Here is a 60,948-nt window from a genome sequence, read left to right as displayed (position 1 = left end):
TGGACCAGTTCAACAGATTGGTAGGTGACGGGAAAAAAAGGAGTATCTGCAGCTCCAGTTTGGTTACTCCAAAAAGACAAATTGGATACCAGTGTTGTGATAAATTCAAGAACTTAAAATCCCTCAAACCAGTGAATATTATAAAGGCTTTGACCAAAAATATAAAACTTCCTTTACAATATATTCAGAACTAGTTGGGTTATATCGGCATGTAAGTATTTATATAGAGACATTAAATTCTGTCATTTTGTTTTATAACTGCGACTCTCCCACCTCAGAATTCCTTGGTTGGATGATTTGAAACTCCCTCTCACCCCTCAGCTACTTAAACTGTAGAAACACTTGGTAGTTCAATATTTTCCGCTTCATATCTTCATCTCATGCACTAAAACGTGAAAGTGAGATCACCCCTGAGGTCACTTTGCGGTGCCCATCAGGCATTTCCAGCAACCACCTGACTACCCTCGCTGACAGGCCGAGAACAGAGTGAAGCAATGTGGCAGAAAATTAATGGGACACAAACAGCCTGGCCTATTTGTGTCCGCTGCAGGACCCCGTAGTCCTGCCAAGGTTGTTATCTGATGGACGCTCGGTCACTGTGAACTTGGCGACGTTTTGAACCAGGGTTCACGCCAGTGCCACCGGCTGCACAGGTCAGTGACCGGTCAGCTGATGGGAGGGTGCATGGGAACCAGAGTGGGGATGCAGCAAAACACAAGACAATGCAACACATCCTGACTGTCAAGCATTATACAACTCACGCAAGTGGAATGGTGTGCAGCAACTGTTTGGGTTACATGACTTTGTCCAGGTTTAGGAATATGATGATGAGTTCACGGTTTCATGAATGATTTTGTGGAAACTGAAATAAAGTTTAACAGTTTGAACAGAAGTGAAAACCAAACTTAATCTAGAACTTTTAAAATTTCAGTCAACATAAAAATGTAAAAAATCAGAATTCTGGACTTTAGCCGAGTTTTCACTGCCTCAAATGTTTTTCACAGATGGACATAGTTTCCAGGTATGAAATGTGAAGCTGGTATGGCTCAGTCGACGCTCCCTGTAATTACCAGCAGGAGGCGACTTCTCTGATTAAAATAAACAGCTGTGTTTGTATAGCAGTCTATGATTAATTATTCAGTAACTGAAACAAGAAGCATTACTAATAATGCACAACTTTAGGCAGAGCATCATTTACCCATGAACTTCCATAGGGCCAAAGGTCTTTCTTGCAACCACAGATGTCGCCCCCTGGTGACCATTAAAAACAATGCAGATCTCAGGGACATTTGCATTGACCACTTTTTAGACCTGGAAGCTACAGCCTGCTATTAAGGGCCTGGTATGCTCGCCACATTGGTCGCTTCTTGCACTACCACTATGTAACCAACTTTAAGGTATAAAGGTGAATTACAGCGCAATAATTACTTGGGCTCGTAATAAGACCCTGGCCAGAATCAGAAGACACCAAATTCGTATGGAGCCAAAGTATTGAGCAGCAATAATGACCTGGACACAATGTTAACTTTTGAGTAGCCACTCTTGTATTGTTACAAAGTATAACAGGTATTTGTCCAATTTGTACAGATAAAGTATAAAATAAAATAAATAGTGTGCACACTCAACAAAATAAAAGTACTCGTTGGGGCCCTTTAAGAATTTAGAGTTAAGCTGGCGATAGCCAACTTCAAAGGTCCTTGTGAGTGTAACTGGAATGTATGAGTGTGTGGTGTGTATCTTCTTTGGGGTAGATCGTCCTCAAAGTGGTTGGCTCGCCATCTATCACAACCAGAATATCGTCCTGGTCCTTGGACTTTTCCGTCCTCTCCAAAAAACCTGACCGTTGCTCTGTTTCACAAAAGCCCAACACACACTGGCGTTGGAATTGCAGCAGCTCTCCGGATGAAAGGTGAGTGGTTAGCCGACGTTGCCTCTCTCCTTCATCCAGCCACTCGACTCCGGACTTCCAGCAGGTAAGTAGGCTGGCTTTCCTTCCTCTCAATCCTGAGTTTTCCTCTCTTTTGTCCGTGGATTTCTCGGTTTGAGTAGCAGATGCCTCCACTCCTCTTGCTGAGATAAGAAAAACCCGGGACACCATGCACCTCCACCTCACTTCCTGGCTGACAGGGTCAATGCGGCCTGGGTAGGCTCTGATTGGTTGCTGAGCTAGGTGCCCTCACGTGGGGTGAACTGAGAGGTGCATTCAATGGTCATAGGAAATACGACGCTTGTTGATGTAGACAGTTAATATAAAGAGAATAAGTATGATATTTTTCATCTGGGCTACACCTAACATCACACAGATCCATTTATGCTAACGTTACAGCGCAGGTATTCTGCTGTATTCTCCTGGACGATAGGTGTCGCCACTCAGGCAAGAACCGCCACATCAGTTCAGATACAGGAGAAGAAGTTATAACTGTCCTGCGTTTTTAAACTGTTGCAACATCTCCTTCTGTATAATCTGTGAATCTCTGACCTGCTGTACTGATAAATCATTAAAACACACTGTTTACAGCTGCAGCAGCAGTGACATCACACACCAGGTTACAAAAGTCAAGAGGTGGACGACCAGCAGAAGCCGACTAGCAACAGCTGTGTCGTATGCTGCCGATCACGAGGCACTGCCCACTGGGTGTAAAATGGCCTTTAATGGGATGGACTCACTTTTTTAAGTGAGCCTCGAGTGGCCATTAGAGGAACTGCAGTATCTGGGACCTCTACGTTGGCTGAAGGATGTCTCCAGAGTGAGTTTTCTTGCTTTTATTTTTTTTTTCTTTCAAAAATTGCATTTACTTTTAGTTACCTTCTCTGCTAGTTTTAGTTTTCTGATTTATAATTTAAAAAACAAGTAGTGAAGGGCTATATTTGAGGGTTTTAGAAAGGTCGTAATAGGGATCACATTTCAAACACACTTTATGAAGACTCACGATCACAATGTAGACATCTCAACCTTGATTAGCATAAATACCAACACCTTTTGGATGCTCAAATTTGTAAAGAAGTCTAATTGAATGTTTTTTTCTTTAGTTTTACTTTGAAGTTTACGTTGAATAAGCTACAGTCGTGTTGGGTCAAACCTCTGCTTTCTTGGCCTCTTCTCAGACACAGGATGTGACAAACTGTGACAAATTTAGTTTAGCATCTTCTAATTTACTCTTTACATCAACTGTACAGCAGCTACATGTGATACACTCAATGAACGCACAAACAGGACAAATTTACAGACTCCTTAAAGCAAAGAAAGTGCTATCTCCTTCCACAAATCCATCCACACCTCAGATTTCACAGCGCATCTATTAGACAGTCCTAGAATTAGACCAGTAAAAACAATAATAAAAAGTATAACTTTACTCTCAGTATATGCCGCTCTAAACAATAAAATATTTCTATGTTCTAGCAGTGATAAAGGTGTTATGGGCTTTACTAGTTAGTGTCTCTATCTATAAATTGTTACAGATAAAAGTACAACAGATATGATACATCGGCATTTTAAATACAGCTTATTCATAATGCTACTTCATTTGATACACATATAATAGCACTGTTAAGGATAGATAACATTCGTATAAAATGAACTTTATGTTCGGGTAGTTCCTGGTTGTCGGTTCAGCCTCACACATCCGGTCTCTCCAGTGTCCATTATGAGCATTCAGATATGGTTCTATTACAGAAAATCACATTTCAGCCTTAATCAAACTGTCACATTTCAAAGCTTGTTTCTCCACGTGGAGCTGCCTCGCAGCCAGTGCCATGCTCAGAGGCACTTCAGAGGCAACATGAAGTCCTAAGAAGTGAACAAAGGCAAAGTTCTAAATATAAGCTAGCAGATATACAGTACGTAGCACTTGGATATGTCCATAGTGATGATGTAAAAAGCTTATTTTATCAGGAAGGAGTGCAGAAAGGCGAAGATGCCAAGGCAGAGTGCAACAGGAAAGACAGGCAGCAGAAAATCATGACGCCACGTGTTTGTTTCACTGGATTTGAGTGGAAAGAAACATCCCTGAAACTGGATATATAGAAAATATACTGGTAAAAGATTATTAAAGTAGCGTGAAGGGAGGGTTTAAGAGTCCCTGAATAACTGTTTGTCCTCTGGATAGAAACTATTGCTAGTGACATGCGGTCCACTCATGACAGCAAAACTTAATCTCCTGTTTGAAAACTAGCAGGAAAAATGCTGCAAATTTTCATATTTTAATAACTTAAAATGTGTGTAAAAGTAAGTAAATGCTGGGAAACATGTAACATGGTTAAAATGTGCTTGTGCTACAACAGAAAGTCGTTTCTTAGGTTTGGGTCAGACCACTGAAGAAATGAAGTAACCCCCCACCCACCCATGTCCATGCAGATGAAAGGGGGCCTAAACTGCACCATCAGGACTGGCGAGGTCATTTTCTCTTTTCCTAGAGAGTTCCCAGAAGCAGGAAAGGTCAAACTGCCTCCCTGGTTGAGTTTCTCAGTGTCTATTTGTCTGTTTTTTTCTCTAAAGCTGGTAGTTGTAGGAAAAATGCACGTGCAGCCCGTTTACTGGGTGCACTATTGGCACTGTTTGCATCTTGGGGAAGTTCTCTGTAGCAAGGGTCCATTTGCAAGTCCCAATCAGCTCCACAGCGAGAGTCTTTAGGATGATCTGAGCCAGTTCTTTCCCTACGCAGCTCCGCACTCCGCCACCGAACGGCACGTAGCTGAACCGGGCCGACCGGCACTCATCCCGATCTGGGCTGAACCGTTCCGGGTCAAACAGCTCCGGGCTCTGGAAGACTGCTGCAGTCTCATGGGTGTCCCGGATACTGTACATTACACTCCAACCTTTTGGGATCTGGTAGCCCTGCAGAATAAGAAAGGCATTTCATTTTGATGATAGTGATATAAACTCTGACTCAGGGTTCTAAAACAGTTTCTGGACCTTGGTAATATAGCCACTGTCGGCAAAGGTTTACAAAACAATGCAGAGAAAATGTTGAAATTGAAAAAGTCAAAATTTTATTGTTTGGATGATTTTTAATTATTATTATAATTCTCAAAATCAAAGACTCACAAGTGAAAAATACAAATTAATTCAAGAGTCTTATGATGTTGACCTTTTAGTTTCTGCCTGACATAGAAAGCTGGAGGCTTTAGCGTGTTGAAAACTTCTTCATTCATTTGGTTTTCAGCTTCATTCATTCAGTCAGTCACTCATTATCCTGCTAATCCAGACTTCTCTATAAACTAATCCCAGTTATTTCTGCAGAGTTAGGATTTCCTTGTTTAGGTTCCAGAAGCACTCACTTGACCGAACAGGCATAAAGACATTTGCAGGAGCACAATTACGTCGTGCCTATACAAGTTAATACCGTGAGAAATAATTAGCATCACGCGCTCTATAATAGTACGGTGGAAATTCCTCTGCTATCGCTTTAAACGTCACTTGTCCTTTTTCAATGAAGGCAGCAAATTGGGGGCACACTGAGGGCAGGGAGGGGTTTTTAAAAGCAGTTTCCCAGGAGGGGCCGTCAAAGCGTAGACAGCCACGCCTCCGAACAAAGAGCCAAAATCAAAATTCAATAGACGCAAGGTTCGCTCTGCCTCCAGCATGAAGTTCTCTGAGAGCAATTCGATTCTGCGATGGACTAAATCACCCTCAGACTCACTGAGTGTCCACAAGGAGGCGTTCGACACATGTCAAACTTTAGCTTTGCTTCTACGGTAAAGAAGATAATGGCTACAGGCAGCTGGGTTTAGACGGACAGGATTGGTAAACAACAAAAACCCTCCCAAAAGGTCATTGTGTTATTGTATTACTCCAACAGAAGTATGAAAAGTGTCCAAGAATTTGTACCAGCTGTTATTATTTATTAAGCTTTGGCTACTGGGCAAGTCTTTGTGCTATTGACGACTTGCCGGACAAAACCCAGTTTGTGATTTTTTTTTTTTTGCTAATTTAATGGTCTGCCTCATTGAGGACTGAACTCTGAGCTTGTAAAACAGAAACGTTCCTTTCGTTGTTTCAAGCTAAAACATATACAGACATTTTATGGGGCCGTCAGCGGCTGGTAGCCAGTTAGAACATTTAACATTTGGCCCAAACCTACTGGATAAAACTATATGTTCATCTGTACTGGTTAAGGTTCAAAAAATATTGTCTAAGCATACTGTAGTTACCAACTGGATGGCTATCGGCTATTAGCTATTATTAGCTATTATTGGCTAAGTCTATCAATAGGGGGTTTTTTTGTGCAACTGATTGTTTTGGGGTTTTGTTTGCTGCCTCCTTGACATGTTAACTATGTAAATAATTAGCTTGCAAAGCACAATTGTTAAATACCACCAGAACGGTGCTTCCTTCAGTTTTTGTTGTGTCAAGCTAGTATAGAGAGTTGCTGATGACATTTACTGGGGCACATATATCAGCGAGCACCAGTTGCTGACTGTAGCCCAAACCTGTTGCATACACCACATCTCCACCCATACTGCTTGGACTAAATGTTATAGACTGTTATCTAAATGTATTTTAGTTGGAAATTTGACAGTTCTATATCATGTATCAGCAATTAATCGAGCCAATCGCTCGTTGGCGTATTTTTAGTTGAGCATTCATAAATTTCCCGCACAGCCCTTGTCAGTTCCAGGAGCAGAGACATGGAGATGATCCCTTTGGGATGAATAAGATTTAAATTCCTTTGTATTTGATAAAAATATATTGAGTTCTTTGTAAAACTATACAAATAAGTAAAATCTTCCTACCAGAGACTCAAACTTACATCTAGTTCAAACGTCTGCAGAGCTGTTCGGTAACCGCCAGAGACTGGCGGAAGGAAGCGGAGGACCTCTTTGACGACACAGTCGATGTAGCGGAGCTGGCTGAGCTTCTCCAGGCTCAGCCAGGGTACATGAGACTGCGACCGCGGGAAACCGTCTTCGTCTCTCTGATTCCGACACCCTCTGTTTAGCAGGCAGGTTGTTTCTGCGTCAGTGGCGCCCTCCTCTGTTTCCATGGTGACACCAGATTGAATGCAGCTGTTGTGAGATTCATAGCCGAGGTCTTCCGCCTCCAGTTCAACTCTGGCCTTGTCCACCACTGCTGGGTGGCGAAGAAGCTGCAGAACCAGTGATGTGGAGGCGCTGGCTGTGGTGGAGTGAGCAGCAAAGATCAGCTCCACTGCTGTTTCCTGCAAGAAGGGAGGTGGATGGGTTGGGTGGATGTCACCTGAACATACTGCTCTCAGGTTCACAGTCAGACCCGTGAGGTCCCTGAACGTCAACTGAGAGCCAAATAGCTTGCTCACAAATAATGTACCATCGGTGCACGACTGACCTTTTACCAAATTATCTGGCTCAATCGTTTTCACTCAGCGTTGACCATTAAAAACATCTTTAGCATGATTAAATGTACCTGTATGAACTGATGGACTTCTTTTCTCGGGCTGTTTTTTATTACAACCAAAAATGAATCAGTAACTGCCCCTACAGGTAAATTCTGAAGCTTTTAAAATTTCCCATATAAGGTGTTTTCTAATGAGCGACCTAATGAGACTACAGATTCACCACCATCATGCTGAACACAGAAGGCTCAGTCACAAAACTGGGTTTTAGTTTGTTTATAGCCTCAGATTTATGTTTTACTTTTGGTAATTGCTTCAAAAATCATAAAAAGCCTTTTATTTCTCACCATTAGCATCAATTTTAATGTCTACAGTGGTGTTCGAGTATCGCTTAGTGATAGCATAAATCACAAAAACTTCCTGAGATTGCAGCGGCCGCTGTGCTGTGCAGGAGCAGTATTTTAGACGCCAGCCGGTTTCAGAGTGTCCTGCTCATTGACAAACTGTGCCTAAGTGGTGGTTAAATATGACTGAGTGGGTCACAAAAACACTCAGTGTGTGCACACTCTGCACATCTGCATCTCAGTGTTGTCTTGTCCTATCATGACTTTCAGAAAGTGAGGCTGGCACATCCTTCCCCGCACTGTGGACATTAACTCTGGTACCTTGAGCTCCTGCATGCTGAGCTGCTGGTCGTTCTCCTTAGCGCTGGACAACATGTAATCAAAGGCGTCGTTATATTCCTCGTCCATGTGCTGCCGCTCCCTCTTCTCTTCAATGATTTTCTCCATGTGGGCGTGCAGGATTTCTCTGGCTTTTATCCCCTGACAGAAAAAGATTGACAAATTGCAAAGAATTCATGTGAAAGCCAACATGAATGACATTAATCGGCTTTTAATACCACGTTATCCATGTAGATTACACATAATGTCTTTAAGCTCCCCCACCTTGCGTAACCCACTAAGCGGGGCATCTATTGGCAGAGAGAAGAGGTTGTTCATCAGCTGCTCGAAGATCTTAGCCAGGTAAACGATCCGTTCCTCCTCCAGCTTCAGACCCAACAGGACCCTGACCGCGATGCGGAACGTCAGGGACTTGGCTGCACTGTACACGTCGACGGCGCCCGGCTCTGAGCACCACTTGGCGATTTCAGATTTGATGACGTCCTGAAGCCGGGGCAGGTAGGACTCCAGAGCACTCCGGCTAAACACTTTGGCCAGAATCTTGAAAGACATAAGGAAATGGAGAGAAAGGGGTCATGAAAAGTTCACAGCTTGTGCCCAGCAGACAACACCTTTTAGTGAAACCCGGAGCAGAACAGACAGTTTGTGAATCCAAACGTCAGTTCAACTTCCTGCTACACCTTCTTACTTTTCGCTTCCTCTTGTGGAGGTCTCCGATGGAGTTGACCAGGGTGTTGGGTCCCAGGATGATGCGTGTGCTCTGAGGCCACTGGGTGCACACCAGGCTGTGTTCCCCCAGCAGGATCTTGCGGATGTTTTCTGCACCCGTCACCCTGATGACCGGCTTCCCCAGGAGGTGGGTCTTAAACACATTTCCGTGACGCTCTCGCCTCGAGATGTGGAAGTTTGAACCCTGGAGGGTAGAAAGAGATATAAACTTTGTCATGAAGCAATGACTCATTAATACTTTTAGGCCAAATAAAACTGCAACAACTTTTTATACAAACACTTGGAGTCTCTCTCTGTTTTTGTCCTTTGGTGCAGGGAGTAATACACACAGCTGTGTCACTTGTTTTGGTTTCTTTTTGTTTTGTTTTTTTCCTCAGTAATATCTTCATTTCTTAGAACAAGAACATTTTTCAGAGGAAAATCTTTCTTTTTGCACCATTTTGGTCAAACCAGCTACTTTTACTTTTTTAATCTGTCATTTTATTTTACATAAAAACAGGCTGTCTCTGTTAATCTTTTTAACATGATAAACTTACATTAGGTAACATAGTTTGTGGTTAATTATAAACAACATACAGTCCAATATGACTTCAAGTGGGTCAGAGTATTAAAACAGCTCCATAATTAAATAACCTACATTTCTTTAAATATAAATGATCTAAGAACATTTAATGGACCATCCATTTGCACAAAGCTTGAGATACTTTTATAAAACATTTTCAACAGCATGTGCCTGAGGGATGACAGTGGATCTGCCCAAACCTTCACATGTAGACTTTTTGTAAGTAAACTGCTTATTTTACTCGCGATTCAAACAGCTTGCAGAGATATTTTTTAAATTCCGTAAGCTTTATACATTTTACTCCTTTTCAGTCATGCTTGCATCAGCTCACCAAGTGATGCAGTGCATTAAGCTGACAAATTAAAGATTTTAACGACTTTACTGAAATGCCTCTTACATTCACTCCTCCCGCTCGGGTTAGATTAACAGTTTGTGACCCTAAACTTTAGGGCAGGAGTGCATGTAGATAATATTAACAAGTGAAAACTAATGAGTTGGTGGGAGCGATTTAAGAAGGCGAAAATTTGGAGATGGGGAAATACGCGTGAGCTGTAAGGATGTGGAGAGGATGGATGAGAGGTGAATTCTTTTCTGTAGGGAAGACAGAGAGGGAAAGAGCGAGGTGGAAGAATTGAACAGAATTCTGTTTTTGCTCCATAACAAAGAATTACGCGCGGAGCATAAAGTCCGCACATGTCGCATCAACATCTGAACTGAACCCGCACAACAATCTGCTTCTCGAAACTTCCCGCGTTTCTTAACAAAGTATCGACACCGTGATTATTCAAACTTCCAGCAGTCCCGCGTGGATTAGAAGCCAATAACAGATGAGCATAGCTAAGGAAACACACACCTGCATTTTGGGGCTTAAAAATAAATAAACAAAAACTCGAGCTTACTCACCTGGAATAACCAGTGGAAAGTCTCTCCGACCAGTGGCCAGCCCATGGAGCCTCTCGGCAGCGGCAGGCGGCTCTCTTTGTCCCGAGTCAGACTCCAGCGGAGGCTCCACAGCTGCCGGGTCAGTGCCAGCAGCAGGACCGCGGAGAGAAGCGAAGTGAGCGCGGTGGCCAAGGCCGACAGCACTCCAAACTGAGGCAGGGGCAACATCTCCTCCGCGCTGGTCCGTTTCCCAGCATCCACCTGTGTCTGCGCGCTGAAATTGTCTGGGCTGTGCGTAAAGCTTCTCCCTGTCCGTCTGTCCGGAACTCTTTTTCTATTCCTCCTTTTTCCTTTTTTTTTCTCTGGTCTCCTGTAAAAGCTGCCCAAATAAAAACAAAAGGTCCGGGTGTGTTTACCCTCCGCTGCCCCAGAAATTACTCATTCAGCTCATCTCCGGAGAGAGCCAATGTAAACAGTTATTACAGCTACTTAGACCAAAACAATGACGACCATTACGCAGAAATATGCAGAGATGGCGCACACGTCTGCGATCATTTTTTCCAATTAAAACAAACTGTAGAGTGCGTCTCTTATAGCCTGACATTATTTTTAAAGCTGCGTGCATGTTAAAGAGTTTGCGCAGGCAGACGCACCTTTGAAAGAAATAAAAAGCCGATCATTGCGGATGGATGCGCCTGCACACACTCACACTCTGACTCTGGGCGAGCTACATGACAAACGTGCTCCTCTCCTGCGAGGAAACTCCCCTTCATTCCGCTGTCGCTGCTCCTTCAAAATGAGGAGTAGCTGTCAAGTATTCCAAATAGTTTTACAGGTTTGCGTGCGCCAGCTTGTCTATTAGGTTATGCACCTTTATAGGTACAGTTGAGGGGGCTCAGCCACCCTAACCCCCCGGGCGGCACAGAGTTTATAGAGCAGTGGCAATAAATCAGGTTTTAAAAAGAGGCAGAAGGAATAAAAGAGGGATTTGAATACAGTTGACTACAGTACGGAGCGAGGGGAAAAGTTCAGCAAATTGCTCTCTAGCTCTGATTTTCCCAGTAAATGAAGTAAGACGTTAGAGAGTTCGGTCCTTTTCAGATTCAAACTTACCTCCAAGCAGCTTCCTCTGAGCGCACGGTGACAGAAATCCGTTCAGGGTTTGGGGGAAAGTTTCTTTCTCGGCTCCTCTGAGAGAGACCGATGCCTGCTCCTCCACAGTGAGCGGGCTGCAGGGGGTTTTATAGAAAAAGCAGCGTGATCCACCTTCAATTGTGACGTTGGTTTGAATATGTTAAAAGGGCTCGGTGTTTCATTCACAGCGCTGCAGAGAGAGAGGGAAGCAAGAAAGAGGAAAACGTTTGGAGAGACGCAGCAGTGCGTCCTCAGTCTGTGTGTGTGTGTGTGTGTGTGTGTGTGTGTGTGTGTGTGTGTGTGTGTGTGTGTGTGTGTGTGTGTGTGTGTGTGTGTGTGTGTGGTGGGGGTGGCAGCGAGTGGAGGGGAAATCTGCAGGTATGTCCAATTAGTTGTGCAGAGGTTTCAGACAGGAGCTCCGTTTAAATTCAGAGCGAAGAAAATGGATCAGAGGCAAAAATTCACGACTGCATTCGACTTTAAATTTTCCAACAAATAACAAAGAAATCCGGCATTAAATGCGCAAGATCCAAAGTTTAACCCAATATTTTTGAATTCATTTCTTTAAATTTCAGCGATAAGTTTTGATCCTTGTTCCTCCAGAAAGAGGGGGAAACAGAATCTCTCACCCGAAATCTATGAGCCAGAAATACAGCAACAGCCTCATTTATTCTTATTGTATTCTAATTTTTGCGTCATAACTTTTGCACTGTCCACTTCCTGCTGTGACAAAACAAATTTCCCACGTGTGGGACTAATAAAGGTTATCTTATCTTATCTTATCTTAACAGGATATTTCCTCGTTTTTGAATTTGGCCTCAGCAGGGAACTTCAAATCCCTCCTCGACACTCCAGCAGCGCAGTTTTCATTTCCCGGGCAGATTCCTTCAATTAATACAAAGACTGAGACGGATTTCTGACCACATCCACTCAAGCCTCTGTTAACGGGATCCGTGTGATTTTAAGGTGGCGTTTCTTAAAAAATTAATGAAGCCGGTAACACGATTTTAAACACAAACTTTGGAAGCTTGCTGTCTAGATTTACGATGGATTTGGTCGCAGTCTGTGTGCGCAAAACGGCGCAAAATCTGCACTTTTTAATGCAAAAAAAAGCCTCGTGGGGTCACAGCGGGGCCAATCCACCAAACCTCCAGTCTGCTGTCATTTCTTTTGAACACACATAAACATTTCCTCATTATTTAAAATTCATTTTATTTATAATTGTAATTTCTTTCTTTTTTGGGGGTGGATTAAAACTGGGATTATCTCATTAAACCTGCCTTTGTAAAACTGGGCACATCATCTCCAGCTGTTGTTGGCGTGTCCTCGCGCTGCGTTTACATTTGACTGGTGCTGATTGGAGAGTTTGTTAGCTGGTGTCTTTTATCCAAACTGAGGCGGAGAGGTGGATGAGCTCCGCCCCGGCAGACTGATGGAAACACGGCCTCGCTGCTGGTTTTTACACCTATTAACAGGACGGTTCTGTGTGAATTCCACTCAGCGCTTTAGAAGCACAGCCTGGTCGCATTTGGGCTCAGGGAGGGAGGGAAACCCCGGAGAGCTCCGACATGAACTTACGGTTTGGAATAAAATGATTGGATTTTAATTTCTGAAATCAAACACAAATCAAAGAAAAATAAAACAAACACAAATCATAATCGTTTTAAACCATCTCGTGTTCCAGTAAAGTTTCTGCAGATTATTATGAAATGTTTTGTAAATTTGAAAGGTGTCCCGTGGAGTGTTTTACCACTCTCAGTGCAGCTTTCCACGCAGGATTGTATTTGTTGTTGTGCACTGGGTTAAAATGGGCTGGACAGATGAACGACAAGTGAAATCTGATGATCTGAGTTTATGTTTTGATTCCAGTGGATGCCATGGAGATGCTCACTCAACAAGATGGGACGTAACCCCACCTCACAGCCCCGCCCACACTCTAAACGCATCCTTTTTTTTCTGCTGCGGTTGAAAATCTTCTTCCGGTGAAGCTCTGCAAGGTAACTCCCAAAAAGTTAAAAGAACTCCAAGGTTTTGTGTTTCAGTGCATTCAAAAAGTACCACTGCAAAGTTAGAAAGACGTCTTCATTCACTTCTTTGATAAGTTGTTATTCACTGAAAAAAAATGTTTTGTTCAATTTACTCAATTTTTTTATGACAAGTGGTTGCACGAAATAAATTTGTTTGAATCCAGAAATATTTTTTAAGTACACTGAATTTAATTTAAGCGAGTAAAACCAACATATATTTTTAAGCTACTTTAACTTAACTGTTGTGGATACGTCTTAGTCAAATATTATTAGTAAGTCCAACTAAGGTCGTGTTAAATGTACCAGAATAATTTGTTTCCTTTACACTTATGTCCCAAACTTATATTCAAATCAATCAAATTGTTAATTTCTCTCTATTTCAATTAAGTTAAGTTTACTTAAAAAAATATTGCTTACCCTGATTTGTAGTTTTTAAAAACGTCAATAATGAAAACTACAACATTCTTTCACATCATTTATTAATGCAAAATTTGTTGCAAACAGAATAAGAATCCACATCTCTAAGGGAAATTGCTGCAATTTGTATAATACAAATTACAAAACTTTTGCCTATGAACTAGTAGCTTTAAAAAGCTGTATTCAAACAAAACAGAAACAACAGACAAGAGAAATGTTAACCAATGTTTCTCTTCCTCTAAAAAAGAAAAAAACAAACAAACTCCTTACATAAAAGAATAAAACACTACCAGCAGTATAATGTATCACAATTAGAAACTGATGCATCCACAAACTAACCAGTTTCAGACTTGCTGTTCTGCGATCCATATTTAGAAATTGCATTTTAATAAGGTAATTAGACTTAAAATTAAACTTGTGTTTTCCTTACTGCTTATTGACCACTGTCTTTCCATTCTAGTCCTTCCTTGAAGATTCTGAATGTTTTACATATTTTCTGACCTAACATACTCGCTTCAAAACAATTAATAGTCTTTAAAGTGTTACCAGTGTGCTGCAGTGTGGTAATCATGAATGGTTTTTTTTTTTTTTTTTTATCCAGTTGAGTTAACACTGATTATACGCAGGGCAGCAGCTATAACTGAATAATTACAAAGTTGCTCTTCAAGCTACTCAAATGTACCACACGTGAAACATTCATTATTGAAAGTTAAAATGTTCAATCGAAACATAACACAGAACAAATGATGGTTGTACAAGAGTTTCACTCCTATTCACAAGAGCACCAGTCATTGGTAATTTACATAACAGCATTCTCTTGATGTGTTATTTTAGAAATCTTCCTATCCAGTAGCAATTTTGTTCTTCAGCCCAAAGACTTTGGGGGAGAGCTTTTCACCATCGAATCCCATCAACACTTTCTAAATGAATTCATAATAGTCCTTCAATTCCTTGGGGAAGGCTAGGTTTAGTGCATAGATTACTCCAAGCATCAATGCACAAGCTTGGGCCAGAGATCCAATGTTGTCCATGACTATCTCCCCTTCAACAAATATTCCAATGTCATCATAATGTCCATTTTGTCCATCCTCCCTGTTGATGACATAAATGCCCATGGTGTGCTTCTTCAGGTCTCTCTGGATATCATCTCCTTCAATGTCCTAAACATTTAATAAAAAGGTAAAAGAAAAAACAATTAACTCTACAATTAAATTCCAATCTAGTCGTTTGTGTGTGTGTGTGTGTGTGTAATACACACACACACAGATATCTATCTAAAAAGTGTGTGTATAGATGACTTGCTTACAATGACTTAAATGACTTACAAAGAACTCCCGAATAAGGCTTCCGTCCTCTTCACCAAGGTAGAGGCAAAGTGCCCTGAGAACTGCTTCCCTTTTCACTTTAACATCACTTTCAGCCTGTTTAAAGAGAGTTGCTGATTAAACCAATTTGGAAAAAAGAACAATGTCTGACATTCGCAATAAGTAAATTTTATCATGTGTCAGTTCAAACATAGTAAATAAAATTTATATATGAAATTTCAAAATTTAGATTGCTTGGCTGGTCACCTAAAACGGCTTATTGGACTCACCAGTGACCTGCCACTTAAGACAAAAGAAATCCAAATAGAATTTGCAATATTCAGATTTACCTCTTGCATGATCTGCAAGTGGTGGGCAAGTTTCTGCCCAGAAACACCGCCCTTCTTCTGGAAAACTGTCATCAACTGAGGTGTAATTCTGTCTAACTGTGCCGCGAAGGTCATCTCCAGTTGAAGTGTTGTAATACACTGGAATTCAGCATTTACCTGTATCTCTCACTCACACACACACACACACACACACACACACACACACACACACACACACAAAAAAAGAAGACTGGTGCTTAATCATTGGTATGATTATTTTGTTATTTCTTCATTAAATGCTACAATGCAATTGCCATCACTTCATAAAGCATGATTATCATATGGGTTAGTATACAGTGCATGAAGGATGTTACTACTGTTAATCAAAGAAGAAATGAATGGCATCAGTCCATTTAACGGGTTTAAAGGGTTTTAAAAAGCAGATATTTGTCTGTTTCAGGTGGTTGGCAACACATTTTCCTGTGCTCTTTGTCCACTGGTGGGAGTGTCTCACCTGTGAGGTCAGCGGGGCAGAACTCTGCCATCAGCAACAGAGAGCAGAGAAAATTTAGATGTGCAACTAAAAACATGCTTGCCATGTAAGCCCCAAACATCTCTGAAATTGCTCTGCAAACTTCAGAGTACTTATACTTCAGGAGTCCTGTGGGTACCGTAAAGACTCATGTATGCAAACAAACCACATTTTTTTTTGCAATCTGATCCTTTTTCTCTTGGCTGTTTCCTTCAGGGATCACCACAGTGAATGATCCACCTCCATCTAACCCTATGCTCTGCATCCTCTTAACTCACAAGAACTAAATTCCTGTTTTTCATTTCACTTTCGCAAGTTTTTTTTTTCTTTTGTCCTGGATAAAAGAAATTTAATCATATATATTAATTGATATTAATTAATATCAATATTAATAATCACAAGAACCCTTAAGATGAGATAGATAAACTTGTCCCTGCAATACTGTGACAAATACTGTTGTGATAAATATGTAAGGAATTTGCATGTACTTACCAAAATAACACCATCTTCTTGAATAAACAGTAACACATAAGGGGAAGAAAATCTGCCAGAAAAGGAAGACAAATAAAAAAAAAACTTTAGAAAGACAAACAATTACCGTTTCCAAGCCATTAGTGCATTACTTCATGATACTCCCTTGTAACAAAACAAATCTTACTTGTGCCTCTGTGCAAACTACAGATGGCACGATACCACTTTTTTATGTCCGATACCGATATCATAAATTTGATTATCTGCCGATGCCGATATGAATCCGATAGTGTATTTTATAATAAATAAAACTGTTTTTATAAATATTTTGCTGCATTTTGTATAAGTTCATACTCAGTTTTAAAAACAAAACATTAAAGCTATTCTGTTATACCTGTATGCAAAAAATACACTGCACCCAAAATATTTTATACTTCAGCAATACTGATCAACCTAAAAAACTTACACCATCCTCCTTATTCAGGTATTCTAAACAGTACATAGAAATATTAAACTAACTAATAGGACTGCCAACTCCCAGCAAAAATATTAGGAAACCACCCCGCACCCTTCGCCTGATAATGCTTAATTGACGTAATCTACTTTAATGCACAGAAATCAATTATTTTTCTATAATAATTTGATTCAACATTTTTCTTCAATACAGTTGCAGACAGCGCAGACAGCGTACCTTCCCAAAGGAAAAAGTGCTATATGTACTACTATTACTAGGGCATATATTAGACTTAATATTTACTACATACAATAATGGATCTCTATACATTTAACCAGATCACCACTTTGGTAGTAAGATTTAGAATAATTATTTATTAAAAGCTAGACACTTTAAATGAGAATAAGAAAGAAAATTATGTCTTTGTGTCTCCCTTTCCCTGTTAATGCCCTACCTGGCCCCCTGGCAAAACTTTGCTAGATCCGCCCCTGCACAGTTACCAGCTGTCAGCTACCTAAAAAAGGATCCTGGAGTTATTTGTCTCTCAGAAACAGTTCATAACTTCCCTTCAACTCATTCATGTGACCTAAAATGTAAACCTGTTTCTTCATTACCTGTTCAGCTCTAATGATTCAGTAAAAACTTCTCCTGGTTTCACCTTCATGTTTCCTTCTCACCACATATCCAAACTATCATGACCAGCAGCTATTACGGCTGTGGCTCCAGAAAACATAAGCGGATACTAGAAGTAATATTAAAAAATTCTAGCAACAGCTTATCAAGCTTAAACGTGCTGCTGTTGTTTATCTGCCGTTTTCCTCTTTCTAGCGCAAACTGGGTGACTAACAAATGAGAGAGACTAGCGACAGAAAAGCCGATCACCTGATAATCGATCAGTTTCATGATTGAAGTAGCAACAGGAGAGGGAGGGGGGAGAATGAGGGAAGAAGTTTTAGCTGTTCAGCATGAAGACACCGAATAACTCCAGCTTTGTGTCTTTTTTCATTCTAGCTGAAGTATAAAACAAATCGCTTCCTTTCCCCCTCAATACAAAACTCCGACAGCCAGTCCAGCTGTGGCTCCATACATCGGTTGTTAAGCTCAACATGGAAATACTATGCAAACATAAAGAGATGAACTTACACACTTGCTTTACTTCTCTGTGTTAGTTTTCTCTGAGATTAAATGCAGCGGTTTGGAAGCACGTAGCGAGGCTTTAAATGCTAAACCAGACCGCTGACAGGTCTTGCACTCAACAGCTCTATCAAGTGAAGCAACTTCTTTTCTGAGTTAATTTCAGTTCTGACAAACATCACTCTCAGTGCCTTTTGATCTCACATTTTTGGCAACCACTGAGTTATTCTCCTCCACAGTTTACAACCATTATTTTTTTCTGCACAAAAGACGTTGTGCAACGCCAATCCTACTTATTTCCTACTGCACCCCTGACTGTGCAGGTGCGTTCAGAAGCCCCCTCCCCCGCCCGACTATTCCTTAATGCCAATGTTGTGGCGGGAGGGACGATTTCTCCACTTAAAACTGCAGGCGACTGTACAGTGAACTTTACAGCTAACTACAGAGAAATTGCCTCGTTCCATAATTTGTTAGTACAAAGTGTGCCACAAGAACTAAGCTAAAAACATATGACATTTTAACGCATCAATACAATTACTCTTTTAATAGAGCAGTAGCTAATAGAGCACATAGCTAGCTTAAGTCAAATTCACGACAAAGTTCAGAGGTGTACAACTACTTAGACTTCTTTCTCCATGTGCACACGTCTTAAAGAGTCAACATGCTTTGACTGAGGTAAAAAAAAAATAAAACAAAAACGACCGTAAAAGGTTTACTTACCGAAGCTAGACCACCTTTATATGAAGTTGTGCGATTAACTTGAGCCCGCTTGCAGCACACAAAGAGTCCGCTTCTTCAGTCCGCGTGCAAAATGGTGGCCTGTCCTAACGCATGCGCAAAATGGCCCAGCAGGAGGCTATGAAAAACATACTTAAGCATTTTGAGCTACATTTAATTAACTAAAATTAATTGGATTAAAACGCAGGGAATGTATTCTGGAGTTACTCGAATTATATATGTAGACAGGAATTACTCATTTGAATTAAAAAGATATACCAAAATATAATATGCTATATTTAAAAGGAGACAATATCACTTCTTTCAGTGTTCTTACAGAAGAGCATTTAACCCACGGGTGACCATCCAGGGGGGAAACACTCTGAGTCCTGGACCTGTGAGTCTGCTCTCAGAGATCACACATCCAAATATTCCAAGGACTTCAAGCGTCCACCACTCTGTGTTAACCCGAGCTGCAGACCTGAGAGTCCATTTTTCACAGAGCTGCAGTAACACAAATTTACCCTGAAACATTTGAAGGACCAAGTTCTCTTCATGAGATCATTCAAAATGCTCCTCATTAAATGAACATTTAAAAAGTCCTCAACCTTCAACCCTTAAAGGACTTTATTAGAAAACAGACCTGACTTTGTTTATTTCCTACCGCATCTTTCCACCTGGAATTTATTCATAAAAATCTGCGATCAGGTGGAGGGTTTTTAAATTTGAATTTTAGTCATTTTTCATGTGTTGATTTGCGATCAAATAATCCTTTTACGTTTTTACCTTATCACCTTATACCCTTTTTTCCCAGCAGAGGAAACCTCATTGAAATGCAGACACCTTGAAGTTCCCTTTGCAGATCTTTATTTTCACACTGAACTCGGTTCACTCCTGGTGTCACAGACACAAAGGTAAATGAACACTAAACGACCACAAAACATGCAAAATATTTTAGCTTTAGCGCTCACGGCAAAGCTCCCCATCAGCCATCATCACGACCATGCCAAGCTCACATTGTCTTTAGTTTCTACTGAAAGAGCAGAAAACAAGCACTGTGAAATGATTAATGTTAGTGCTTCTCCTGCAAAATGGTTCAAATTGCCAAAAATAAAATAGTTAATTACTTGAAAAAGGAAAAAAAATCCCAGAAAGTCAAAATATTTAAGATAATAGTTCAACAGTTTGTTGTGCTTTGCTCGTGCTTCGGGTTCATATTGTACTGAAGGCCAGTGAGTAACAGCGCAGAGCTCCATGAATACAAGAAAACCATCTCTGTGCAGTTTGCAGTGAAGCCATGCTTCCAAAGGAGGAAACAGAAACCTGTAGTGTGTGATAACTTTGCTCTCAGAGGATAGGAGAGGAAGATGAGAGACTTTTAGAGATGAATTTAAATCACGATTTCATTCTATTCAAAGGTCACAAGGAGGGAAAAAGTTTTTTCAAATCTTATTTTGGGGCAAAGAAAGCAACTCTTCAGGCTGTGAGTGGATATAGTGTACACGCAGCTCTCATCTCCTGCTAGTCACGGAAATGAAAGTTCTTCTGGATGATACTTAGACAGAATAAAAGCCCATATGCAGCCACGATAGAGCCGTAAGCCTCAAACCCAGCAGCTGATCACAGCTGGTCTACTGGAGGTTCCCCAGCTGCTAAGCCAAACTGTGGCCATGCAACTCAGGTTTGTGCTCATCTGCTGATCAGCATGCCGACCAATCGATACACAACGAAAACCCCAGAATACCTCTACAACCTGTCTGAAAGGAGACTGGAGCTTCATTTTCTGCCTTCATGTGTGAACTTGTTAATTAAACAGCTTCATGTTATCCAAAGCGCCATAATCTCCAGACACATCTGAGACATCCACGACTGCCGGGGAATGCCCCAAACCCACAACGCTCACGTTTCACATCGAAATGAATCTTTCTTTCATATGTGCTGTCACAAAGATGGGACCAAATTAGAGCTGGAAAAAAATAAAAACTCTCAATATTAAGAGATCCTGAAATATGACTGAATTTGAATGCACTGCATTGATCTTTACTACATACACTCTCCAATTATTTGTGAACAAACTAACCTGCAACAGTCAGTGGAAGCCAAACGGATCAAGCTTGTGAGGGCTCGAGTTCAAAATCACAAATTCTTGTGAATCACGTGACCAACATAGAAAAACCCCACAGCCTCACAGTTTTACTGCCCGCCGCCGTCTACCACCTGTTTCTTTGTTTTTGCAGAAATTTAAAGGGACATTTTATCTCCAGATCAAATCTAAATACACTCACAGCCACATTATTAGGTGCACCTGTTCAATAGCTCGTTCAAGCAAATATCTGATCAGCCAATCACACGGCACCAACTCAGTGGTGAAGATGACTTCCTGAAGTTGAGCTGAGCATCAGAATGAAGAGGGAAGGTGATGTAAGTGGTGTTGGACATGGCTCGCTTATTTGCCTCTGAATATTTCAGAAACTGACGATTCAAATTAGTTTTATTTGTATAGCGACAAATCACAACAACCGGTGCCTCAAAGTAAAGACCCAACATTTACACAAAGAATACAGAAAACACCAACAATCGTGTGACACGAAAATCTCAAAGGTTTACGGAGGAAGGTCAAGTATACACAGGTCAAAGAGAGCAGCCAGGCTGCTTTGAGCTGATAGGAAGGCAACGATAATTTAAATAACCATTTGTTCCAACCAAAGTATGCAGAAGAGCATCTCTGAGCACAGGAGCAGCTGAGCGGCTCACAGAAACTGGAAAACAGAAGATTGGACAAATGGTCCTGATCAGCAGTTTGTGGTCATGATGTGGGGATACTTACAGTCCCATGTGAGTATCATTTAAACTCCACAGCCTTCCTGAGTATTGTTGCTGACCGTGTCCATCCCTTTGTGACCGCACTGCACAATCTTCTGATGTCACAAAGCTCAGATCATCATTATCAGTTTCTTCAACACGATGATGAGTTCGCTGTCACCAGATGTCCATCTAGATTACAGATCCCCATCGTGGAAGCAGCCGACAAATCTGCAGCGACTGTGTGATGCTGTCGTGTCAACAAGGAGGAAAATATCTGAGGAATTTTTCCAGTGACTTGTTGAATCTGTGCCACAAATGATTAAAGCATCTCTGAAGGGAAAATGAGATCCAACCTGGGGCGTACCTAATAAAGTGTCCAGTGAACATATTTCCCCTTATTCTTGATGGGTTTACAGTAAACTGTCTACCTAATTTTATAAATAATGGAAACAACTGACACACCTTATGGAGCTCAAAGTGCACATAAATAAATAAATAAATAAATAAATAAATATTAACATTTCTTTTTGTTTCTTCAAATGACGGCACGGTTACTTAAAAGCAGATGGTAGATCAAGAAAGCAGGAACAAAATAGTTCCTACGTAAATGTGTATTTTTATTCTTTGCCAAGTCAAATGAATTTTTGAAAGTTTTACTGATTTCTTTATTTTTCTTCCACGTCGAGGCGTTTCCACCGTCTAAACACACCAACAGCTCTGCGGCGTCGGGAGGAAACCAATGATTCAAGTGGTTTTGGTGTGGTGTGTCCTGGAGCTACGGTGGATTCATTTATTCATGTCGAAGCGGTCTGATATGTGAAAGGGGGCTGTCACAAACCAATTCAGTAAAAAGTAAATCAATAAACCACCGTTTATAAGAGCTGTTCCCCATTTGAACATCTTTGGGAATCTGTTTCTCAGTGGGATTAAAAGAAACAGCAAAAAAGAGACACAACCGTTGTTCTCTCCGGAGACACAAACACACGTTCTCAGATGCATTTCCTGCCCTGTTGTCTCATCCTGTTAAAGGCCCATTCCACTAATCCCAATCCTGAGCTTTTAAAAGCTTTTGTAACAGAGACCTTTTCTCCGGCGGCGCCTCGGGCTTCTTTAATCCACAATAGTCCAGATCACAGGTCTGGTTTCAAACCAAAATACAACAGACGGGGTTCGTTTGAGAAGCGGTTCCTCTCAGTGAGAGTCATTGTTGTAAAGTTTGTTACTGACGTGCTGTAAATGGCTAAATGTGACAGACAGAGAAGCTGGAACAGATCCCGAGGATAGAAGTGTGTGTTTGTGCAGGCCGGAGGACTGATGAGCTGATAAGATAAGCCTGAGTTTAAGTCACAGCATGATGCTCACACCTGATCCTCCAGTGTTGGCCCAGATGTTTAGGCCAAGTCGAGACTCTCTGAATCACAAGAACCACAATGATGCCACATATGATGACTGCTGTCAGGATGAAGGAGGACAAAGTAACTTTGGGATTTTTCTCACCTGTAAAAAACACACGAGGAACACATGCCGAGCTGTCCAAAGTCTTCAAACGAGTCACACAGGTTTGGCAGGGACTCGGATGTGCCACAGCAGCATCGCACATTTGCAGCTCTAGACATTAGACTGGTCCAAAAGTCCAGATCAGCTGGATCTGCATCGTGTCCACCTAAGCTTTCAGTGAGTCCACGGTGAGCACCCAGGTGCCACCTGTCGCCCAAACCTGGAGGAGCATTTCCAGTAGTGAGGACACATCGGATGCATGAATCTAACAGAGAACTTTCCAGATGTTTTACCTGGCAGAGAATACGAAAGTAGAGACAGAGGGAGGCATGTAGGAGCATGCTAAACACACAGACACCGACAAGGAAACCCAGAAACGCGTGCATTCAACGTTTCAGACGTGCATATTTCAAAGCGTAGAGATAGATGAGCACACCCTAACGTCACCAGTTCAGCTGTCAGATTTGTGCATCTCCCCATACGGAAAAGAAATAGAAAAAACTTATAAAAGACATCAGATGTGGCCTGCTTCATAAACTGAATCATTGAAGGCTTTACTCATGAAAGTGGCCACTTTCTCATTACTTTCATATATTGTTTTAGGAAGTATCCAAAACATACAACTTTCATTTATATAATTTTTCAAGGGATCTTTAATCTGTTTTCACTCTTGTATGCTTTTCATACAAGTTTCACACAAGACAGATACAAACTTTATAAGATTTATAATAAAAAACACCCAGCACGCCCCTGCGGGCGGTTTATCCTTCAAGCTCGGGTCCTCTACCAGAGGCCTGGGAGCTTGAGGGTCCTGCGCAGTATCTTAGCTGTTCCCAGGACTGCGCTCTTCTGGACAGAGATCTCCGATGTTGTTCCTGGGATCTGCTGGAGCCACTCGCCTAGCTTGGGAGTCACCGCACCTAGTGCTCCGATTACCACGGGGACCACCGTTACCTTCACCCTCCACATCCTCTCGAGCTCTTACTAATAGCAGCTGGATAGCGTAGTGGTTAGACTACACGCCTTTGGAACAGAGGATCGCAAGTTCGATTCCTGCCTGGGGCATCTGTATCCAGTAAGGGTCCTAAGGCTAGACCCCCTATGCTAAGCAAGCCTACCGCAGACATGAGCGAGACAGATAAATATGAAGGCATGCCGGCTCGGACGTCGCCCGGATCAACAAGGTCCGCGTCAGGTGTTGAGGAACCAGGGCACCCTGACGAAAAGTGGGCTACTGGAACAAGAAGGCATCGGTGGGCAAGAGACGAAAACAGGGCGTTGTTGGAATGCTACTATGCAAGTAACCCCGGCGGAAGGGGCTACATGAATAGGATGAGGGACCTATGGATTCTTCGATACCCAACATCCACAATAATATATATATTTTTTTATCTTTTCCATATGGGTTATTACCTCTGACCTTTTAACCTCCTGAGTCCTCATAGTTTGTTTGCTTTTATTCACCGACTAAATCACATTTGTAACTGAAAAAACTTCTTCATGAGAAATCCCCACGTTGTTCTTTAAAGTCTCCCGACTGCTGCACGCCGCTCACAGCAGGTAATTCAGGTGAACGTAGATGTCAGCAGCAGGTAAAGTGTGTGTGTGTGTGTGTGCACGCACTCGTGTGTGAGAGATTGGCGTAGCTGCATACCTCTTAGGGTCAGAGGTGTCTCCCTGGGTTTGATGCCGACGCACTCTGGCAGGTGCTAAAATGTGTTTCAGCCTCACCTTGTGCTACCTGAGGCTGAGACACACACACACACACACACACACACACACACACACACACACACACATACATGTTTAAACATTTGAGTGAGAACGCTCCATGTGTGGCTTAGCGTTGGCCAACAGAGCTCAACAGTGCAGTTCCAGATTTATAAATCCCATTCCTGTTCTGATTACGAGCCACAGCGCTTCAATCATACACAGTAGACTGAGTACGAGCTACGAGCCTGTACACACACACAGGGACACACACACACACACAGGGACACACACACACACACACACACACACACACTGCAAAATATAACCAAAGTTTCATCACAGCACATATAACTTCTGTTGTACAACACTACAAGGCAGGAACATGTTTTAATAAACTGGAGGTTGTTCGCTGTGGATTTGCAGTGCATTATGGGAAGAGCACTTCCTCCACTGATCTTTTCACGCTTCACCTCGTAGCAGGTTAGTTTGACTCGAGGCTTTAAAAGTCTTTACAGAAGGACTTCCTGAAACATCATCAGAGAAAATAAAAATATACTTCACTTCCAGAACCGGAGTCCTTCAAAGATCAGGAAGTGGATGCTGAGCTCCAAACAGCTGGAGCTGCAGATATTTTTACCGTAACGTTCATAGTTTCATACACTACAACACAGTTTGGTTTGTTTGTCATTGGAAACAAAAGAAGGTTTAACGAAGGCCGAAGTGCAAAAACACATTATGTACACATCAGTATTTCAGTGTTATCAGTATTAAACATTGATAACACTTAAATACCGATGTTTCTAATGTCAGTCTTAATATTTATTGCATTCATTAATAAACTGACTTTTTTACTCTTGGTGTATTTGTGCTACGCTAATCCTAAACCACAGTCGATAAACTTGTCTTAAAATAAAAATGTAAAGTTTATTTTTTTACATTAAATTTCTTCGTGAATGTAAATCAAGTGAAACTGACAAGTAAACTATAAACGATCCCTTTGCCACGATAATTATGTTCCAGTATTTCGTTAGATGAAACGGAAGGAGACATTTATTATGTTGAGTCTCGTTGTGCCAAAATAATCAGAAGTTGTAATTAGGAGTGAAAGCTGAAACTGCTGATGTCATCGTGTGGTTGTTTGCGTCTGCGTTACTGTAATGTTTAATACCTGTTACACTCATTACCTCACAGATCTTTGATCTGCAGTTGGACCACATACTCTGTATAAGGACCTGCTCACACATATTTATACAGTACGCACAGCATCGTATATGAGAACGTGTTCAGTCAGGCTCGCTGTCGTCTCTGCGACCTCCAATCTCTTTGGAAAAAATAACATGTCATGTTTAATTTATGGGATGAAATCAGACAGTATGTAAGAGGTTACACAGACAGCAGAGCTCGTAGATTATTAATATGAAAGCTAACATCTGCATTGCTTTCAGAAAAGGAAAACCCTAATATGGGCTGAATCTGCTCAAAGCAGCTTTCCTTGTCAGGCTGTCCTCAGTGGACTGATAGGATTAACTTTTGATGTGTTCTGGGGGTTTCTTGTTTTCTGCCACCTATTTCCTGTTCCAGAGGTGGATGCTTGTGTTAAACATCACTCTCGGATGTATATGATGTCACAAAGAGCATATATCCCTCTATGGCAGGGGTGGGGAACTCCAGGCCTCGAGGGCCGGTGTCCTGCAGGTTTAAATGTGTCCTTGATCCAACGCAGCTGATTCAAATGGCTTAATGACCTCCTCAACATGTCTTGAAGTTCTCCAGAGGCCTGGTAATGAACTAATCATTTGATTCAGGTGTGTTGACCCAGGGTGAGGTCTAAAACCTGCAGGACACCGGCCCTTGACGCCTGGAGAGGTCCACCCCTGCTCGATGGTCACTACAGGCACAGAAATACAGTGACCCACACCTGCTGTTCAAACTGCTTGTTTTCGAAGGACAGCCACTCAGAATCAGGTCAGCTGAGGATGAGCTAAAGTCCTGCCTAAGGATATCAGAGATCAACGATGGTCAAAGTGACTGGCGATACTCGCCAGCGAAATCAGACATGAGCTATCGGTTTCTATTAACATCATTATTAAGGTATTCAGAATAAAACTAATCTGCCTCGCTATAGTTTCATGCTGATTCTCCACATGTAACCGACACTTGCAACACAGACGGGTCCCGGCACGCTCCTGCTCGCTTTGAACTTCGAACAGCTCTGCGGCTCCATCGTCATCATCAAAGGACGGGAAACAAAAGGAGGATATTCCGGACTCTTGTGCTGATTTTTAAACTGCAGCTCAATCTGACGGCATTTGTAGACACGCTTGTTTGTCTGGCCTCAAATGACAACAAATCTTAGCACTTAATACATCGTACGGTGTTGTTTCAACAATTCTTAATGCTTGGTGCGAGTAAAAGTATGACACGGGGAGCTGGAACCCGAATAAACATTTTAACTCCTGCTGCTGTTTTTGAATAACATGACATGTAAAATTCATACATGATTAAACAAAACGAGCAGACTACGAGGAAGAGCTCACTCGGGAAGCAAAATCTAAAGAATATATGAGTAAAATTAGAACGTTTAGTGCTCAAAACATAAGTTTCATGGCAGGTTTGTTATGTGTCAGAAATCTGCATTAAGAAGCAAACAGCACAAGCTCACGAGGGTCCATGACAGAAATCAGGGGTTTTATTTGTGCTGCTAATTGAACAATTTAACATGAGAGGGTTGGTGCACTTTTGGAGCTTCTAGAGGACATAAGAGGAACTGCAGGTTTAGCACCACGTTAACCTTCCTCTGGTCTTCAGGTTGGATGTTTTCTAGGTTCTCACCACCAGCAGCACCACCACATCACAGTGCTGGCGAAAATGAAGAATCTTTTGGCGTGAAGCGAAAGAGCTCCTCGTCTCAAAAGCCTTTTTGGTCCATGACCTGGACCAGGAGCCTGGTGGACGCTGACTTCCTGTCCTGTTAAAGAGCTGCCAGTCAGGGGAGCAGCTGTCGGTTTACAGCGGAAGCTGCGGTCGGATATTTTACACCGTCTTTCCTGGAAACCCAACACTGCAACGCGCAGCCGAACAGCAGGAGGGAGAAGAGGGAAAGTTTTCGCTCGTTCCCTGGAGTGGAGAGAAGATGAATGAGGGAAGAAGGGGAAAAGTTCATGATGGGGTGATAACGAGGTCGTCTACAGACGCTCAGTGTTTGAGTTCACCCGTATGTCATCATGTAGATTTATTTTCAAAGTGCAGTCGTGAGGATTATGAAGCATGCAGATCTTAACTCAAATAAGCAGCTTGTAGAGAAACACCAACAGAAACATGGATGTCTGAGGAAGATGGATCATAGAGATGGAAGATTTCATCTAGTAAATACAAAACAAATATTTATTTAATGATAATTAACATATCTGAAAATCAAAGTGGTCATGAAGAAACTGGATCTTCTAAATTGCAGTGCGAGAAGAACAACATATTGCTCGTGTCCACAAACACGAGTCTCACAGCTGTTCAGTCAGGAAATATCACCTACGTGTGTTTGATTTATCTGGACACAATTTTCGAGTTTTAAAGGACTAAACGGTCTGAATTTGGATGTACGAGGGGCTGAGCAACACAAGCAAAGACATCTTTTTACGTTTTGCCACAACATCGGGCTGTGATCTGTAAAAATATTCTGCGTCTGGAATCCGTCCCATGGATGCTGTCGCATTATTTAAAGCAGATAAGCGAAGCCGTTTGATTCCAGCAGGAGACGAATCCGTGTCCGTTCTCTCCTGTCGTCAGCAGCTCCCTCCGGGGAAGCTGTTGGTGTGTGTGGTGGAGAATAAATGTTGTGAACCTGTTTGCCTCCTTGCATCTTCTCACTTCACCGAGAGCGTCTGAATCTTTGAAATCTGAGCGTTGTGTCATTTTAGCCCCAGAAAAAAACATTAAAATGAAGACTAACGCTGAGAGTTTAGTACGTAAAGTAGCAGAAAATATTGAGCACACGGTTTTATTAAACAGTTTTATTAAAGCTTAAAGATGGAGGTGTAGTTCAGCAGCTCTGTAGCTAACTGCAGTACCTGAACTGGACCTCTGTTTGTGCTGTCGGAGCCTCCTGGAGCATTTATCTGTCTCTCTATATGACTTTCGGTGAGTAAAATATTATATTTGGACATTAGTCAGCAGGTTGGATCAAAATTAGCTGTACAGCTGAACACATAAGGTCTTGCTAACCAAGCTAGTGACTGTTAATGTACCTCAGCACTCCATGCTTTCGTGCAGACATCATGATTCTGGCTCCAAAAAACACAACATGAACAGTAATGGTAGTTTGGGAGTGTAGACACTGTGCTCCTGGTGTCCTTTACTTACACTCCAAGTGTCAGAACACAAACATTTTCAGAAATGACCGTCACTTTGATCTAAACTACACACCTGTGCAGGTTTGTAATTGCATCTTGCACGGCTGTAATGACAAAGTCCGTCCAAAGTCAAACACAAAGACCTACATTTGCTTTGCAGCTTTTAAATATTCTCAGTTTTACATGATGATCATGGTTCATACTTCACATAGTGCTTGGAAACATCTGGCTGATGTGTAACTGGCTGTGCAGCCATCGCTCAGGATGTACTCAGAAAAATGTGGTGCTTGTTGTTTCCACCTGATCGTGCTCTCGCGTCTCATGATGACATTTAATGGTTTTGTATAAAGCAGAGGTGATGTGGAAATGTAATCGCTTTTTGGTTTCAACGGCTTTGAAACAATTATCCAAAATAAGGTGTTAAATGCAGCAAAGTGGACAGATTGAATCTGCGATAGAGAAATGTAGAAACCCTGACTACGGGAGGGAGGAAGGTGAGTAAGGTGAGGCGCACTGGGTTTGACCCTCGGGGCAGCCCAGGGGTGAGGGGCTGCACCAGGACTACCGGTGGTCCACTTCCTTATCTTTCAGGCGGAGCGCCCCGCCGAGCCGGTAGGCCGGGGGTATCGGGTTCGGGCCAGGGCGAGAGGTCGTGACCTCTGCCGGGAGCGAGGGCTACTGTTCTGCTCCACTCGAGCTTATAAAAGAGACGCCTGTTTTCAGAGAGGGGAGGCGGCGGCGGCGGCTGGTCGGATGTTTTACACACACACATGAACACACACACACACAGTGAAAGTCTTTATGTAATAAGGATGAAGCCAGAAGGTTCACCTCCTGAACATTAGCTTCTGGAAGTTTCTAAGAACTCTGAACCTTTTGTCAGGTTTTTTGCATGTTTGAGTAAAACTTCATTTCATCATGACAGTAAAAAAGAAACAGTAATTTCCTGTTGATGAAGTTGGGGAACACCTCGTCTCTGTGTCTCCCACCTTGTTTCCATTCTTCTTGTTTGGGCATGTTTGGTTTCCATTACTATTAAAGTATCAGCATCCCGCACTGCAGCATGTCCGATCTTTTCACTTCTGCCTACAGCAGTTTGAGCTAGTTTCAAGTCACTAATGTTCATTAAACAGCAAATCCACAAACCGCAGTTCCTTTAACATCCACTTGAGGCTGGCTCCAAAAATTAGTCAGTCCATGCTCGGAGACAAACAGTGAGGCTTGATGTGCAGCTAGCTGTACCAACAAAGAGTAAATGAAGTCTGTCCTCCAGTACTGATGAGATAAAGTCACAGATATTATTATTTAATAAAATAAAATGAAGAAAAGCAATAACCCCCAAATGTTGGTTTCTATGTGATGATCCCACTCAGCCAGTTATAAAAGATGGACGGAGCCTCTCCTTCTGAAACGTGGCGCCACCAAACAAGTGCCTTAAATCTGTTTCCTTTCTAATGGCCACCAGGGGGCGACTTCACTGGTTGTCATGTAAGTTTATGAAAAAATTGCCATATTTCTACTTTGATCTCTGACCTCAGTAACCCGTGGTTAGTTTATGGTCTTAATCTCAAGTCACATTGAAAACAACTCTGCGCTCATCTCGTAAACCGTGGTCCGTTAACGGCGTGCAAAATGCTAATAAAGCAGGATGTGCTGCAGACACGTTGCTGATGTTTCTACTCGTTGCAAGATGATTAAAACTAACTTCAAAGCTTCCCCCGGGGCTACACTAACCTGTGGGTGATGTCTAACAAAGCTAGCATTAGCTGATAAATTATCCACCCTTGTATCTAAATCTGTTAATCCCTAAACCCCTGAAGGCAAAACGGCGTGGTGCTGACCTTGAAGCTAATACGCACACCTTTTTTTATCAATTATTATTGTGTACAGTGTGTCTGCAGTTCCAAAGTTAAAGAAATTTGAGCTTTTTATCTACAAATTTCTAAATCAAAAGGTAAATAAAGTAAAAGTGACACAAACAAAAATCAGAATACAGTCAAACTATTGTGTCTGTCATTTTGTGTTTTTAGCAACAACAAGTGGTCAGACACATCCTGATATCAACTTTCTGTGCATATAAATAACACTCGTATAGTTTTTTTGCCTCTTGTTCTTATCCATGCACATTATTTCTGTATTTATCTGTTTATCTTTCTATTTTTTTATAAAATCTCTAATGTGCTCTTTCCTCCTGATGCTTGTGCTGCTGTAACTTGCGCATTTCTTCAGTATGAGAATAACATAGTCTGTCCAGAGAAAGATTTGAAAAGGGCTTCATGTGAAATGTTAAAAATCCCGAGCGTGTCCTCACCGTGGCCTCTCCGTCCTCAAGCAGAGCTGTGACGAAGGCTCTCAGGGGACATCTCTGCCACCAAACTCGCCGTGTCACCGAACCTCTGCCGTGGCCTCGGGGCTGACATACCTGACAGCGGGAAATGACCACTCCACTTACTTACGTCTGCGAGCGTTTAGAGGCAGCTTTCTTTGTTTACTCTGATGAGGGAGTAAACAGAGGAAGGAGGAAGTGTCCTTTATTGTGAGGGAAGAGTGTCCATCGAGCCCTGCAGTCACACATGGCACACAGTAGGACCACCTGTTACACACACACACACTTTTGAGGGCAAAGACGTGTCCTCGGGCTACAATGACTCCAATCAGTGCTGAGCTGGATCAGCTAAGGTGTGTGAGTTAAGTTTACAAGCTGAGATGACGTTCGCAGTGAATCACAAGGTAAGTATTTACCCTGTGGTTTGAGTTTGGGTGGGAACGTGTGTGTGTGTGTGTGTGTGTGTGTGTGTGTGTGTGTGTGTGTGTGTGTGTGTGTGTGTGTGTGTGTGTGTGTAAAGAAAGACACACAGGTGTGTTAAATGTGGCACAGACTCTGTTAGGAGGATCTGTTAAATTCCTCCTGAGTTCAACGCTCAAAGTCAAACACGTCTCACGCGACAATATTAAAAGTTCATAAAGTTAGAAAACACTCGAGTTTGCAGATGATTGTACTGCTGCGCTGGTGTGGTGGTGGAAATGCACGGAGCTGCGTTCAGAGACACTTTTCTGTTTTAACTGCAGCCAATGTTCACAATGTCACAGCAGATCATCCCAGCTCAAGTTTGCTCCGTGTTCATCTTCTTCTTCCTGCCTCACGATGGCGTTTATCTCGAGCCATCTGAAGCTCTCAGCATTAGCCCTTGTTGAGAACTGGTCAGGCTCTGCAGGTACAATGGTTTCAACCACCAATTGGTAGGTTGGTAGCTTGTATTTGTATTTAAACCAGCCCCGGTCAGTGTTTGTAGCAGTGACCACCCATGAAACAAGAGCTTAAAAAAAAGGAGGAAACATTGGTCGTTTAACCAAAACTATGATCTTTTTCTAAAATATAACAAGATTGCAGATGTGTGTAAACATTTGTCATGTGTATGTGTGATGGCTGCAGTTACAGCCGCACATATTGTAATAATCTACCAAACATCAGTGCGACAATAGACTTACACATAACACTACACTTGTGTTTTTCTTTCTTTAAATACAGGATTTCATTTACAGAGAAATACAGCCTTGGTTTTGGTTTAGAATTAATTTACTTATGCAATCACGTAATAAAAAAAGTGCGCACATTTTAGTTTACACTGGTGGTGGAAAAGGGGCGGAGCAAGCCTATATGGAGACCTTCAGATTGGGTCATACCACAACTCTGGACCATGGGGGGGAAATTTAATTTGTTAGTTAGTTTCAGTCAGGTTTTTGTGTTTTTTATCCCTTTTTGTGTCTTTGTGGGCGGATCAGCCACTATTTAAGTTTCCTCTTTGTCTCATTTAGGTCAGTTTGTTTGAGTTAGTAACATTGTTTGTTGCTTTGATCTCTTTTACGGACCAAAGATTTTAATATTTGTACAAATTAACCAAGTTTTTTTGGACTTTAACCTGTGCCTGACTTTCCTTTACTCCTCAGTTCATCACAGTATGACTCGAACTTGGATCTGTGCAGAGGGCATTGAATTCACTGGTACCACCAAGTGCACAGCACCACTTACATGTACATGGTCACAAACCAGCACACATGAGAGCGGACAGAAGATAACTTTGTTTGAAGATAACTTTTGTTGTAAACCAAAGATGGTGATTATTTCAAACCGCCTTTAGTTTGTGTCTTCTGTCATTATGTGTCAGCTGGCCCACCTTCACTGATCCAAACATTCCTGGTATTTAGTTTTCCATATTTGTTTACGTGGACATCATAGCAGTGCGGTACAGTTTTCTTCTTTATCAGCTTTAGATGGGAGCTAGCTAACGTTCTGCTAAATTAGCTGAACCTCATGAAGCCTCTTTTTCATAAATACCCACACATGAAAACTGAAACAGTTTTAATATAACCTTTAAACATTTGATCAGGCTTCTGTGTTTGATTGTGAATAAAACATGAATTTATTACATTTACATATTATTGCATTCTGTTTTTATTTACATTTTACACAGCGTCCAGATTTTTTTGGATTTTAGCTTGTAGTGCGTCGCTGCTTTCCGTGGTTTCATTGTCATGCCTCCAAATTACTTTGGGACCAATCAGCAAGAGGAAGAACTGTGCAGCCATAAAATCATCATGTTCAGTATTAGTGCTGCTGCACTGAAACCAGTCTGCAATCGTAAAGGTTAACGTAAAACCTGCTATCTTTACGTAATCATTAAAACTGCGATTTAAAGTCGTCACCTAAACTTTTCTGCAACTCGCCGCTTCACCATAATTCACTGCCCCTCTCTCTCTCAGCAGTGCCCTCCTCCTTCTCCTCCCTAATCCATTTATCATTTACTGTAGGAAGCAACCTGCCACTGGTGACTTATCTCTGCTCCACCCCCGACACACACGAGTTCACGAGCACACACTCAGTCCCTCCACCCCGACTGAACTGCAACTCAACACAAATCTGTTGGATGGCTTGGCAAAGCAGTGAGCAAATTTTTCACAAAAGCTGAAATATTTTCCACTTGCGTGAAGCGTAGACGGTAAGAAGGCTACCTTACCTTAAACCCACCACCAGGGGGCTACGCCTGCATTTGCAAAACAACTTTCAGCAGTTCAACTTTAGAAACTCCAACTCGTTTTGGCAGCGAAACTGCAGAGCAACAGGACAGCGTTGGCCTCTCGCAGACGTTGTGTCGTAGACCCTACATGCACGAAGTGGACGAAGACAGAGGAATTGCATTTTTTCACTCTTGATGCTCTTCTGTTAACAAACTAAGCTAACGTTGCTTCAGCTGTTGCACGGTGTGACGTAGAAAAGAGAATCAGAGTGGATTCAAACTGAACTGAATGCAGACAAACTGCTTCAAATGTGACACGTGGTCGCTGTAGTCCTTCAAGAAACCTCTGCTCACGTCACAGATCCGTGACGACCTGTCGTAACGCTCTGTCTCTGTCTCATTCATAAATTTTACTTCCAAAATGAATACAGTACAAGCAATGAGCAACCTGAATGTCGAGGTGTGTGTAAACTGAATAAACATCTGAACTCCACACCTACACACACCTGACTAGACCTCTACACTGTTCATTCCTGCCCCGCTGACCTCTGACCTCCATCTATCAGCTAACGTGCTACCTGCCCTACAGCTGTGTGTGTTTCCTGCTGTAAAACTGTTCTACAAGAATCACCTTGGCAATGACCCGGCAGCTCTTTATTAATGCATACCATACCCGCAGATAGCTCGTCCACTGGTGTTTGAATCCGAGTGTCAGTTACAGCACACCTTTAAAAAAAAAAACTACACTCGTGAGAGTAGAAAAACAGGCCAGAAGAGTATTTGTATGAGGCTACTGGAGCCTCCAGTGGACATTAGTGGAACTGCAGCTTCAACCTAGCCATAATTGCAGCCAATAAATGCTAATAAGATACTTGCAAATACAAGTATTTGTTGGAAAAATGACCTTTAAACATCTCCTACGTGTTGTCCAGGCCTCAAGTGAACTTGATGGAAATTTTGTTTTCACACATTTGGATGTTTTAAGTTTTTAAACCTGATTTAAATATTTTATAAGGCCTCGTTTGTCGTGTCATTGCTCGTCAGATCAAATCTGATGCTCAGATACAGTTAACCTAACCGAATAACATACTTTAAATTCATAACGTAGTAGAAGAGTATTACAAACGGACGGTAAGAGTTTATTGAGTCTTATTGGAATAAGCAGCAAATTGCTTCGCTGCACAATCCAATATTGCCTCATTTACACGAGGCATTTTTCTGCCTTCAAGGCATTTTATTTTTAATAAAATGCTTTTTAAAAACATTTTTGTACATGTGTTTATGTTTTTAGGTTTCAACAGTTTAAAAGAGGCAACGTCCAAACCTCCTTATTTGTGTAACCAGTACCGTCCGGTTTTAAGTGTTTGTTTTCTAGAAGCTGTATAAATGTATTTTTGCCTCAGTATGTGTTCAGGTGTCTGTCCCATCCTGTCCCTCTGCTGTGGACGTAAAATCTGAGAGCTGTAATTACACCGTCTGTCAACTCCACCCTATCTGCTCCTACCCGTCTTCTGGTTAAACACAGCGTCGCTCTGTGACACACACCTGTAAGTTCAAACCTACAGATATTCAAACTCCTCTTCCATGAGTGGCACACCATCGGCCCGCATACTTCTGACATATTTTGGAGACACGTCAGCCTCAGAAGCAGGAGTCACGAGTCCAATGAAAGCTTCAGTTTAACACCGACACTTAAAAAAAAAAAAAAAAAACGAGCAGAAACCGAATTTTGCTACTAATGTGAAAAATATTTTTTCCCTGTTCTGACCTTTCACAATAAAATCTTCCAACATGGACGCTGTGATTGCTGTGCTGAGAAACTGAATAAAATCATCAGTTTAATTCTTGGATTTAAATAAAATCTTTGAATGGAGGAATTTTTTGATAAAATGGTAAAAATGTCTTTTTTGTTTTGTGTATTTATTAAAGTGCTACACTCACTGTGGGAAAACAGTTATTGGAGGTGACAGCATGAATAAATTAGTCCAACCGTGTGCGATGAACTTACAACCCTGTTACCTTTGAAATGGTCCAAATTAGCTACTTATTTTCAGTATCAAGCCACAACTTCAAAGAAACTGAAACCTTGCTTTCATGTATGAATGTAACCAGAACACAAGCTGCTCATGTGAGTCACCTGAACAGAGTCGCATCACTGATGAGCTGCAGGTGAGTCTCATCAGCGCAGACTGACTCAGAGAAAAGTGCTCTGTGAGCATTTAAGGGTTAATTTCAGACCTTCGAGCGATTGCAGTCTGAGTATTTGGAGACCGGTTGCCCCAAACCAGTTGACCCGTATGTTTGAGGGTCCTACACTCGACCAGTTTGTGTCTGCAGCTGTTTGAAATTGAATGTTTTTTAATAATATATAAATGATGTTGATGGGATCATAAATTAGAGGTGCCAGGTGGCTGTAACAGGTAACAGGGATGGGAATCGTGAAAAGTTTCTCACATTAGCAGAACCGATTTCGGTACAGATCGACAGATGACAACAGCTTCCCCTCAAAAATGACGCAGCGCCAGTTTGAGCAACTTCTGAAACAGGATGCAGCACGCCCAGTGGAATCACGGGCTGCAATCGGACCGAATCATAGCCACATCCGGGACGATCCCGGGGTTAGGGGAATGTTCTTGCTTACAAATGTGCAGTGACGTCATCAGAATGACTGCGTGTAATTTCTGCACCTTTTTCAGGAAATGATCAGGAAAGACGCTACAGGAACATTTGGTTTGATGTTGATGTCAAAGTCAGACTTTTCCCGAGAATTTCTGTGGAGTAAAAGCTGAAACCGTATGATTCACTCTACAAATGGACTTCTACTCTACCTGAGCACTCAAAGCACCTCATTCACCCACTCTTTATTTTCTAGGCTTTTTCTATAGAAGTGCTTTCTATCTAACATTCATACTCCGACACATACATCGGAGAGCAACTTGGGGCTAGTATCGTGCACAGGGTTATCTGGTATGCAGACCGGAGATTAGCAGATGACCTGCTCCACCTCCTGAACTACAGCCACCCCAAAATCTAGGAATGCATGCAGTTAAACTTACTGTACTTTTAGTGAGCCTCCTCCTGCCTCTATGGGAGATTTAATCATCAAACAGCCTCCATCAGGAGCAGACTGATGTCCCATCAATACATGAATTGGATAGTTGGATTAACTGTATGAACTGGTGTCAGGTAGGACGGAGCACCAGCCCTGCTCAGACTGACACAAACAGATGAGATGAGCTGCAGGGAAACGGCGAGAACAATGAGAGAGCAAAACACACGGGGAGCTGCCCCGCCTTAATCCCCTCCATGGTAATTGTATTGGAGAAGGAAGCCGTGAGTGTGTGTTTGAATGTGTGTGCGCTCTCCCCTGCTAGGTGAGGGAGGGTTGGCATCACTATGAAAGAAGAGGAGGAAGGAAGTTTGGCCAGCTCAAGAAAAGCTGATTTAATGAGAAAGTAAGAACCCTTAGAGACTCCTAATTTACTGGAAAACATGTTGTGGGTGATGGATGGCAGAGATGTGTTTGTGGCTGACAGATACCTCCACCAGCATCATGTGCAGGCTCTCTCTCTCTGGATCAGCATCCACAGGTGCAAACATTACATTACAGACGTTACATCAGCAAAACCCGACGTTCCACAAACAGCACAGAAGAACTGGCGTTTAGAAAATCAGCCGCCACTGCACCTTTAGGTCAAAAAACACCTCCGAGGTGGTTCAGGTCTCCTGGGTGCCTCCCCTTGCAGCAGAGAGGAACTTGAGCCAGGGCTGTATGGGAACCTCCAGGAAGAGATAGAAAACACTAATTTGAAGAAGAACTGGTACCTGACTTTGGAGAGCAGAACAAACTGGGTGGATGCCTCACCTGACTCGCTCTATGGCAGCATTATACTCTCTGTTATCCCAGTTTATGGAAACTTCAAATCCAACTCCCTGAAAATGAAACAGAAGCACAGACGAGTCGGTTTCAGAGTAATGGGGTTAAACAGTGGGCAAAACAGAAGAGTAACATAAGAATTAAAGGGTTAATGTCCCACCGGGGCCACCGTAGCTGGTATGCATGCACTCATGGGACTGTAAGGTGTCGGGATAAAAGCCTCCATTAAATCAAATATTTGGCAGGAGTCTCCACTCTGCTCTGCTCACCTCTGGCTCCACTCTGCTGTAACGTGATTAAGAATCAGGTTGATGAATCGTCTGTCAGGCAAAGTTAAAAAAGACATTAGGTATAGTGGTGGGAAATCAGTCACACGGAGAGGGAGCAAGCTGCAGGAGAATTAAACTGCAGCAAAGAACTAAAGGAGCAAAAGAAGCTAAACAGAAGGAAAAATGAGAGTAAAAGATCAAAAATCGGCAAAAAGCCAAACAATGAAAAGCAGCGTTCATCGGGTTCCTTCACACTTGGAGAGCTCACGTTTCCAAACAGCTACAGTGCTGAGCGGCCGTTTTTGTTTGTCCAGGCCTTCAGTGTGGGGTCAGCTGTCTGAGGAGGGAGAGGTCAGAGGTGAAGCCAAAAGAAAACTCCTCCTGACCTTCTGCTCAATGGATTCTGCTGCAGTCAGACACAACTTGTGTCTTCCTTCCAGCCCGATCAGCATCAGCCATCATCCTCTTAAATCCGCCTCTCTCGCCTGCATGAATCCTTAAATCCGTCTGCTGCATCCATGCGCCGATCCACTGACACCTACCCTCCGCTGAAGCTCTTCTTTTTCCTGAGACCGGAGGACTTCTGAAACCCTCCAAACACTGGGACGCTGTTTAAAGGTCGTCTGTTTTCTACCCTGAACTTCTAAAGAAGGGGTCACAAATCCTGAGCCCCCCATCCACGGATTCTAAAATCCACAGAGTGAAATGGAAAACAGGGAGTGCATGGACATGTCTGCTATTGCTGACATTGACCTAGCATAGCGCCGCTCACAGGTCTTATAGCAGAACATGAAATAGTCACAAAAAAGCAGTCTACTTTTTCATGTTCACGGACATGAATTATCATAATTTGTTTTGTTTGTTTGTTTGTGTTTAGCATGTGTTTAGTCTGATGCAGGATTTATGTATTACTCATGTTCATGGGCACAATTTTCCATGTTTTCTCTAACAGACAGCACGAGTACGAATTTCTGCAGGAAATATATTTTGATGAGATTTATACCAATTTATAATTGTAAACCTGGGAGCTTTAAAGCCTAAATCTAAGCAGATGTGTGTTTTTGAGTAATAATGTATTTTAAAAAATGACACAAATGCCTCTGTGCTTAGGCTGCTGCCCCCGCAACCCGGCCCCAGATAAAGCGGATGAAGATGGATGGATGGACACAAATGACACTACATCCCAACGTTTACTTACAAGTGAGAAATATGAGTTTCTTGTATGTGGACATGACTCGGTACACCTGAGACCAGACAGACAGTCATAATAATAATAATAATAATTATTATTATTATTATTATTATTATTATTATTATTATTATTATGTCAGAGGGTGAACTGAGGACGAGTGGCCGTTTATTGCTGTTGGAATAAAAGTCTTTACAAAAACAACTTTAAATATTATTTTAATGCACATAAATCTTGTTTTTTTATTGCTTCAGTTCATTTTTTTCACTCAGGTCATCACTGTAAAAAATGCAAACATGTAATAATTGCATTAATTTACACTTACATTTGAAAACGTATTAAAATGTTAATAATTTACAGCCTCTTTTCATTAAAGACATTTTTAATACGCACATAAAACCATCGATTGTTCGATGTTTTCTTCTGACTTTGGACTTTAGTCCAAATCATATTTTTTCATACTTAATAATCAGAAATAGTTTTTATTAACATTGACCTGAAATTATTACATTAAGGTGTTTTTAATTACTAACACAGAACTAAGCAAAATAACACAAAGTGTAAAAAGCTGTGATGTGTGGATCCAAAGTCCAAATTTTCCTTCTTTTAAAAACTGAAAATATGAATTTGTTGCACAGACACACAGCTTAGATCACACCGCACATGAAGAAACCAGAGAAATTTATCTTAAGGAAAGTGCAGAAACTGTAAAAACAACTTGTTAAAGTCGAGGTTCATGAACTGCTGTGAGACTTTGCTGCTCGAGTTTGTGGTGCAAATATGACTTTATTTTAGTGCACATACAGACTCTTTCTCCCTGGAAAATCTAGTTATTGCCTTATTTTCCTGTTGAGTTTATTCACCGGAGTCAGCAAGTTTCCCTTTGAAGCTATTTTTGCAGAGCATCTACAAATATTCAGACTCCAGGAAAGCCCGGCAACTTTATTGGCACAAAGGATTTCTATCAACAATAAAAATAAAAGATCCCCAAGAGAGAGCCATAAGAAGAAAGAGAGAACCCAAGCTCCCCAAAGCACAAAGTACAAAGTGCACTTTCTCACTGAGGGGCTTCGTGGGGGTTTAAACGCGTCTGATCGGGTCACGAATCTCACTCAACAGACAGACGACCGGGTCAACTTTCAGTTCAGGTAAGAGAAAGAAAAACAAGCAGCGCCGCAGCTTCTTCAGCTTCTCTCAGTTGGTTTCTTTTCACATCAGCTCTGCTGACACATGCAGGGATCCACCGAAGGGGTCAATCATACGCTCGGTCAATGCATTCCTTCCTTCCCCCCGAGCTTCTGTCTTTCTCTCGTTTCTTTTCTTCTTATGGGAGGCGGAGGGGTGAGGAAGGTGGAGGGGCTTGAGAAAACAAAAACCCTGGAAGAAAGAGAGCAGAGAAAGAGGAGAAGACAGAAAGAAAGAGAGGAGAGAAGAAAGAGGGTGGACAGAAGTTAGAGTGAATGTGTGTGTGTGTGTGTGTGTGTGTGTGTGTGTGTGTGTGTGTGTGTGTGTGTGTGTGTGTGTGTGTGTGTGTGTGTGTGTGTGTGTGTGTCAGGTAGCTTTCATCATGGGCCACCCCGTCATTCAGTATGATTAATGGGCCGCTCGGGGACAACCAGCGCGTTCTGAATGAGAAATATGACTACTATCTGCTAATTTGTTTAGCATTGAGCTACTTGGAGAGGCAGCTGTATGTGTGTGTGCTTGTATGTGTGCAACCACGTGCATCCATTTAAAAAAAGCCTAAAGGACGATGCTTTAGCCCGAGACTGCAACACAACCAAAGTTTGATTGACAGGCTGTCTGTCAAAAGCGGTCCAGACAGGAACGGGGAGGAGGGCGGTACCCCACGGTTAGTGATTTATTTCCAGTTGGGTTCCTACAGCTGTCAATCACTCGCACAATGTGCACCAGGGTGCCGTTCACCTACTGCTGTCTCTTTCTCTCTGTAAGATTCTTCAGCCGGCTCATAAACCACACACTCCCACACTCGGACAAACCTGCGGCAGCATCGGCTGCATCTTTAAATCACAGTAATTATGTGAAAATGACACCAGAGTAAGTGTGTGTGTGTGTGTGTGTGTGTGTGTGTGTGTGTGTGTGTGTGTGTGTGTGTGTGTGTGTGTGTGTGTGTGTGGTCAAGAGAGAAAGTTCAACAGTGCATGTTCCCTCCTATGTGAAGGTTTCAAGTTAGCGAGGAACTGTATACGGTAACTTCAGTGGACATCATAGTTAACCTCCCTATCCCCTCTGTGAGGCTGTAGGATGACAAGGATTTCTCCCAGCCAATCAGCAAAGCTCGCACCACATCTTCAACAGTGGCCCTGAGTGTTTCAAACATCCATGTTCTTCCAGAATTCTGGAAAATTTGAGGGTTTTGCCCCTACTACCTAATTCTTCAACTTAAAACAACAAAACAAAGAACTAAAGCTTTTGATCAGCACCATGGACAACAACCAGGGTCAGAGGTCAAAGGAATGGACGCGTCACATTATCCAAGCTTATGCTATAAATGCTCATGATCCTCTTAGAGCAGACTACCACAAGCCCAAACAGATCCAGTGGTGCTAAAGTAATCGTAACAGTTTCAACTGGACCAGCGACACAAATACTACAGCTTGAGTTTATACAGCTTCATAATGCAGGTGGTAACAATGTTTCAGTCCTCAAACAAAACGCAAACTGCTCACCCATCAAAACGCTCAGATCCTGGAGGTTTTCTCATCCTGGCTTCTTCTCTCTTCCTTCATTTGAACTTTGGTTTGCTAAATATAATTTAGCCCACGATGAGCTGAGTCTTAATCAGTGAAGAATAAAATGAGTTCATCTTTACAGCTAAAAAGAAAAGTGATGCTTTCACCACGTGGATCCATGACCATAAACACACAGTGAAACTTTAATAGTCTGTAGTATTCAATAGTTTATTGGATGACGCAGCATGTTCAAGCTACACATCCTGAAATATGCATTACAGCAGTTTTTATTAGACTTATATGGCTTATTTTAGTAGATCTACACCTAAATATGTGACTGTTTTCCTTCCTCTGCCAGTCTACCATAGAAAGAAAGACAGTGGACCTGTTTAAAAGAGAAACAAGGTGTTAATTCATTTAATAAAAACCATAAGTCTTTGTTTCTTAAAGATCATCTACGTGTCCGCTGTTCACCCCAAAAACATCCAACCGCTTCATGTTATCGCCTAACTGGGAACACTTAGAAGACTGGGTTTGTTATTCAGAAGATACTGAAAAACCTAATTATTATAGATGTAACTATAAACTGTTAAGCCGACAACAGAAGCGATGTTTCCGGGATTTAGAAGAAAGCAGGTCAAGTAGCATTAAGCATGAAACACAAACCCACCCATTACTACGCTCCCGTGCTACTGAACACGCAAACAGCCCCTCAGCTGCTTTTCTTAACAAGACAATCACAAGTAGAACAAGTGAACGCCCTGCACGCCTGGATGACGCAGCCAAGACAGCGTGGAAGCGGCGCTTTGAAGCCGAGACGAGGCGATCACCCGGGATCACGGAGATAGATGCAGCGACACGCAACTGTTGAAACCAAAGTCAGAGTTGTGACAAGTGGTGATTAGCAGCATTTGTGTCTCTAAGCTCCACCCTGGGTCTGTCTCCAAAAAAAGCATGCACCCACCCTTTTTTCCGTTTAAAGCATGTTTGTGATCTGCGTGGTTAACGTCTGTGACTGTAAGGGCATGTTTGTTTAATGAGTGCATATGTGTGTTGTGAGATGAGTCCTGGTGACCGGCCTCCTGAGGGTGGCTCAAAGCTCCAAACTTTCCACGCTCTCTCAGGTTGAAGGTCCAAGAATAAGCATGTTTACAGCCTTCTACAAAAACAGCACTGATCTTTCTGGATAGTTCCGTCTGCATACCTACCATATGGCAGTGTGAGTCTGAGGCTGTTGCGTAGCACTGGTGCTGTAGCATTAGTGGTGTTGATCATGTTTTAAGATTCATACATTACTTTGTGCAATATTCCAGCTTCACCACAGGTGGAGAGAGTTGTTGTAAGAAGCATAACCCAACGGTTACCCAACAGGCGATGGGCAACGTCTTTATAAAGTCCAACTATCAAAACGAGGTTGGAGATTTTTTTTTAAATTGGTATAAATCTCTAAGCATTTCTGGAACTATTAGGGTTTTTTGAATAGAGGCAACATTGGAAGATTTGTTTAAAGTTTCTGATGAGTTTAAAAACAAACATTTTTCTTCTTTTCTGAAAAGGTACTTTATAGAACATCAGAACATTTTGCATTGGTCTGTTTGTGAAATTTGGATGAGTTTCAAAGTCAGGGAATCTTGACAGGGATTTATAGAGATTTGTAACATGTTCAAAATAAAGAATATTCTTGGAAGACTGGCATGTACAGTGCTTTGAAAAGCAAGAACATTTCTAGAAGGGTGAGGCATGTCGAAACACCGGAGAGAATATTGTAAGGCGGTTGTGTCAAGTTTAGAGTGCTGGTATTTACTTTGAAAGGTGAGGAACAGGATTGGGGAGATTTGCTAATTTGTAGAATTATATTTTTGGAAAATTTGGAAATGTTGGGAAACACTTCTTGAAAGGTAATGCTTACAACCAAGCAGGAAACGGTGTCCTCAGGATATTAAGTGTCCTATAATATAGAAATCCCAGAAGTTTCGATTTGGTTAAGTCTCCTTTGTCTGCTAACACTTCAAATGGCACCAGGGGCACTTCTCAAGCCTTGTATAAGTATTGATTCTTATTGTGGAGGTCCAGATAGTGACTAAACATCAGATTAAAGTTTGCATGTTGAAAACTACAAAAAGAGCCTGTCCTTGTTTTACTCGTTGGTAAAGGCTTGCATGCTAAAGTTGCTGGAGTTTTGTAGGTTGAACTTGACCACACAGTGAGAATAAAAGCATTTTGCACATATCTGTGACTTCTGTTGATTTTTAAACCTACATATAACCCTTCCAAAGAGCAGCTCAACTAAAAACACAACGAACCACTAAAAAACCTTTTCAAGATCATTAAAAGAGGAACCTTATTTGGGGGATTTCCAACATTACCAGAATACTTTGCTGAGTCTTTTCCAAAATTTAGTCATCCACATGAACGTTAGCCATGTTTACAGATCATGTACAGTTAAAACCAGCTGACGTTAATGTAACGGCGATTCGTGGACGGCACATGTCGAGGTGAACAGCGAGGGCGTTTGGTCGGTGGACTTGACGCGGTGGAGGTGACTGTTTTTGCTCTGTGCGCTCTGCAGGAGCGGATCTGATCGGTGAACCATACCAAAGCAGAGTAATTGTCTCTTTCCTCCTTAACAGGATTAGAGCCCAGCAGTGTGGCGGGTTCAGGCCTCCAGTCAACCGTACGGCTGGAAGCCGCCCCAGACTGCCGGCTGGTCAACCGCTGGGGTCAGTGAGCTCCTCCGGGGTCTACATGAGAGAAACAGACAGAGGGAGGCCTGCAGTTTTATACTGTATGGCTGCAGCTTCAGTGAAACAAGACAATTACAGAGTTTTTCAGAGTGACACTTCAGGAGAAACTGATTGTAAAATATGTTCATAAAAGAATTAGAAACAGAGTTCAAGGTTGTGAAAGACAAAAGAAGACTGAACTCTAGAAAGACAGACAGTCCTCTGAATACTTGGCATGCTTCATGAAAATGAGCACTGCTTAAAAAGTGAAGTGATAGTGTTGGAGAGGAGATTTGGGGGAGGTTTCTAGAAAAGTTTAGAAAGTGAAGACACATTTTAGAAAATCTGGACACTTTTCAAAATAAAGCTAGAACGATTTAAAAAGCTGGAACATTTTGGTAAAGCCACAAAGTACATTTGAGAAACCAGGAAGGTTCAAAGTCAATATTATGGAGATTTGGTACATTTTCTTTTGTAAATCCAAGCAAGTGACTGTGTTTTTGTAAGGGTTTCAAGGGGTGGCTGCCTGGGAAAGAAGAACAAGTTTAGAAAGCACCATCACCTGTTCGTCGGGGGTGGGGTGCACCAGCCAGCTTGCTCCTAGTGATGGTCCCAAACAGGGAGGGTTGCATCAGGAAAGGCATCAAATATACAGACCATCAAGAATGAGATTTCTATGCAGGATCGGCAGAGAGCCAGGTTAACGACTGCTGCTGTTGGCAGAAGGCAAAGATTGAAGGCTTGCTGAGGGTTGGTGTGACAGAGGATGTAAGATCTGCTAAAAAGCTAAATGTCTTACTTTCTAAAATAATCTTGGAAGGAGACGATATTTCTTTGGTAACTTTCTTGAAACTGTATTTTTTACAAAGTTGGAAAAGCAAGGATAAAAAAGAGGGAAAAGGTAGGACTATGTCAACATTTTTGTTGAAGGTTGGGTAAAAGAAATCTTGGAAAGATGGAGCATTTTTGGGAAAGTTGGGACGTTCTTGGCAAATTTCTACATTTATTTTGAAAATTAGACCATTTCTAAAAAGGAGAAGTTTATGGTCCAGTTTTATAATAATTAATAATTAGGACGAGTCTTTCTTGAAATCCGAACATTTCTGGAAATAACCCCGCCCCGCTGGCTCCGGTCCCCATGGCGACCCTGAGAATGGATGGACGGATGGAAACTGAGATGAAGTTCTAAAGTGAGATTATTATGAAAAGAGTGGGATTTCTGGCAGAAAACATTTTTTTTAATTCAAGAGTTTTTTTATTACATTTTTTTGTTTGTTTTAGTGAGAGTCGAGGCATTTATGGGAAATGTGGGCATTTTGAGGCAGTGCAGATATTTCCTAAAGCTATGCAAAGCTTGCTTTCCGTTCCCACGGTGACAAATGTTTGGAAAGTGCGAACGTGAATTTTTGAAAGGTTAAAAAATGTCGTTACGTTTAAAAGTTTATCACCCTGGTTTGAATAACCCCTAAACAGACACTTACATACACACTCATACACACACTAATGATGCTAATTACAAGCAATTACTCGACATATCTTGTGCTGCTGCCCTCCAGCTGTTTAAGCATGTAGATTCCAACCTCTGCTGAAGGCCTCACACTGAGTCTGTGTACTTTGACTTAAATGGCCATCCCACAGTTTTCAGACTTTTACTTGAAATGAGGAAAACTTTTTAAACCTAGTTCTCCATATTTTTGACTTCTTTCAAAACTAGCTTACAGGGAAGGGTTATTTAAATATACTACCATATATTAAACGCACTATGATTCTAAATGTGATAATAACTCCTGTGTAATGTCAGACGGCACAGATTCTAACTCTTCAATACTGATGCAAAAAAAGATGTGCAACTAAATTTGCCTAATAGCCGCTAGCTACGCTGCATGTGTATAACAGTGTTAGTTTACAGTGTTCGGCAATCTTGAAACTACGTAAATAAGAGCATATAAATAATCGATAAAATTATAGCATCATGTACCTATAAGTAGAAATATGCACAGACAGTTTACACAAACTGCCAGACGTCCTGGTTATAAATACATGGATCCTCTTCTAAAAGTGTAATAAATAAATGAATGGGTTTTTAAGCGCTTCTCACCTCACAGTGAGACACGAATTACAGAAGTCTAATTACAGTGTGCGTGTTTGTGTGGCGTTAGCGGCAGTTTTAACTCCCCGCAGACGTGTAAACTCTTATCTGCTTCAACATGTTTCACATTCAGTTTAGCCCAAAATGCAAATCAGCTCAACCTGTAACTTCAGTAAATGTTTGGTCCCGTCAGTATGGGTGAATGTGAAGGAGGTGAAAAACAAACCTAGTCTGTAAAACTGAGCTAATGATTGCATTTAGTGATGATGACAGCATCTTTTATGCTTGTCTGTTTCTCTGATTTCTTTCTGTTTACATTATCCTGTGCATGAAAGCGCTGCAGTATTTACACTGGCTGCTTTTGCGTCTTTTAACAGTTGTGGTTAGAGCACGCCTCACTTAGTCATAGCCACAGAGCTGCTACTCTCCTTTGCCGCCGTCTGTCTCTAAACCTGTTTCTGTGAAATAAAGGTGAATAAAACATCCTTATGTCCCACTCCCACAGACCAATGCAAACCCCGAGCTTCATCTTCATGGTTTGATTTCTGCTCGGTAAGTAGTTGCCAACCGTTTGCAGACAAGTTGTGACGGCTTTGACAACAGTCAGCAACCTGCAGCAAGGAATCCACCTTTTTGTCTTTTGACCTAAGAAACTAACTCTGCTGAAACTTAGCGCAGATTGCCCCGTGTGTGGGGCTGCATGGCGTCAACGCGTTAGCACAGTTAGCTCGTTAACGCGTTAGCGCCATCCAGCCCCACGTACGGGGAGATCCACGCTAACACGCTAATGGAGATTTGCAGCGTCAATGCGGTTATGGGGTTAACATCATTTTAATGAGATTAAGCCTGTCAGCACTCATTTTTAAAGATTCATGGTCAACAACATTAAATAAACTAACTAATGTCGGTTTTTACTTTGCCTTCACATAAATGTAGTTGATGCATCTAGTGTAAGGGCATTCATCATGTCAGTATTTGTACTTTGCAGACAGGTTTGTTCTGAGGCTTTTGATTGAATCTGCCTCTGCACTGTTCTGATAGATTATAATGCTCTGGTCGGGAAATTTAGGGTTTTCTGTGGATATGAAAAAAAAATCTTTTAAATATTTGTTTGGTCACATTTTTTAAGCTTATTTTTTGTCAGTATAGATTTACAAAAGCTGACTCAGAGACAGGCAATGTCAGCATCTGAACAGGGACTCTGACCAGTTACTTGCAGCTGCTCTAATTTATGGTTTTCACCATCAAACAGCCTCCTCTTATTTACATCTGCCCACCCCTAACAAAGCAGGTTATCCTCCAGCTCGAAATACAACCAATAGTCATCCAGAGGTCTGTGAAAATCCTCTTCACCAGTAAGAAGCTTCAGGTGTGTGTTTGCGCGTTACCAGGGGGTGGAGTCTGTGAGCTGATAGCGCTGACGATCACCTGCTGTCAGTGTTTACTCTCCGTCCTGAACTCCAGATAACAGCAGATCAGATTCAGACTCTCTCTCCTTTATTTATGCTGAAGAGATTAAAGAAATCAGGATTTGAGAGTTAAAGTGATGCCTGGCATCACACTGAAACAGCCTGTTCGTGGTGCCGGCTTTGGAATTAGACCGCGTGGTGACAAAGTTCACGTGAAGACCGCCGTCTATTGTGAGTTTTCATTTCTTGACACCAGTGGCATCTATGTCCTCCTGTGCCCAGCTTATTATTCCATCTAAGTACCTGATGACGGTAGAGCATATGTGCCATTGAGTTAGCGTCTAAGCACCTGTCTTACCTTCTGAAGGTAATTAGCTGTGGCTGATCCTTGTGCATCTTCATCATGCTTTTATTTTGGCCTTTGGGATACCCAGGTACTTGTGTCTGTCCTGTACATCTGCTGTTCTTCTGGTAGGTCCACTTCTGGAGTGATCACCTTCCTTCTCTTTGCAACCGTTCGGCCACACTTGTCCAGCTGGAATGACTTCCCAATGTCCGTGTTGTAGATCCTGGTGAAGTGGATCGAAACGGCTTAATATCATCCATGCACAGGAGATGGCTGATGGTCACACAGCTCTGAATCTATATCTGTATCTGTTCTCAGTGATGGGGTCTTAGGGGTTTGAAGCGTATACAGAGCAGTGGGGACAGCTTGGTGTAGCTGATGCTTGATGGTGACTTGTGTGATTGCCTTGGGCCGCCATTGTTGTCTTCCACAGTCTTCAACATAGTTCTGGATCAGTGTTATCAGTGTGCTGTTACCATTAACAGTGCCAAGCACTCCAGTATCCATGTGTGGGCCACTGAGTCAGTCCAGGTGGTGCTCAGGTTATTCTACCTGCTGACCAGGAGCCGAGGCTGTGGCCCTTCTGAGCTGCGTTCATCTATTGTTTGAGTTTATAAAAAAGAAAAAATATGAGACACAATGTCACAACCTACAACAGTCTGTGTGTTGTCTTCATACCTGTGACTCAATCACCACGCTACAAATGAATAAAACTATTATGCACTTATCTTAATATCAGAGCGCCTCTGGAATATCTGTGGCCAAACAAAAGGCGAAACTGCTTCCAGCTCCATCTGTGGCAGCTCAGCAGTGATTTAAAGTCTATTTTTTTTAGTCTCAGTCACAACAAAAGAAAGAATGTGGAGGATTCTTCCACAGATGTAACACATCTCTGGACGCTGTTCTTACCTGTTTGCTGCTGCAGAGGACGCATACCTGCTCTGGGAGGTGTGTTTCACAAACAGGGATGCTGCACGCTGACAGGGTTGACGTGACGTTTCACATGAATTCATACAGTTTAGCTAAATAAAAACTGATGACGATGTATCAGCAGCTACGTCACTCCAGTATCGTATAATTTAATATTCTCTGTCAAATCATCAAGGCTGTAATTTCCTGTTAGTTTGAGCAGATGAGTCCAAAACCTGCAGTTCTTCTGATGTCTCCATGAGGCTGCAGCAGCAAATGTTCATCTGCACACCAGAAATAAACATGTTTACTGCCTGATACAGAAACTATATGGTGACGTTGGTGGACGCCACTTTTAAACTAACACTGAGTCTCGGTTGATGGTGGCACTGCAGCACAGAGTTATCTTTTTATCTTCTGCTTCCAAGAAGTCAGACTTTCTTGTCATTTTGGCTGCACACTGGCTGCTCTTTCACTCATTTCCAGGCTTTAAACTTGACCATTTTCAGAGGAATGCTTTTTGTTTGTTAGCCCACTTAAACATTGACATATGACTCTATCAAGCAGAACAAAGGCTCCTAACTCAACAGATGAACCCGTGTGAAAGAACTAATTTTAAATTGTATCTTTGGTAACTTTGTTACCAGCAGCCTCTCATAAAAACACACTTAGCATTTTGGCACTAACAAGTTGATTCCCAAAGAGCTGTTAGCTGAAAACTGGGCACATCTCAGCATGGTGTGTAGCTCGTCCTTCAAAAACTGGATATTAAAAAGTACCATCATACGGTGCTGTAGTTCCCAGTTTTCCTATGTGTTGAAACACGAGTTCTCTCCCTCTTCATAAAAATGAAATGACTCTGGAAACAGCAGACAAAATATTCCTAATCCTTTATTTACAATCTTTTTAAGGTGCCTTTTCAGGAGCCCTCAACCATGTCGCACCGTCTCAATCAGTGGAATTCACTGAGTTTGGGTTTGTTTTTTATCATCAGTTCTTTTGTTATCACCTAAGCATAAATATGTGGAACCTCCTGACACTTAGAGCAGTATAAATGTGGCTGTTTTTACATAATGCAGAACTACCTGTGAGGGAAATTGCAGACATTCATTCCTGGGCAGGGCTTCTCACCCACACAGAGGCTCAATCATACTTTTCTGCGTGGGGAAATATGCAGGTTTGAGCCAGCAAACACTTGAAAACTTACTCACACATTCAGCAGGTTAGGACGTAAATAGTGTGGTTGGATTGCAGCGAGGTCATGACCTCTTTATTGCAGGCAGCCAACCACTCCCATATCTTTACCTCGGCGTTGCACGCCGTCTGTCATCGCGCACAGAAAACAGAGCAAGATCCACTTTCGTACGCCCTCACCTTCATCCTTGTTATCTTACAGCAGTCATCCCATCTCATCGAGCTGCCTGTTTATTTTGGAGCCGAGCTTTAATTCTCTTCGAGCGATGCAATCGCCAAACCACAGGCTGGGATTGTTTCCTAATGAGTTATTGTCACACCTTCTGTGTTACACCCTTCAAGGCGCGAATTCTGGACAAATGCAAGCTATGAAATGAGGTCATTTACATGCAATAAATCTGCTCTGCGCCTGGCACTAATGTAGCAAACATGCAGAAAAAATGTCAAAATACCATAAATAAATGGTAATAGTATAAACTACGGAGAACACTGTTACTATGAAAAGAACTGCAATCATAAAGAGTTGACTGTCGTCAGTGAATGTAACCTGACTACAATCTAAGAGTTGTTTGCATCCAGCTTCCTCCACAGTTGTTAGCCAATAAGTATATTCTGGATAATCCTCCTTTTGACTCTAATACTGACCAAAATTTACAAAACACAGAGCTTAAGTCTTTATTTAGCATGGAAAAACTAGTAACTGCGCATAAACTCAAAGATCAAAGGCCGTTTTCTTCTAGACTTTTAAAGGACTGGAGGTCTTCTTGCAACACAAGTATCGCCCCCTGGTGGTCATTAAAAGAATGACAGTTTCAGGCACTTCCACTGTTTTATATTGCTTGTGTTTGTGATTTTTTTGCTCTTTGTCACGTGTTGAGCTTAAACTTGTATTTTGAATGCAATATCTCGACATAAGTTTCAAATGTCCAAACTGAAAATAGAAATGTGGAAAAATCTCCTTCCACCATATATTCAGTAAACTTTAACATGTATCAGCTACAGGAATCTGACCAAGGTTCTCATCTTTTTAACTGCAGTTCTTTGTCTCCTGTTTTTCCTGAACGGTCGTTCTCTGCCTCTCCAGCTGGTTATCACAGCTGTTCATGTGCAACACGTCTTTAGGCCTTACAGTCCATGAGCATTAGGACTTTGTCACAGTAAGTTATTCAAACCATGCAGCAGCAGCATTAATGACTGGCCTCATGGTTTCTTCCTTGCTCATCATCCTCCATCTTACCTGTGCCAATGTGTTTATATTAGCCTATCCCTCAGCTCGCGCTAGTCACTCACTCTCCGAGTGTTGCTGATATTTCGTTTTCTGTCTTCATTTACATCCAAAGTGATCCAAGAGCTTTAGAAAAACCTCCCGATGAGTTTTTGAGGGTCCACCTGCAGCCTGAGCACACTCAGCTTTCTGATGGTGTTTAACTCAGAGTTTTGAGTCATCCCAGATGAACACAGCTATTAAATTTCAGGTTTAGAGCTGCCGTAATATACAGGCATTAATTTTATGTTCATGCAGAAAATATCTTAAATTATCCTCTAATTGTTCTTTTTGTATACTTGTGTAGAGCTGTGCATCCAGACAAAACACACAACTTACTGATGTCGTGTGTTTACACCACGCTCCTTTTTCCTTTGACTCCAATATGTAAACGATTACAGTTTTATATTCAGTCATTATGGATTTTTAAAATCACTAAACGCTGCTAATCAGATAATAAGGACCAAACAAAATAAGAATAAATAACCATAACACAAAAAACCTGATCGTCATACAGTTAGTCACGTTTAGATTTAACACCCTAATTAACATTAATCATGACTAAATTCCATGTTTTTCACACTTTTATCCTTTTCTAAAAAAAAATTTGTCCTGATCTCGAGTTTGTTTTTTCCTGGTAAAAACCCGCCTACAGGCAGCTTTGTCAAACCTGTTCAATCCGTTACATAAGACTGACGTATGTTGAAAGTGACATACGAAAACAACATAATGTAGAATCACAGAGGAATGATGACATGAACATGTATGAAAATGTAAAAAATAGTATTTATAAGTAACAGCTTTTTTTTTCTTAAACATGTTAATAATCGTTACATGTGTGAAAATGTTTATGCGAACTTTTGTTGAGACTGGCCCACCGATCAAGGAGGAGACAGATACACATAGACTATGTTATTATAGTAAGAAGAAAGATTCGTACGTTAAACTCTTTCCCTTCCTCTTAGAATTGTTTTTAGATGTTGTCTTTATGGGGGAAAGAGTTCAGATCACCTTAAAGTAAACGTATATGGCATGTATTTAATTCTTACAGCCACGATTACCAGATCTGGAAAACTGTATTGAATCCAGTTCATTTTATTCAAATCGCAACAACCTCAAAGCGCTCTTTATTGTAAGGTAAGACATTAAAATAATGGAGACAATATTGCCGTTTCAATCTTATGTTATTATACAGTCGCTGATTTGTTTCATCTCATGCTAGATTTGTCTTTACATTTTGCAGCTGAGGCTTCAGCAGCAGCTCCCATAATCATGATCCCCTTTCCTAACTCTGGCTCTTCACTGGCATGATATTATTTGTCTGTGGGATTAAAGAGGAACAAAGGTCTCGGTAAAGCTGTGGGAAACGCCTCCGACCCTCCAGTGATCACCATTTCGCCTCACAGTCCCGGGTTTTAGCCCCGGCTTAAAGGTTCAAGGCGACTTTGCAGCTTCCGTGTCTTTTGTACCAACCTCTGAGGCTCTCTGCTCACCCCGGGGTGCATTATAGCCATCAGCACTCGGGCTATATGCAATTAGTGTCGGGGCCAAAGGTCAAGGCGGGATTTAAGCCTGAGACCTGCTGGTCAATCAACAAACCTGGGGACCAAATCCCCCCTGGACTCCAGGGTCCGAACCCGGCTGCTGACAGATCTAAGCCAACACAAACACACATACACAGGTCTAATCTGGGAACATAAAACAGGCTTCAGGCGCACACACTGAGTGAGGTAAGCACAAACACAAACGCGCAGATTTCTACACCAAGTCAACGACAAATACAAGAGCCGGGACCCGGTCTGGTGCTAATTGATGCTGACTGTGGTTTACAGTGATAGACATGCTCAGAACCACAGCGAGAGGAGAGCTGAATGACTTTGACGCACGATGTCCAAAAATCGTGCGTCAAAACAATCGTACCGTGCAACAGGTACAGACAGATGAACCGGGAAGCAACAGTCTCTGCAAACAGACACAGGTCATGTTAAATATCAGCTCAAACCAGCATATTAATAACCACGCATGTGCAATAATCAACTCTCCTCTTCATATAATCACAGTAGAGTTGATTCAAAGTGTTTCACAGCAAGGGGAATAAAAGGAAAAAAAAACAAACATAATCAAATTCAAGCTGAGAAAAAATAAAGCTACAAAATGATTCAACATCCACAGGCCTGTATCTACACTGAAAGACTATTTTGCTCCTTTAACTGCAACTTTGCAGTTAGTTTAGTGTAAATTCTGGTGTCGTTTGTAGTTGTTCATCGGGCTTATAGAGGTGGTATTCATGCATGAGTGTGAATGATTACCCCAGGGAGACGTAGAGCAAGTGAAATGTCTGAGAAACACATATTTATTTTGTTGTTTTGTTTTTAATGTGTATGCAGTTTTGCGTAACACTGCTGGTCCAAGACAAGTTTCCCACGACTTTTATCTTATTCTTATATTTTTAGCACAGATTCGCTGGGTTGTCTCTCGTTTCTGACCGACGGTTGGCGAGGTGCTGGAGGAAAGATTGGCACCAGAGAGGCCGTCTTGAAAGGCTGATAATGTCAGCACATGACATGCTTCCAGATTTCAGATGAAATGAAAATGCAATAAAAGCAGATAAAAACATGACTTTTCCTGCCAGCTTCCACGCAAACGTGCAAACCTGTAATTTAAAAGCGATAAACACCTGGGTGCATTCAAAGTTCAGTGTCCTGACTCAGTTTCCTCATCATCCTGTGGACTGGATGAGCCAGAGACACATCAGCAGGTGTGTGAATCAAACAGAAATGAGTTTTTATAGTTCTGAAACTGTAAAGCTACAGTTCCAGGAATCAAGCTAAGCTTCAGCGATATCACTCTGTCCAGTTAGGAAGCCGAAACCGCCATGAATCCGCTTCACCTGCTCTGGTACTAATGGAAGTGTCTTCCTGGTCTCTGTGCCGTTTACTTTGAGTTTATCCCCTTTTTTGAGAGCGGCTTATCTCGTGTTTCAAAAACCTTCACATGGTGATAAAGGTGTCTTTCAGCATGAGAATGAATCAACTATTCTCAGAATAAGTGACCTGAGCCACACATTCATTCGACACGCACACTCCCTTTTTTTCTGTACGACAGTATTACACAACACCGGGGCAACGGCAGTTCACATCTGCTGCCACGAGCCGAATAACAGCGACTGTCAACACACAAAAGTGCAACAAAACGCATAACAGGGAAAACAATGAGACGCGTTGTAGCCGAGGACGTATCAGCGCGCAGCACAAACGTGCATTTCAGTGCAACCAAAATGCATTAAAAGCAGATAAAAGCACGATGTTTACACACAGAGGATCTGTCTGTGCCAGTTTCACACAAACATGAAAGCTGTAATTTAATCGTCGTAAATGTTGGGGTGCACACAAAGTTCATCAGCCTCTCTGAAACCTGCAGGCACGTTGCAGTTCAGTAACAACACAATAGAAATCAGAACTGCCGCAGTCAGCTGATCGAGGTTGAGGGTTGTTGCTTTCATTTGATCGCTAAATGATTGCACGGGTTGGATGACAACCTGTCTGTGAGCAAGCGCAGACCAACTCGGACCGATTGCAGTCAGGTCTGCAACAATGAGTGCAGCTCATCTGCCCAGCAGACCTCTAGCAGCTACAGCCACCTGTCAAAGAGGCCACGCCCCCAGGCTGTGCACACGTTTATCTCTGTGTTTCTGCATTTTAACATAGAAGTCTATGGGGACTGACTAACTGCTGGAGCCTGTCTCCAGTGGCACTTCCACCCTGGCTTATTTTTTATGGCCTGAGGTTGCGGTGTGAACTTTTGCATCACCTCACAGTGACGTGTTTCAGGTGAGGTTGGTGTCCTCTGAATACTGAATTTACAACTTCAAAGAGTACAACCAATAAAACTAGGGCTAACTGTAGCGGTAGACTACTATTCCCATAAGGCTGTGTGTGGGGGAACTTCCGGGTTACGAGTAAAGCTGGTAAACATCACCCGAACGCGCTGCATCCAGTGTCATCATTTATACGTGGTGTCAGAAGTGCGAACGGCGGCCTCCACAGTTTTTTCGAGTACAGTACGGTGCAGTTAAGTTACGAGAGAAGTTTTCGCATCAGTGACCCGAACAAGACATGCAGGTGAAGCGTGGCCGAGGCTGTTACCAGCGCTAGCAACAAGGCGCGTGTGCGAGCTCTGTCAAGCACGAGTCTCATATGTCGGAGGGAGGAGACGGGGTCAGCGCTGCGGAAAGCTTGGATTCTGAACGCGAAGAAGCCGGGGATCCACACGTCACGATGGCGACGACTGTACAAATAACACCCCCAGAAACCTTTGACTTTTCTCATCCTTGAAAGAGTACAGTTTAACTCCAGACAGCAACAGGATGGGGAAAGTACAGAGTCGTTCATCACTGCTGTGCACAAACTTGCAGAAAATTGTGCATTTGGAGCACTCATAGACGAACTCATAAGGGACAGAATCGTGGTTGGCATAAAAGACAAAAGACTGTCCGAGCAGCTGCAAATGGACTCAGAGTTGACTCTTGCTAAAGCCATTGAGAAAGTTAGGCAGAGCGAAACGGTAAAGAAACAACAATCAATACTTTACAGCAGCGTGGCAGTGGAGAAAACACTGAACATCGACACAATACGGACAAATACAACACGTGGGAAAACGCAGACGTGGCAGAAGAAAGAACAAAAGACAATCAAGAAAAGTGAAAAGGAATGTGGCCGCTGTGGTCGCAAGAACAAACACTCATGGAAAGAATGTCCAGCCAAAGAGGTACAGTGTCGAAAATGTCAGAAAAAAGGACACTTCGCTGTGGTCTGTCGCAGTAGTGAAGCTGCAGTAGTGAAGCTACTGCGCTACGCGAAGTGACAGAAAATCAGAAAGATGCAGACAGCGAGGATGTGTGTTCTTGGCTGAAGTAGAGACTGAGAGGTCACAGCCCTGGGTGCAAAAGGTCAAGTTAAATGGGGAAAATCTATATTTTAAACTCGACACAGGGGCGGATGTTACATCTATTCCAGAGGGTTTGTACAGTCCAGACAGGGATGGTAAGCTGCAGAGACCCAGAAAGAAGTTACTATGGCCGGGCAGTAGCCCACTCAATGTCAAAGGCTGCTTTGAGGCGCAGTTAGCAGTGAAAGGGCGCAGTGTTTCTCAAGACATCTACCTTGTGTCAGGTCTAGTACAGCCACTGCTAAGCAGGCCAGCGTGTGAGGCTCTGGGTCTTGTGTAGTAAGCACAGTAACGGAATCGGTGACAGATTTCAGGGCAGCATACCCCGACGTTTTTAAAGGTTTAGGCATGCTGAGGGAGCCTTACCACATTGAGATAGAGCAAGGAGCTGTACCAATAGCCCTATCCGCCCCAAGACGTGTTCCTCCTCAGAGATGCAGTGAGAAATGAGCTGCACAGAATGGAAGAAATGGGAGTTATCTCCAAAGTCACTGAGCCTACAGAGTGGTGTTCAGGCATGGTAGTGGTCCCCAGACCAGCAGGAAAGCCCCCCAGAATATGTGTGGACCTCACACCCCTGAACACAGTAGTCAAAAGGGAACGGCACATCCTCCCAGCAGTAGATCAAACACTAGCGATGATGAAAGATGCGAAAGTGTTCACAAAGCTCGACCAGTCTGGATTCTGGCAAATTCCGCTCACGCCAGAGTCGGGGCCACTCAGAACCTTCATCACGCCTTTTGGAAGGTTTCAGTTCAACCGCCTTCCTTTTGGCATTGCATCGGCGCCGGAACATTTCCAAAGGCGAATGTCACAGATGCTGGAAGATTTTGAAGGGGTGATCTGTCACGCCGATGATGTGCTTGTATACAGCAGAGACAGGCAGGAGCACAACCAGAGGTTACACTGTGTCCTCCAATAGTTTCAGAAAGAGGGTCTCACTCTGAATGAGAAGTGTGAGTTTGCTAAAAGTCAAATAATCTTTGTGGGACACGAAGTGTCAGCAAAAGGCATTGAGGCTGATCCCAACAAGGTAACAGCAGTCCAGCAGCTGCCGCAGCCTCAGAGTGTGGAAGATGTGCGCCGTCTCATGGGCATGGCCAACTATCTTGCCAAGTTTATGCCACAACTAGCCACAATCACCACACCATTAAAGGAACTGCTAAAAGACAGAAACGAGTGGATATGGGCGGAGCCACAGGAAACAGCGTTTCAGAGACTAAAGGGGATATTAAGCTCTCCAGAAGTGCTCGCTCAGTACTCCAACTCAGCAGATACACGAGTTGCTGCAGATGCATCGCCATATGGTATCGGGGCTGTTCTCACTCAGAAACAGTCTGACAACTCCTGGCGACCGGTCACATGCATCTCAAGAGGTCTCACAGACACACAGAAACGCTACGCGCTGATAGAAAAGGAGGCGCTCGCTGTAACGTGGGCGTGTGAACGACTGTCATCTTACCTCATGGGCCTACAGTTCACTCTAATCACGGATCACAAACCCCTGGTCCCTCTTCTGAGCACAAGAGGCCTGGACGACCTGCCTCCACGCATCCTGAGATTCCGCCTCAGGCTGCTGCGCTTTACTTTCACCATTGTCCATGTTCCAGGGAAGAACCTCGTCACTGCTGATGCCCTCTCACGAGCACCGCTGGCGGGGCCTCCTTCTGCTGAGGATCTTCAGCTGGAAAAAGAGGTGGAGGTTTTCGTGGACTGTGTAGTTTCCCATCTCCCAGCCACAGATAAAAGGCTGGAGGAGATTAAGTTGGCGCAGGCAATGGATGACCTGTGGAGAAAGGTGGTGTATCAATGTGGGACAGGCTGGCCAGAAAAAGGTAAACTAGATCCAGAGTTAAAGGGGTACTGGCAATACAGACTGGACTTCAATGTAGTCCATGGTCTTCTCATGAAAGGGAAGAGACTTGTGATACCACCTCAAATGGGAGCAGAGGTTTTGCCAGAGCAAAAGAGTCGGTGTGGTGGTCGGGCATCTCTACCCAAATACGTCAGATGGTAGACAAGTGCGAAACATGTCAAAAACACAGGTTACAGTGCCGTGAACCAATGCTGGCAACTCCTGTTCCCGACCGCCCATGGCAAAAAGTCGGTATGGATCTGTTCGAGTGGTCAAAGAAACACTTCCTGCTGATTATTGATTTTTTCTCAAGGTACATTGAGATAGCTGAACTGAGACACACAACTGCAGAGGTCACTATTAATGCTATAAAAGAGGCCTTTGCAAGACATGGCGTTGTCGAGACTGCGGTATCGGATAACGGGCCGCAGTTTTCTTCAGAACAGTTCAAGCACTTTGCCAAAGAGTACCAGTTCACACACGAGCAGCCCCGGGTACCCCCAAGCCAACGGGGAGGCAGAACGCGCTGTTCGTACCATTAAAGACTAGTGGAAAAAGGACTGTGACTACAGCAGAGCACTGCTAGCGTGCAGGGCCACCCCACTGGAACATGGGCTCTCGCCGGCGCAGTTGCTTATGGGGAGACACCTGCGGACCTCGCTGCCACAAGCTGTGGCAAAGCTGGTGCCAAAGTGGCCTGACCTACAGGCTTTTCGCAAAAAAGATGAGGAGGGGAGGCGTGTGCAGGCAAAACACTACAACCGCAGGCATAGAGTCAGACCACTTCCGGAGCTATCGTCAGGACAGAAAGTGTGGATTACCACTGAAGGAACTACTGGAGCAGCAGTTGGACCTGCCCGTGCTCCCAGATCCTATGTGGTAGAGACAGACAGGGGTTTTCTTAGGAGAAATAAGAGCCACCTCAGACCAACAGGGACTATTACCAGATCTGGTCGAGAGGTGAGAACTCCTGAAAAACTGGATGTGTAATTCTCTGAAGGCATCCATTCCTGCCCTATTCAAAGCTGGCTTAGGCTGCTGGAGATGTTTACAACAATGTGTTTCGTTTAAATGTAAGTGAACAAATGAGGGATGTGTATAATTTTCACGTTTGATGATGCTCCGCATTTCTGTTTGTGAGCTGTTTGAGTCGTTATGAAGTATGTCTTTAGCTAAAAGGAGGAGGTGTAGCAATAGACTACTGTTCCCATAAGGCTGTCTGTGGGGGAACTTCCGGGTTACGAGTAAAGTTGGTAAACATCACCCGAACGGTGTCATCATTTATACGCTCTCAACGTTAATGCGTTAATGTGGATTAATCCATCATCACGATTAACGCAGAATGACTGAAATCCCTGAAATGTCTCTGTCAACGCATTTCGGGCAGTTTGTCTATTCTGCGCTCCACATGGGTTAAATGCTTTACAAAATGTAATCGCGTTAATCGTGATGACACGTTAATGTTGACAGCCCTAAATAAAGTTTTTACAGTAATTTAAATGATTAATTTCTCTTTTTATTAGTCGACATTTCTTTACATTTCTCTGTCGTTCTCTAAAATCTCCTCCTTATAAGTTGTATGAATCAATCATCGATCACTGTTGCCGTTAAAGTTATTGTTAAATATTCCATCCCTCCATCACTCATTCGTGTTATCATCCAGTTATTGTGCAACACATAGCTGACAGAGACGTATACTTTTTCTTATTATTATTATCAGTAATCTGCCGGAGTTGCCCTGAGGCAAATGAAAGCAGAGTTTGGCTCTCATGAACATTCCTGTCATGTCGTGACACTCTGCGCTTCACTGCTTAACCCTTTGGTCTGATCAGATCAATACAAAGTGTTTAAATAACAGTCAGAAGCTTTTTGGTTTCTATGAATGTAGGAAAATAAAACAATAAATAGTTGATTCTTTAAGTAGAACCTGTGAGGGTGCAGCTTGTACCCCGATGAACAGAGCAGAGCTTTAATCGTACCCCCGTGTTAGAGAGTGAAGGGATGATGGTGTCGGTAGAAATTTGTTCCCTATTTGCTGATGTTGAAATTTAAACTGACTTGATGTAAACTTCATAAGCTTATCGACACTTATTTGCATACTTGACTATAGTAAATGAGGGCAG

The 60,948-nt window shown here is 42.4% G+C and overlaps 2 protein-coding genes across 3 annotated transcripts; both read right to left on the bottom strand.

Moving 5' to 3' along the window:
* Nucleotides 1-3,328: 3,328 nt before the first annotated feature.
* On the bottom strand, nt 3,329-11,370 carry cyp26c1 (cytochrome P450, family 26, subfamily C, polypeptide 1). Its single transcript, XM_085476951.1, has 7 exons — nt 11,280-11,370; nt 10,188-10,545; nt 8,682-8,906; nt 8,258-8,533; nt 7,976-8,134; nt 6,750-7,157; nt 3,329-4,834 (listed from the first exon to the last, which is right to left on the bottom strand). The coding sequence occupies exons 2-7, from the start codon at nt 10,392-10,394 to the stop codon at nt 4,490-4,492; spliced, it is 1,620 nt and encodes a 539-aa protein (XP_085333077.1). The 5' UTR covers nt 10,395-10,545; nt 11,280-11,370; the 3' UTR covers nt 3,329-4,489.
* Nucleotides 11,371-13,789: 2,419 nt separating this feature from the next.
* LOC146695035 (uncharacterized) lies at nt 13,790-18,791 on the bottom strand. Of its 2 annotated transcripts, XM_085476950.1 has the most exons (5): nt 18,689-18,791; nt 16,402-16,453; nt 15,399-15,554; nt 15,070-15,165; nt 13,790-14,904 (listed from the first exon to the last, which is right to left on the bottom strand). In XM_085476950.1, the coding sequence occupies exons 3-5, from the start codon at nt 15,510-15,512 to the stop codon at nt 14,665-14,667; spliced, it is 450 nt and encodes a 149-aa protein (XP_085333076.1). In that variant the 5' UTR covers nt 15,513-15,554; nt 16,402-16,453; nt 18,689-18,791; the 3' UTR covers nt 13,790-14,664. The 2 variants fall into 2 exon arrangements, with proteins under 2 accessions (XP_085333076.1, XP_085333075.1); XM_085476949.1 differs by having other exon boundaries at nt 15,399-16,453; nt 18,689-18,790.
* Between the last annotated feature and the right edge of the window lie 42,157 nt (nt 18,792-60,948).

The sequence above is a fragment of the Copadichromis virginalis genome, linkage group LG13, assembly GCF_057382275.1.
Source record: "Copadichromis virginalis isolate Kocher_CV1m ecotype Utaka linkage group LG13, C_Virginalis_male_GT1.1, whole genome shotgun sequence".
NCBI classification, from domain to species: domain Eukaryota; kingdom Metazoa; phylum Chordata; class Actinopteri; order Cichliformes; family Cichlidae; genus Copadichromis; species Copadichromis virginalis.
Note: the sequence above shows the minus strand (reverse complement) of the source record. Positions and strands in the feature narration are given on the sequence as shown.

Bases quoted from the DNA above. Each gene is read 5' to 3' on its own strand.
- cyp26c1 (XM_085476951.1), bottom strand. From the start codon at position 10,394: ATGTTGCCCCTGCCTCAGTTTGGAGTGCTGTCGGCCTTGGCCACCGCG. The intron at 8,907-10,187 runs GTGAGTAAGCTC...TCTACCCTCCAG, and splicing joins CTTTCCACTGGTTATTCCAG to GGTTCAAACTTCCACATCTC. The intron at 8,135-8,257 runs GTGGGGGAGCTT...TTTTTCTGTCAG, and splicing joins CGCTTAGTGGGTTACGCAAG to GGGATAAAAGCCAGAGAAAT.
- LOC146695035 (XM_085476950.1), bottom strand. From the start codon at position 15,512: ATGACCTTCGCGGCACAGTTAGACAGAATTACACCTCAGTTGATGACA. The intron at 15,166-15,398 runs GTAAATCTGAAT...CTCTTTAAACAG, and splicing joins ACTTGCAGATCATGCAAGAG to GCTGAAAGTGATGTTAAAGT. The intron at 14,905-15,069 runs GTAAGTCATTTA...TTAAATGTTTAG, and splicing joins GCCTTATTCGGGAGTTCTTT to GACATTGAAGGAGATGATAT.